The following is a 71,681-nucleotide window of genomic DNA, read 5'->3' on the forward strand; positions in this document are numbered from 1 at the left end:
AAGTGCTATCTGAGCTGGAGAAAGGATATACTTGCTGGCCACATTCTGGGTGGTGAAGCATTTTGCCATATTCCCGGGGACCCCACCCATCACTGTCCTGACCCACCACACGCCAACCCACCTCCTGTTAGAAGGCCGAATTAAGGAGGGAACAGTGTCAAACACTCGGGTAGCTACATGGACCCTACAGTTAGAAGGGATGAGCCTGAGAGTGAAACTGATAAACGATCCAAAACTAGCACCCAACTTTATATATAAGGGGGAACGCCACACTTGTACAGTCGAGGGGGTGTGGGAAACAGAAGGCGGATTTAGATCTGGTATCCACCCTGAGGGGAGAGACATATATGTGGATGGGCCTAGTTTTGTGGAAAAGGGGGAATGTAAAACAGGATGTGGAATCTACGACCCACAGAAAGGGATGGAAGTGGCGATGAATTTACCCACCACTCTCAGTGCTCAGCAGGCAGAGCTAGCTGCCGTAACTTATGTGGTAACACATCCCACCGAAATTCCCCCACCCTATACAACCTGCTCTGACTCTCTGTTTACGCATAGTTCTTGCACAGAATATTTGGCGATTTGGGCTGGAAGAGGTTTTAAATCAGCAGATGCGCCAATGCTGGCAACCATAGTGGAAGTCATAAGAAGGGGAGGTGAGGAATACAATAGCCATAAGGTCAAAGCCCACTCTAAAGCAGAACCCAGAAGGGAGGGAAATAGGAAAGCGGACAAGCTTGCTAAGGTGGGAGTGGAGAGAGGCGTCCCATGGGACCCGTTTCAATTGGGAGTGGCAGCAGCCATTACTCGGGCTGTTACTATTCTGCTTCCCCCGGATAACAAAACGATACAGCTGACAGATGTAGTGCTAAAAGCAGTTCTTAAGGAAAGAGAAGCAGGTCAGATTGTAGAAGGGCCTTATGGGGCAAGAGACGTAAACATCAGGGAAGGTATGTTGTTCAAAGGAGATAAGTGGATTGTGCCTGAGGGATACAGGGAGGAATTCATGCAGCTAGCTCATGGGGGGACCGGGGGGTTGGACACCCTGGACCCGAAACAACCCGGAAATGGGTTGAGGAGGTAGGGTGGTGGCCTCATCTGAGGAGGACGTAGAAGATTAGTGTAAAAGCTGTTTAGTGTGTGCTGCTAACAGTCCTGACCCACATCAAAGAAAGGCTCCCTTCGGACACACCATTGACCAGAGGGACCATGGCAGTGTGTCCAGGTAGACTTTATTGGACCATTGGCCACCACTAAGAAAGACAATAAATACTGTCGGCCACAGCATTGTGGACAGCTAAGACCCTAGTCAAAGAGCTATTCTCTAGATGGGGGCTTCCCCAAGTGGTAGAATCAGATCAATGAATTCATCTTACAGGTCAAGTGACGGAGGCCACCCTGAAATTGTTTGGAATTGAAGGGAAATGACACGCAACCCACAACCCGCATTCATCAGGGATTGTGGAAAGAATGAAGTGCTCATTGAAGTTGGCCCTGCGAAAGGAACTATCAAACAGCACACTCAGTGGGATGAAGTACTCCCCCTAATGGGGCTACGTAGTAATAAATCCAAAGGAACAGGTATCTCCCCTCGTGGATTGGTAACGGGGAGACCCATGTGAACCCCTCACACCCCACTCTGACTGATACGCAAATGAAAGAAGTCACTCAGGAAAAATTCCTGAGCGGCCTGTGGGGAACTTTAAAGGAACTGATATTGAGGACCGACCACAACACTGGGAAGACTCAGCGACTACACCTGGCTCCGAGTAAACCCCAGGAATGGGAGGTGGGAAGCCAGGTAATGGTACGAAACTATGCGAGGGTGGGAGTTTTCGAGCGCCTCTACAAGGGACCATTTACCATTGATGATAAAGCCAGTCCTGTGATATACACGGTTCAGTTACCTAACAACATCAAATGGTTTCACATTAACCAGATGAGGCTTTTCAGCCCACAAGCAGGTCAAGAAGACAGCAAGCCATGATCATGAGCATGGTGAGATTGACTCAGCCGCTCCAATGGGACGTTGGAGAAGGGCTGCCTAATGCGCTGGCCCCACCTGAGGAACCTCCGCATGACGAGGTGCCTCCCCAGGTACAGTATGGTTCCGAGCTGAGGCAACGACCTCGGAAACGGGCAAGGCGGTCCAGTGATTAGTCAGCGCGGAGCCTAAAAGGCTAATGGTGGGAAGAAGGGCAGCAGGACTGGGAGTAACACTCCGTTTTGTCACCCCTGGACACTGGGCACGCCCCCTGGACACAGGTCATGCCCCCTGGACACTGACCCCGCCCCCTGGACACTGGTCATGCCCCCTGGACACTGACCCCGCCCCCTGGACACAGGGACCGCCCCCTGGACACTGACCCTGCCCCCTGGACACTGACCCCGCCCCCTGGACACTGGTCATGCCCCCTGGACACTGACCCCGCCCCCTGGACACAGGGACCGCCCCCTGGACACTGACCCCTCCCCCTGGACACTGACCCTGCCCCCTGGACACAGGGCCCGACCCCTGAACACTGATCCAGCCCCCTGGACACTGATCCCACCCGCTGTACACGGGTACCGCCCCCTGAACACTGACACCGCCCCTGGACACAGGCCCCGCCCCATGGACACATGCCCCGCCCCCTGGACACAAGTACCGCCCCCTGGACACAGGTACCGCCCCCTGGACACTGGCCACGCCCCTTGGGCACTGACCCCGCCCCCTGGACACAGGGACCGCTCCCTGGACACTGATCCCGCCCCTTGGACACTGGCCACGCCGCCTGGACACTGACCCCGCCCATGGGACACAGGTACCACCCCTGGGAGAGACGAGACAGAGTGAGAGAAAACACGGGGATTGAGAGGGAGAGGAAAACCCAGAAAGACAGAGTGAGAAAACCCGGGGATAGAGAGGGAGAAAAACACAGAGACAGAGTGAGAAAACCCAGAAAGACAGGTTGAGAAAACCCAGGGATAGAGCGAGAGAAAAAACCCAGAGAGACAGAATGACAAAACCTGGGGATAGAGAGAGAGAAAAACCCAGAGAGACAGAGTAGAAAACCCAGCACTAGAGAGAGAGAGGAACCCAGAGAGAGAGTGACATATATATAGAGAGAGAGACAGATATAGAGAGACAGAGAGAGGGAGAGACAGAGAGCTCCCCAGACACCCTTCATTTTAAAGCCTTCCAGACCCAAGAGCTAAACCCAGAAAAGAGTTCCCTGAGTCAGCTGCTACTGAAACTAAGTACTCCTACTCAGCCGGACCCTGACCAGTCCCAGGCCAACACTGCCGTCCAAACACCAATCCGAGTGAACCAAATCATTAAACAAAGCAAAGAAACCTACCTGGAACATTGGAACAAAATAACCAAAAGCCAAAGCAGATTAGAATGTTACCGGGCCCTAAAAAGAGAATATAAACTGGCAGACTATCTCTCGACCATCAGAGACACAAAACAGAGACAGACCCTCACCAGGTACAGACTAAGCGACCACCAACTGGCAATTGAAAAAGGAAGATACAAGAAATCCTGGCAGCCTAGAGAGAATAGAATATGTGATCAGTGTCTGGCCGGCGAGGTTGAGACAGAGATGCATTTCCTCCTAAAATGCGAAAAATTCAACACATCAAGAAACATATTATTTGACAAGCTCAGCCAAACAACCCCAGATTTCAAGATTAGTCCTGGGAGAAGGAGACAGACCATACCTTGGTGCCAAATATGTAACAACATGTCACAACCTGAGGACTGTTTAGCATTAATACTGAATGTACCCACTGATGTACAAAGACTGTTTAAATTAATATTGTTTAAAGTAATATTGTATGTACCCAACGAAGGTCAAAATTGTTTGACACCTACAGAATGTGGGAAAACTGTACTTTTTGTTATGTAAGCTTTGGCAACATGGTTCCCTGTAAACTTTCATGCCAATAAAGCATTTGAATTGAATTGATTTGAATTGAGTGAGAGACAGAGAGAGAGAGATAGACAGACAGAGAGAGTGAGAGACAGTGAGGGACAGAGAGAGAGAGAGAGACAGAGAGAGAGAGAGACAGGCCGAATATTAAAAAAGGCATGTGCCTTTGAAAAGATGACATCAAGTAAAAGAAACACCTGCTGGTCAAATAGTTTTTATGTTAAACTTGAAAGACAGGAAACACAAGACTGTAATATAAACAACGAAGATAGCAAGAAAACAAGTAAATACCTGGTTAAAGTGGTTTTGATTTACATATTGTAAATATGGTACCTACAGAACACTTTGAAGATATGACTTCAATAAATGACACCAAGCAATCACATGGTTTTTGTATTGAACTCGGAACACCACAGAGTCACAATGTCTGTGGTTATAACCAGTTAAACCAATATTAAGAATTGAATGAAAGACCTTCGATAAGATTGGCTTCAAATAAAGACTACTGTCATAGTGCTTTATGATAAGTTTTTGGAACACCTAAAGGTAGAGACATAATTATGCATTCAGCAGCTAAATTGACAATAAGATCAGTAAGAATTTAAAAGGGCGAATGAATAAGATAATTAGCTTACATCAGCAGAAAACTTCAAAGGATTTACTACTGGAAAAATTGTATAAAAATAAGAGCTTTTCAAACAGAAAGTCAGAAGTCGCTGGAAACGGGCAAGCGATTCTTGGCTTCAGAACCACCCAATTTCTGTACACGCTTTTGGAAGGAGTTGCAGAATTCTGGGGGGTATTCCAGAACCTCATAATATCTGCAAGGTTACAGTCTAGTTAAACTTATTAAAAGTGCTATCCGGAGGACGGTAACAGTCGTACCTTTCCTTTAGGGAGAGATAGACTGAACCTTTAGACCCATTTAAGCGTCTTATAGAACTCGGCTATCTCTAACTTAAGTTGAAGGTGAACATCTGGGGAATACGCCTGACCTGGGGTAGCCTGAAAAGTGCTCGGTCTTGTAATTATCCCTTCACCCTCTCTAGTGCAGTCACATCTTTCCTGTAATGTGGTGACCAGAACTGCACGCAGTATTCTAGCTGAGGCCTAACTAGTGTTTTATACAGTTCATGCCTATCCCTCTGCTCTTGTATTCTATGCCACAGCTAATAAAGGCAAGTATTCTGTATGCCTTTTAACCACCTTATCTACCTGGCCTGCTACCTTCAGGGATCTGTGGACATGCACTCCAAGGTCCCCTTGTTCCTCTACACTACTCAGTGTCCTACCATTTAATGTGTATCCCCTCGCCTTGTTAGCCCTCCCCAAATGCATTAATTCACACTTCTCCGGATTGAATTCCATTTTTCACTGTTCTGCCCACCTGACCAATTTATTCATATCTTCCTGCAGTCTACACCTTCCTTCTTCAGTATCAGCCACACAGCCGATTTTAGTATCATCTGCAAACTTCTTAATCATACCCCCTATATTCAAGTCTAGATCATTGATATATACCACAAAAAGCAAGGGACCTAGTACTGAGCCCTGTGGAACCCCACTGGAAACAGCCTTCGAGTCACAAAAACACCCATCAACCATCACCCTCTGCTTCCTGTCTCCAAGCCAGTTTTGAATCCAACTTGACACCTTGCCCTGGATCCCATGGGCATTTAACTTCGTGATCAGTCTGCCATATGGAACCTTATCAAAAGCCTTGCTAAAGTCCATATACACTACATCAAACACACTACCCTCATCTACCCTCCTAGTTATCTCCTCAAAAAATTGAGTCAAGTTTGTCAGACACGACCTTCCCTTAACAAATCCGTGCAGACTGTCCTTGATTAATCTGTGTCTTTCTAAATGAAGATTTATCCTGTCCTTCAGAATTCTTTCCAATAATTTTCCCACCACCGAGATTAGGCTGATTGGCCTGTAATTACTCGGTCTATCCTTTTCTCCCTTTTTAAACAAGGGTACCAAATTAGCAGTCCTCCAGTCCTCCGGCACCACACCTGAAGCCAGAGAGGATTGAAAAATGATGGTCAGGGCCTCTGCTATTTCCTCTATTGCTTCGCTTATCAGCCTGGGATACATTTCATCCGGGCCTGGGGATTTATCCACTTTTAAAGCTGCTGAACCCCTTAATACTTCCTCTCTCACTATGTTTATTTCATGTAATATTTCACACTTCTCCCCCACCCCCGATAGCAATGACTGATTTGCCCCTCTCCTTTGTGAAAACAGATGCAAAGTATTCATTAATAACCCTACCGCCATCTCCCGCCTCCACGCACAGATTACCCTCATGATCTCTAATAGGCCCTACCCTTTCTTTAGTTATCCTCATACTCTTTACATATTTATAAAACATCTTTGGGTTTTCCTCGATTTTACTTGCCAAGAATTTTTCATGCTCTCTCTTTCCTTTCCCAATATCATTTTTAATTGCTCCCCTGCACTTTCTGTACTCTAAAGATTCTAGAGTATTTAGCCCTCGGTATCTGTCATACGCCTCCCTTTTTTTCTTTATCCTGCTCTGTATGTCTCTAGACATCCAGGGGGCTCTAGATTTGTTAGTCCCACCATTTTTCTTTAAGGGCACAAATTTGGTCTGCACCTTCCAGATCTCCTCCTTGAATGCCTCCCACTGCTCTGACACTGATTTACCTTCAAGTAGCTGTTTCCAATCCCCTTTAAGCTTAGGAAAATTTGCTTTTCCTCAATTTTTAATTTTTATTAAAAATAACAACAGAAATACTCAGCAGGCCAGGCAGCATCTGTGGAGAGAGAATCAGAGTTAACATTTCGGGTCTGGGACCCTTCATCAGAACTGGAAAAAGCTGGAGATGTAAAAGATATTAAGCAGGTACAGAGACGGGGGGTGGGGGGGTGGGAGGGGAGGAAGGAATTGAAGAAACATACTGTGCTTATGTAAAAGGCAGGAAAGATAAAATGTTACAAATGGGAATGGCAAAATCATACAGCATGAAAAATGGGGACAGGGGTTATAGTTTGAAATTGTTGAACTCAATGTTGAGTCCAGAAGGCTATAAAGTGCCCAATCGAAAGATGAGGTGCTGTTCCTCGAGCTTACATTGAGCTACATTGGAACAGTGTAATCGGCCGAGGACAGAGAGATCAGAGTGGGAGTGAAGCGGAGAATTAAAGTGACAGGCAACCGGAAGCTCGGGTTCACCCTTACGGACTGAACGGAGGTGTTCTGCAAAGTGATCGTCCAATCTGCGTTTGGTCTCCCCAGTGTAGAGAAGACCACATCGTGAGCAGTGAATGCAGTATACTAAATTGCAAGAAGTACAAGTAAATTGCTGTTTCACCTGGAAGGGGTGTTCGGGGCCCTGGACAGTGGGAAGGGAGGAGGTAAAAGGGCAGGTGTTGCATCTCCTGCGCTTGCACGGGAAGGTGCCAGGTGAAGGGGAAGGGCTGTTAGGGGTGATTGAGGAGTGGACCAGGGTGTTGCGGAGGGAGCGGTCCCTTCGGAATGCTGAAAGGGGAGGTCAGGGGAAGATGCGTTTGGTGGTGGGATCACGTTGGAGGTGGCAGAAATGGCGGAGGATGATCCGTTGAATGTGAAGGCTGGTGGGGTGAAAGGTGAGGACAAGGGGAACCCTGTCGTGGTTCTGGGAGGGAGGGGAAGGGGTTAGAGCAGAAGTGCGGGAAATGGAATGGACACGGTTAAAGGCCGTGTCAACCATAGTAGAGGGGAATCCTCGGTTGAAGATAAAGGAAGACATGTCGGAAGCACTGGTATGGAAGATGGCATTGTCAGAACAGATGCGGCGTAGACGGAAAAACTGGGAGAATGGAATAGAGCCCTTACAGGAAGTTGGGTGGGAGGAAGTGTAATCCAGGTAGCTGTGGGCTTCTAGTGATTGTTTGTCGAAAGCCCATCGCCAGAAATGGAGATGGAGAAGTCGAGGAAGGGAAGAGAAAAGTCGGAGATGGACCATGTGAAGGTGAGGGAAGGGTGGTAATTGGAAGTAAAGTGAATGAACTTTTCTAGTTCAGGGCGAGAGCAGGAAACGGCACCGATACAGTCATCAATGTACCAGAAAAAGAGGTGAGGGAGGGGGCCTGAGTAGGACTGGAACAAAGAGTGATCCACATATCGCACGAAAAGGCAGGCATAGCTAGCACCCATGCGGGTTCCCATAACAACACCTTGGCCCAGAAATTAGGTTCGGGGGCTTTCCACGCATGCAAGCCCCCGATGTGCACTTACCCGGCGCGCCGACAGCTGAAGCCTGGGCCTGCTTGGAATTCCTGTCACTGGCCCGGTTCAGCTGTCGGCGTGCTGTGCTTGCCTGATCCAACGGCGTAGTTAGTGCGATGTGCCGGCTGGGATCAGGTGAGCACTGGGCAGCCAATCAGGGGAGGAAAAACTTCATTCATGAGTTTGATAGTAAGAACTGTCAAACTCATGAAAACTACGGGCACCCAAAACACTACTTAAACTTTAAATAACATTTCAAAAAACATCCCACTAATTAAATGAACTATAAATAACTTTAAAAAACTATTTTAAACAATTAACCAAATTTTTGAAAAAAATAATTTTTTAAGAAATCGGGTCTAAAAATAAACTTACCTTACTGTAAAGTCCTTAAAAACATTAAGGCTGTGGAAAAAATGTAATAATTTTAAATAATAGACCACTTACCTTAAAGAATCAAGTCCTTATGTCTCCTTTTTTCATTTCTAAAAAGTTGAGGCCCTTGCACATGGGCAAACCTGTCAAAAAGAAGGAAGTTCAACACGTGCGCTGGACCTCTGAACCCCTTGGAGGAAATGCTGGTTTCCCGCGCATGCGCTGTGCATGCTGAAATCCGGCACTTCCAACCCCGTCCATACTCACGCGTTGGGACCGGAATTACTGGGCCCAGGAAACTGGAAACTGTTAAAGTATTAAACTGTTAAAGAACTTGGGGGAGAAATTTGGTATCGCCCCGTTTGGGGTGCTAGTCCTGGTGATGTGCAAAGTCTAGCGCCAGGCACAATTTAGCACCACCTAGCGCGATATTGGGTCGTAGCGCCCCTGAAAGTGATTGCGGCACTGCACGATACACTTAAGGCGCTAACCCGGCGGCGCAACCCAATTTTGCGGTGGCGGGGTGCAGTGTAGGTGCTGTCAATAATCACTTTCCCCGAGACACACTGGCGCCGGCCAGCTCTTAAAGGGGCGGGTCATCAGCCACGGGCACAGAGGATAGCCCTTGTCCCCAAGAAGCCAGCCTCCTGGGTGAGCTGGTGCCTCGAAAAGGTCTGCTACAGAAGTCTGGCGGAGGATGAAGGCGTCGTGGCTGCTGCCTGGGAACTGCGCATTCACTGCGAGGATCAGCTGTCGGTGGTCACAGACCAGCTGCACATTCAAGGAATGGAACCCCTTGCGGTTGCGGAACTCCTCCGGATTAAATACAGGCACCCGCAAAGCCACGTGCATGCAGTCAATGGCACCCTGCACCATGGGGAAGCCCGCTATTGCTGCGAAGCCCTCTGCGCACTCCCGCTGCTTGTCCGGGGTCATTGTGAAGGAGGGCATCAGTCACTTGACGGATGCAGCAATGCACCGCAAACTGCGAGATGCTGGCTCTGTCCCCAGTTGCAGTCTGAAAAGAGCTGCTCGCGCAGAATTTCAGGGCAACAGTCATCTTCACAGCCACCGACAGAATAGTCCTGCACCTTATCTGAGGCTGCAGATCTGGCTGAAGCAGGTGGCACAGCTCAGTCACCACCTCCTTTCTAAAGCGCAGTCTTCTGATACATGGCTCCTCCGACATGTTCATGTAGGAAAACTGCTGTCGGAAAACCCTGCCAGCGTGAGGTCTGCTGTGGCGATGTCTGTTGGCCCTCCTCCATCTGGCCATGCCTGCCCCTCTCTCCCTGCGTCTCTGTGCCCTTTCCAGATGATTCAGCAGCAGGATGTTCCACTCCAATGCAGCCCCCATAATAGGTGCGCACAGGAAGTTTTCCTGTTGTAAATGCTCACCAACAGCAAGGTGATGGTTAGAAGGCTGAAGTTCCTCTGCCAGCGCTGGCTCAGTGGTGAAATGTCTCTCAGTGTGCAGCTCAGCAACTCTCTGTAACTCTCGAAGAAGTTGTGAGCCAAAAATGGCTGCCGCTTTCAAACCACACCAGTCCCCTTTAAATAACGCCCCTCCAGCACGAGAGCGACTGGGGAAGGCTCCAGGTAAGCTGTCCTTATTAGCACCAGGCGCTACGGAGTGGGGCACCACTGAATTTCCGGTCCGGGGCGCTCAAAAGGCGTTGCACACTCAAATGATGTCATAATCTGCCTGCGCCCGTGAGCGGGCACTAAGATTTAGCGCCGGCGCTGCATGTCATAGAGTCACAGAGTCATAGGCCTAGAAATTCAGTTCGGACGCTATTGCGGCGCTAAAGTTGGGCGCTCGGCAAATTTAGCGGCCGCCGGAAAGTGCAGGCGAGCTCGCCGAAATTCAGTAGATTTGGCCAACTTTTTGGCCGAGCGCTGCAAAAGGCGTTGGAACCCTGTGTTCAGGTGCTAATCCGGCGATGCGGCCTGATAACGCCGATTCCGGGCGCAGCGCAGGTGCGATCATGTGGTGAGTGTCAGCAGACACCCTGACGCCGGCCAGCTCTTAAAGGGGGAAGGGTCAACTTTGACTGCAGCCACGCCCTGCATGCTGTAGCCCTGCAACTAGGCCTCAGGACTGGTTGTGTACCAAATCAACGCCTGGAGGTAATGGAGAGGGCCCGTGAAAGAGCCCAGCGGTTCTCTGAGCATGCGCTGGGTGTGCTCCTTCATGGGGTACGCAAGAGAAGACGGGTCGTGTGCCCGGCTAGTGGCAGGAAGGCTCCCAGGAGCCAGTTCAGGGAGGCGTCGACCAAAATTGGCCGGAGGGTCTCCTCCAACTCCGATGTTCCCAGGAGTGCGGACCAGTGCCGCAAGAAATACAATGACCTATGTCGGCTGGTCAAGGTGAGTACCCTTTCCAGTGTCCCCCTCATCCTTGCATGTGCATCTCCCATTAGGGCCAAAGGGACATCAAAGGTCTAATGCCCAGCCCTCCTGCTGCTGCAATGGCACTTGCATGTTAATCAATAGCTCTTTCTGCACTTATCACACTGTCCAAGCTATTCCACCATGGGAGGCCTCACACACAGCAACAGGGCACCACACTGTGCAAGCTATTCCACCATGGGAGGCCTCACACACAGCAACAGGGCACCACACTGTCCAAGCTATTCCACCATGGGAGGCCTCACACACAGCAACAGGGCACCACACTGTCCAAGCTATTCCACCATGGGAGGACTCACACACAACAACGGGGCACCACACTGTACTTAGACGCCCTTCTTTCTCTTGCAGGCCAAGCTGGCGAGGAACGCCAGGAGCCTGCGTGTCACTGGTGGAGGCCCTCGCGATTACCAGGAGCTAACGGCTCTGGAAGAGAGGGTGGCCCGACTGCTGTGTCACCCGGTGATTGGGCCTGTGGCGCTCGGTGACGCCGACCCTATACTGGAGCCCACTGGTAAGGACAGGACCGGCTGCACCTCTCTCCTTGCCCTCGCGCATCAGATCTACATCCTTCCCCACTGGCCGAAAAATGCGCATAATGCACCAGTGCGGCCTCCCTCGCTGTCGGCCTGTCCTCACTCTAAAGCTACACTTGTGCCTTCCTGCTTTCAGCTGGTGAGGAGGAGGTGCTCCCTGAAGCCCAGACAGTCAGGCCCTCGGAGGAGGAGGACGTCGAGGAGCAGCAGGAAGGCGCCACCTCGGGGGAACCCTCCTCCGCTCCAGGAGATGGCAATGAAGGGGAGACGTCTGGCGTGCCGGAGAGCCAGGGGGAGGCGGGGGAGGGGAGCCCCGAACCTGGTCCCAGTGGCATGGATGCATGCGGCAAGGCTCCGGTGGCACGCCAGCCTTCTGCCCAGAGGGGGGAGGCGGTGGAGGGGAGGGCAGAACCTGGTCCCAGTGGCGTGGCCGCACGTGGCAAGGCTCCGGCGGCACGCCAGCCTTCTGGCCAGAGGGTGGAGGCGCCCTCCAGTCCGGACTCGGACGTCGCCCAGGAGGTGCGCCTCCTGGACGAGATGTCGGCGGCATCGGAGCGGCGGCACGTCGAATTCATGGAGGTGGTGGCACAGATGCCTCACGCCATCGAAAGCCTCGCACAAAGTGTGGTGGCTTTCGGCCAATCCCAGGCCAGGGGCCTGGAGCAAATCGCAGCAGCGCACGCCAGGGGGGTGGAGCTCCTTGTGGCAGCGCATGAGAGGGGGGTGCAACAACTCGAGGCAGCGCAGCACGCCAGTCGCCAGCTGAGAGGTGCTGGGCAGACAATGGCACTGCAGATGCGGGCACATGCCGGCGCAGTTGGGGCACTGACTTCTGCCACCCTCGCACTGGTGCGGCGGCATCGCCAGGCCAGCCGCCACCCTGCTGCCGCAAACCGGTCTGGCGACCAACAGTTTGGCGCGCTTGCTCCCCGGCCAGGCCGCCCGAGTGCACGTGTGTCTGGCGACCAGCGCGCGCCTGGCATCACCCACCTTGTCCCCACTGGTGCAGGCGAGCCTGCCACTCCCCCAGCCAGGGTGCAAGGAGCTGCTGCAGGCAGTGAAGAGGGCCACCCACAGCTGCAGCACCCACCAGCCGGCCCCTCCCGGGCCCGCCCTCGTGTAGGCCGACCCCCAAGGGCATCTGGCGAGACGCCTTGTCGCCCTGAAGATCCTTCCCCCAGCCTCGCCACAGCCTCACGGCCCAGCTTGAGGCGCAGCAGCAGGACGGGCCGGGGCAAAAGACAGCTGTCGACGGACTCGCCCTCTCGCCACACCGAATAGAGTGTGTTGAGCGAGGGTTTGGGTGATGCGGGGGCTTCTGTTCTGGGGGGCATTATGTTGTTTGGTTTTATGGGGGTGTTTGTTTTGTGGGGGGGGGCTTGTTTTTGTTAGGCCAGTGAGGAAGGCCATTTGGATGGTGATGTTTTGTTAGTCCTCCCCAGGTTTTGGGAGTGACAGAAGTTTGTGACTGTTTTTTGGGGGTCTTCTCTGTTTTGCTCTTCCATGTGGGAAGGGCCCTGAGTTTTTGAAATAAAGATGTTTATTTATTCACCATGTGCAGGTGTCATGTTTCAAGAGGTTGTTGGGTTAACCGGCTGAGGGCTTGCGGAGCGGCTGCCTTCAGCTGCGTTCAGTGGCCCAGGCCATTCCCTGACAGGGGGCCTAGAAGTGTCGAGCAATAAGCCCCCGGCAGACGGCCCTTGGACCTTGTCGCTCCCTCCTGGCCTGGTGCTCCTCCTCCTCAGGGTCCTCCTGCTCGTCCTCCTGAGGTGGTGGGGCAATGTCAGGTGGCAGTGCCTGAGTCCTGCGGATAGCCAGGTTGTGGAGCATGCAGCAAACCACGACGAACTGGGAGACTCTATCCGGCGAATACTGAAGAGACCCGCCCGAACGATCCAGGCAACAGAACCGTTGCTTGAGGACGCCTATCATTTGCTCTATTAGGTTCCTTGTGGCTTGATGGCTTTCGTTGTATGCCAGCTCCGCTGGGGTCCTGGGCGCGCGGAGCGGGGTCATGAGCCATGTGCACAAAGGGTGCCCTTGTCCCCGAGAAGCCATCCCCTTGGTTGAGGCTGTGCCTGGAACATGTCAGCCACAGTAGTCTGTCGCAGGATAAAGGCATCGTGGCTGCTTCCTGGGAAGCGGGCATTGACAGCTAGGATGCGCTGCCTGTGGTCACACACCAGCTGCACATTTAGGGAATGGTAGCCCTTCCGGTTGCGGTATTGCTCGGCATTGTGGATAGGTGCCCGCATAGCCACATGCGTGCAGTCAATGGCGCCCTGCACCATGGGGAAGCCCGCGATCCTGGCAAATCCGACTGCACGCTGCTCCTGCTTGTGTTGGGTCATGGGGAAGGAGATGAATTGGTGCCTCCTCGCGAAAAGTGCTTCGGTAACCTGTCGGATGCAGCGATGCGCGCCGAACTGGGAGACGTTCGCAATGTCCCCAGCAGCGGCTTGGAAGGAGCTGCTTGCATAAAAGCTGAGAGCCACCGTGACCTTCACTTCCACCGAGAGAGACGCCCTGGACATGAGCTGTGGCTGCAAATCTGCGTGAAGCAGCTGGCAGATCTCTCCAACCACCTCCCTTCTGAAGCGCAGCCTCTTAACACAATGCGCCGCAGTCATGGTGAGATATGAGACCTGCTCCCGGTATTGCCTGACTGGGTAAGGCCTACGTTGGCGACGTCTAATGGCCCCTCTGCGTCTAGGCATGCCTGGCCCTCTCTCAAAGCATCTGCGAGCCCTTCGCACAAAATGTAGCAACTGAGGGTTGACCCCCCATGCAGCCCCCATTACAAAGTTCCAAACAGCAAAATCACAAGGATGCAAATGTCAAAGCACTGGCTAGAAGCCAAAAATACCTCTCCTATGGTGTCCGAAATCAGTAATCTCTGTGCCTTGCTCTCTGTGCAGAAATCCAAAGCAGTCAAGTCATTGCAGCGAAATGGCTGGCTTTTATGGGTGAGTGGATGTGCCCTTTAATTCGCGCTCCCCGAATCCCACAGGGCCTCTGTTGAGTTCCATTTCACAGTTCTTAGCAGCGCCACGCCCACATCGGCCGGGCGCCACTGAATTTCCGGTTTGGGGCGCACAAACGGCGTTGCACGACGGAATGACGTCATAAGATGCGCGCGCAGCTGAGCGGGCTCTAACACTTTGCGCCGGCGCTAAAGCCCAGCTGAATTTCGGCGTAGGCGCAGATCCGGCAGTGCCTGGGCGCTAAGTGGATAGCGCCGGAAATCTGGCGCTAACGGCTGGCGCAAACAGCTGAATTTCTAGGCCATAGAGTTATACAGCACGGATAGAGGCCCTTCGGCCCATCGTGTCCACGCCAGCCATCACGCCCTGTCTAATCTAATCCCATATTCCAGCATTTGGTCCGTAGCCTTGTATGCTATGGCATTTCAAGTGCTCATCCAAATGCTTCTTGAATGTTGTGAGGGTTCCAGCCTCCACAACCCTTTCAGGCAGTGAGTTCCAGACTCCAACCACCCTCTGGGTGAAAAAGTTCTTTCTCAAATCCCCTCTAAACCTCCCGCGCATTACCTTGAATCTATGCCCCCTAGTTATTGACCCTTCTACTAAGGGAAAAAGCTCCTTATTATCCATCCTATCTATGCCCCTCATAATTTTGTACACCTCAATCATGTCCCCCCTCAGCCTCCTCTGCTCCAAGGAAAACAAACTCAATCTGCCCAGTCTCTCTTCATAGCTGAAGAGCTCCAGCCCTGGTAACATCCTGGTGAATCTCCTCTGCACCCTCTCCAAAGCAATCACATCCTTCCTGTAGTGTGGCGACCAGAACTGCACACAGTATTCCAGCTGTGGCCTAACCAGTGTTTTATACAACTCCATCATAACCTCCTTGCTCTTATATTCTATGCCTCGGCTAATGAAGGCAAGTATCCCATATGCTTTTTTTACCACCTTATCCACCTGTTCCGCCGCCTTCAGGGATCTGTGTACTTGCACACCCAGATCCCTCTGACCCTCCGTCTTGCCTAGGGTCTTACCATTCATTGTGTATTCCCTTGCCTTGTTAGTCCCCGCAAAGTGCATCACCTCGCACTTTTCCTGGTTAAATTCCATTTGCCACTGTTCCGCCCATCTGACCAACCCATCTATATCATCCTGCAGACTGAGACTACCCTCCTCGCTATTTACCACCCTACCAATTTTTGTATCTTCCGCAAACTTACTGATCATACCTTTTACATTCATATCCAAGTCATTAATGTAGACCACAAACAGCAAGGGACCCAGCACCGATCCCTGTGGTACCCCACTGGCCACAGGCGTCCAGTCACAAAAACAACCTTCGACCATCACCTTCTGCCTTCTGCCACTAAGCCAGTTTTGTATCCAATGTGCCAAGGCACCCTGGATTCCATGGGCTCTTACCTTCTTGACCAGTCTCCTGTGCGGGACTTTATCGAAGGCCTTACTGAAATCCATGTATACCACATCCACTGCATTACCCTCATCCACACACCTAGTCACCCCCTCAAAAAATTCAATCAAATTAGTCAGACATGATCTTCCCTTGACAAAGCCATGTTGACTATCCCTGATTAATCCTTGCCTCTCCAAGTGGAGACTAATTTTGTCCCTCAGAATTCACAGAATCACAGAATCACAACAGTGCAGATAGAGGCCATTTCGGCCCATCGAGCCTGCACCGACACATATCCCACCTGATCCCCATAACCCCTACACCAACACCAACACATATCCCACCCTACCTCCGTAACCCCACACATTTTAATCCCCCTAACACTAAGGATCAATTTATCATAGCCAATCAACCTAACCTGCACATCTTTGGACTGTGGGAGGAAACCGGAGCACCTGGAGGAAACCCACGCAAACACGGGGAGAATGTGCAAACTCCACACAGACAGTCACCCGAGGCCGGATTCGAACCCGGGTCCCTGGCGCTGTGAGGCGACAGTGCTAACCACTATGCCACCGTGCTGCCCGCTTAAAATTACCCTAAGCGAGAATCATACCCCTAGACCAACGAGCCACCGATTCTTGATTCCAATAATTTTCCTACCACTGATGTTAGGCTCACTGGCCTGTAGTTCCCCGGTTTTTCCCTACTCCCCATCTTGAATAATGGTACTACATTAGCGGTTCTCCAGTCCTCTGGCACATCCCCTGTGGCCAGAGAGGTTCTGAATATATGTGTTAGAGCCCCCGCAATCTCTTCCTTTGCCTCACACAACAGCCTGGGATACATTTCATCTGGGCCTGGGGATTTATCCATTTATAGGCCTGCTAAAACCGCCAATACCTCCTCCCTCTCGATGTTAATATGTTCAAGCATATCACAGTCCCCCCGCCCTATTTCTATGTCTACATCGTCCCTCTCCACAGTGAAAACAGATGCAAAAAATTCATTTAGAACCCCTCCTACATCTTCCGGCTCCACACACAGATTGCCACTTTTGTCCCTAATGGGCCCTATTTTTTCCCTAGTTATCCTCTTACCCTTAATATACTTATAAAACATCTTAGGATTTTCCTTTATTTTGCTCACCAGTGTTATTTCATGGCCCCTCCTTGATCTCCTAATTTCTTTTTTAATATCCCCCTGCACTTTTTGTACTCCTCTAGGACTTCCTCCGTCTTTAGCATTTTGTATCTGCCAAAAGTCCTCCTTTTTTTTCTAATCCATTCTCGTATATCCCCTGACATCCAAGGTTCCCTGTGGTTTCTGGAACCACCCTTGACCTTTACGGGAACATGTTGCCATTGTATGATCTCAATCTCCCTTCTGAAAGCCTCCCATTGCTCCGATGCGGATTTTCCTACAAGTAGCTGATCCCAGTCCATTTTGGCCAGATCCTGCCTTATCCTATTAAAATCGGCCTTCCCCCAATTTAGAACCTTTATTTCTGGCCCATCCCTGTCCTTTTCCATGACCACCTTAAATCTCACCATATTATGGTCACTGTCACCAAAGTGCTCACCTACTAGCACTTCTTCCACTTGGCCGGCCACAATCCCTAGAATTAGGTCCAGTACCGCCCCCTCTCTTGTAGGACCTTCTACATGCTGGCTCAAAAAGCTTTCCTGGATGCACTTTAAGAATTCTACACCCTCTGTGCCTTTCACACTCTGACTATCCCAGTTAATATTGGGGAAGTTGAAATCCCCCATTATTATTACCCTATTATTTGCACATTTCTCTGAGATTTGCCTACATATCTGTTCCTCTAGCTCCCCCTGACTGTTTGGAGGCCTATAGTACACTCCCAGCAAAGTGCTTGCCCCCTTTTTGTTTTTAAGCTCCACCCATATGGCCTCATTAGAGGAACCTGCTAATATGTCATCCCTCCTTACTGCAGTAATTGACTCCTTAATTAATATTGCGACACCCCCTCCTCTTATACCTGCCCCTCTGTCTCGCCTGAAGATTCTGTACCCCGGAATATTGAGCTGCCAGTCTTGCCCCTCCCTCAACCATGTCTCCGTGATAGCAACAATATCATACTCCCATGTGTTTATCAACACCTTCAGTTCATCCACCTTATTAGCAAGACTCCTTGCATTAAAATAGATGCCATCCAGCCTTGCCCTTGTATATTTGCCCTGTCTACCAAGCTGACTTGTTTTTTTCTCTATAATTGGCAGCACATCACCCCCTATTTCAGCTCCCCTCTGTATCCCATCCCCCTGCCAAGTTAGTTTAATCCCCCCCCAACAGTGCTAGCAAACCTCCCCGCAAGGATATTTGTCCCGCTCTGGTTCAGGTGCAAACCGTCCGACTTGTACGAGTCCCACCTTTCCCAGAAGCAGGCCCAGTGATCCAGGAAACTAAAACCCTCCCTCCTGCACCAACTCTTTAGCCACGCATTCATCTGTTCTATCCTCCTATTCCTATACTCACTAGCACGTGGCACTGGGAGTAATCCAGAGATTACAACCTTTGAGGTTGCTCAATATGGGGTGAGGCGCTCCTTGTGCCCGCCCGAAAATTGGCTAGCGCCCCACTTCTCGGCCTCTTTAGGCGTTAATTGGTGGTGCTAACAACCGAATTTCTCCCCCCTTATCTCGTCCTATCTCGACTCTTGCCCCATGGAACTTATCTCTTCCTATCTCGACTCTTGCCCCTCGGAACTTATCTCTTCCTATCTCAACTCTTGCCCCTCGGAACTTATCTCTTCCTATCTCGACTCTTGCCCCATGGAACTTATCTCTTCCTATCTCGACTCTTGCCCCATGGAACTTATCTCTTCCTATCTCGACTCTTGCCCCATGGAACGTATCTCTTCCTATCTCGACTCTTGCCCCATGGAACTTATCTCTTCCTATCTCGACTCTTGCCCCTCCGAAATTATCTCTTCCTATCTCGACCCCATCGTTTCAGCCTGTTCTTGCCCCACGGAACTTATCTCTTCCTATCTCGACTCTATTTTATCTCCCCTTGTCCAGTCACTTCCCACCTACATCCGCAACTCTTCCGATGCCCTCCGTCACATTAGTGAACCAGATGGGTTTTTACGACAATTCGACAGTTCCATGGTTACTATTACAGATACTAGCTTTTTATTCCAAATTTATTTAATTAACTGAATTTAAATTCCCCAGTTGCCGTTTGATCTGAACTCACATCTCTGGATCATTAGTCCAGGGCTCTGGATTACTAGCCCAGTGACAATACTGCTACACTACCGGTCCTTCTACAGGCAGAGCAGGAAGATCCCAGGCTCCTTGCCCAGCCTGTTCTGAGTGAGCTGCCCTCTCTCACCAGGTATGGTACTGAGCCCCACTCTCAGAACAGGAAGATCCCAGGCTCCACCTCTGCCTGTGCTAAGTGAGCTGCCCTCTCTCACCCAGTGTGGTACTGAGTCCCACACACAGGAGGACCCCGGGCTCCCTGCCCGGCCTATTCCCAGTGAGTTGCCCTCCCTCACCTGGTGTGGTACTGAGCTCCACAAACAGAGCAGGAAGACATTAGCTCCATGGCCGGCCTGTGCCCATTGAGCTGCCCTCTCTCACCCGATGTGTTACTTAGCTCCACACACAGAGCGGGAAGATCCCAGGCTCCATTTCTGCCAGTTCTGAGTGAGCTGCCCTCTCTCACCCGGTGTGGTACTCAGCCCCACACAGAGAGCAGGAAGATCCCAGGCTCCATGCCCGGCCTGTGCTAAGTGAGCTGCCCTCTCTCATCCTTTGTGTTACTGAGCCCCACACACAGAGAAGAAAGATCCGGTGCTCTATGGCCGGCCTGTGCCCAGTGAGCTGCCCTCACCCGGTGTGGCACTGAGCCCAACACACAGAGCAGGAAGATCCCATGCTCCATGCCCAGCCTGTGCCCAGTACCCACTGAATGGGGCCGGGCTCTCAGGCTGATTCCAGGGGGTTTGAAGAGTTGCTGCAATGCCGCCAATGGTGGAAGCGGGGTACTGCAGCGTGACTTGTTTACATAGGAAGCTCCCATTGGAAACCCTGAGCCGGGGATTTACACCCGGGCCATGCAGGGATTCCCGGCTCCAAACCCCTTCTCCACTCTGGAGTTCCCCCGCTGGATTAGGAGCCAGGGCCGTGGGCCGGGACATTGCCTGACACTGCCACCCAACACCGATCCATCGGCGCCAGAACGCAGACAATCCCCGCCCACTGAGGAGGTCTGGCGGCCATACCGATGTGACTGGCAGCTCTCGCAACCAATCAGAGCGCAGCGCGTAAGATGATGGACCAATCACAGTTCGGCTTAGCACAGCGCAACTGCTCGCGGACATTGTGACGGACAGCTCATTGAACCAATCGCAGGGCACTGTGGCCGCACTATGTCCAATTGGAGCACAGTCGTGTGGTTTATCTCCACTTTTGGGGAGACCAAACGCAGATTGGGTGACCGCTTTGCGGAACACCTCCGTTCAGTCCGTAAGGGGGACCCCGAGCTTCCGGTCGCCTGTCCCTTTAATTCTCCGCTCCACTCCCACTCGGACCTCACCGTCCACGGCCTCTTGCATTGTTCCATGGAAGCTCAGCGTAAGCTCGAGGAACAGCACCTCATCTTCCGATTAGGCACTTTACAGCCTTCCGGACTCGATATCGGGTTCAACAATTTCAGATCATAACCTCAGCCCTTATCATATGTATATTTTGTATCCACATTTTTTGTTTGTGTCTGTTCTTCTCTCCCAAATGGCAGCTGTCTTCCATTCCGCCAGCACAATTTACACTTCATCTAGAGCCATCCTTTATCTCTTTACCTGTCCTATTACCATCTCCTCCTGCCTTGAATATCTCTCAATGTCTCTGAACCTCTCCCACCTTCTATCCTATTCCCTTTTGTTCTTTCATCCCTTCCCCCATTTCCCAGCCCCTGCACTTGCTTAAAAATCTGTTCCATCTCCTGCTTTTTTCCAGTTCTGACGAAAGTTCATTGACCTGAAACGTTAACTCTGTTTCTCTCTTCACAGATGCTATCTGACCTGCTGAGTATCTCCAGCATTGTCTGTTTTTATTTGTGAACGGTCTTGTTCAGCCTCAGACAGTGTCCAGGGAGAGGGATGGAGTTGGTGGCTCGGGAACAGAGTTTGTGGTTGGGACCGAAGACAATGGCTTCGGCCTTGCCAATATTCAGTTGGAGGAAATTTCTGCTCATCCAGTACTGGATGTCGGACAAGCAGTGTGACAATTTAGAGACAGTGGAGGGGCCGAGGGATGTGCTGCTGAGGTAGAGCTGGGTGTCGTCAGTGTACATGTGGAAATTGCCGCTGTGTTTTCATATGATGTCGCTGAGGATGAGAAATAGGAGAGGCCCAAGGATAGCTCCTTGGGGGACACAGAGGTAATAGTGTGTGGGCAGGAAGAGGAGCCATTACAGGCGATTCTCTGGTTATGGTTAGAGAGATAAGAATGGAACCAGGTGAGTGAAGCCCCACCCAGATGGATGACAGAGGAGAGGCGTTGGAGGAGGATGGAGTGGTCAGTCCTGTCAACGACTGCAGACAGGTCGAGAAGGATGAGGAGGGACAGTTTGACACGGTCACAGTCAATATGGGCCATTTCTGGGCTGTGGCAGGGGCGGAGACCTGATTGGAATGTTTCAAACATGGAGTTGCAGGAAAGATCGGCGTGGATTTGGGAGGTGACAACACGCTCAAGGACCTTGGAGAGGAAATGGAGGTTGGGGATGGGCCGGTAGTTTGCTAGAACAGAGGGGTCCAGGGTGGATTTTTTAAGAAGGGGTGATGACAACAGATTTGAATGTGAGGGGGACAGTACCTCCTTTAAGAAGCTCCTTTAAACCTACTTCTTTGAACAAGCTTTCGGTCACCTGTCCTAATATCTTATTATGTGGCTTGGTGTTAAATTTTGTCTGATAATCGCTCCTGTGAAGCACCTTGTGATGTTTTACTACGTTAGAGCTGCTATGTAAAGGCAAGTTCTTGTTTATCGATATGTATATCAATATGAGAGCGTTTTGAATTAAGTATCCACAGCATAACATAATTCTTTATATGTATACTTCAAATCAGCATTTATATAATTTAAAACATTAAGTATGAATAAAATGGCCTCTCTGTAACTCACAAGATTAGAAATATAAATCCAAGCAACATGTATATAATCAAAGGCAGCCTGTGTACAATGTAACCGGGTATACTTATCTCTAAACATAGCATACTCCTGCAATATTGTATTTATAAGCTAACATTAGTGGAAACTATATATATATATGTATGCGTGTGTAATTTACTGCAACATATCAATATATTGAAATGGCATATCTAAAATTTCAGACAAGTCTAACTTTAAACAGTGGATGAATAATTTTAAACCGTGGATCTATTAAATCAGTTTGTGCCTATTTAAAGTAGCTTTCTTGTAATTGAAAGCTGCCACATTTACACACCATATCCATCATTTAAACCAACGTGTGCCCATCGATTGATATCATCGCATTTCAAAGTACTGGTTCCAATGTTTCTTCCTCTTTATATGCCCAGGTTCAAGGTCACGGGACACTGACCGGTTCAATTGGAACAGAAGAGCACGGATGACTTTAAAATGGGGATTCAATCTTCACTCCCTCCAATAACGGGAGATGCTGAGAATTGTTTTTTATACAGCGGGTTATTATGATCTGGAATTCACTATCTGAAAGGGCTGTGGAAGTCGATTCAATAGCAACTTACAAAAGGGAATTGGATAAATATCTGGAAGGGGAGAAACTTGTAAGGCTTTGCAGAAATAGCAGGGGAGTGGGACTAATTGGAGAGCTCTTTCAGCGGGCACAGGCACGATGGGCCGAATAGACTCCTCCAGTGCTGTATCATTCCAGGAATATTGAGGTGTAATACTCCCTGCTACCAGTAGGTGGCGCCATTGCCTAACATATCCCCACTCCCCCTAGAGGCCTGTTGGTGAAATGCAGCCAGCATTGACCCTCCCCATTGAACAGCAACTCTGGTAACAACAGAAAATGCTGGAAAAACTCAGCGGGTCAGGCAACATCCGTGGAGAGAAATTTGAGTTGACGTTTCGGGTCGAACCCTTCTTCAAAACTGGAAAGAAAATAAAATAGATCGAAGGCAGGGCTGCGATCGGACAAAAGATGTAAAAGAAACAAAAGCAGTAAAAGAGACAATAAAAGGTATTCGAAGCCAGACGAGATGGTAATAGGCTGAGATTAGGTGTGAAGTGTACTGGCAGGGCAAGAGATAGCTGCCAGGTGTGAGAGAGAAACAAAAGGAAATGGGGGGGGGGGGGACGGAGTGGAAAAATTACAAGTGAAAATGTAATAGGGGCCGAGGTTATGATCTGAAATTGTTGAACTCAATATTGAGTCCGGAAGGCTGCAGAGTGCCTAATCGGAAGATGAGGTGCTGTTCCTGGAGTTTACGTTGAGCTTCCGTGGAACAATACAAGAGGCCAAGGACGGTGAGGTCCGAGTGGGAATGGAGCGGTGAACTAAAATGACAGGTGGCCGGAAGCTCGGGGTCACCCTTACGGACTGAACTGAGGTGTTCCACAAAGCAGTCACCCAATCTGCGTTTGGTCTCCCCAATGTAGAGGAGACCGCATCGGTTTCACAGTAACTCTGGTAACATCAGTGATTAATTTACATTGATCTCTCCTTTCTTTCTCCCCCCTCACCCTCCGTGGTTAGGTCAATGCACCAGTCGCTGAAGGTAAGCATGCAGGTGCAGCAGGCGGTTAAGAAGGCAATTGGTATGCTGGCCTTCATAGCGAGAGGATTCGAGTACAGGAACAAGGATGTCTTGCTGCAGTTGTACAGGGCCTTGGTGAGACCACATCTTGAGTATTGTGTGCAGTTTTGGTCGCCTTATCTGAGGAAGGATGTTCTTGCCATGGAGGGAGTGCAGCGAAGATTCACCAGACTGATACCTGGGATGGCAGGAATGACGTATGAGGAGAGATTGGGTCGATTGGGCTTGTACTCGCTGGAGTTTAGAAGAATGAGAGGGGATCTCATTGAAACTTATAAAATTCTGACAGGACTAGACAGACTAGATGCAGGAAAGATGTTCCCGATGGTCGGGGAGTCCAGAACCAGGGGTCACAGTCTAATGATAAGGGGTAAGCCATTTAGGACAGAAATGAGGAGGAATTTCTTCACCTAGAGAGTGGTGAACCTGTGTAATTTTCTACCACAGAAGGCAGTAGAGGCCAATACATTAAATATATTGAAGAAGGAGTTGGATATATTTCTTAAGGCTAAAGGAATCCAGGGATATGGGGAGAAAGCAGGGACAGGGTACTGAATTTGGATGATCAGCCATGATCGCATTGAATGGTGGAGCAGGCTCGAGGGGCCAAATGGCCTACTCCTGCTCCTATCTTCTATGTTTCTCACCCCAAGGATCTGATCTCCTATGTCAGCGCAGACACTCAGTGTCAGCACCTTCCAGCAGGGAGCACTGCTGACCAGGAGTGATAGAAAGAGACAGAGGGAGACAGAGTGAGGGAGGGAGAGAGAGAGACAGAGAGCGAGCAAAGGAGTGAAACATAAAAACAGAGACAGATAGAGAAAGACAGAGAAAGAGACAGGATAGAGAAACAGACAGAGGGAGAGAGAGACTGAGACAGTGAGTCAGAAAGAGAGAAATCAAGAATGTATGAAAGACAGAGAGTGAGACAGTGACATAAGGGGAGAGAAAGAGAGAAACAAAGAGTTGGCGCAGAGATAGAATCAGAGAGCTGAGGGAGAAGATAGAGAGATAGTGGCAGAGATTTAGAGAGAGCGACAGAGAGGGTGGTAAAGACAGACATTGATAGAGAGACAGGGTGAGAACAAAATAAAGACAGAGATAATGATGGGGAGATACAGAAGGAAAGAGAAGGGGGAGACAGAGGCAGGAGGAAAAGATAGACAAGATGGAGGGACAGAGGGACATAGGGATAGTGAGAGAGACAGAGACAAGATGGAGGGACAGAGGGATAGTGAGAGAGACAGAGACAAGATGGAGGGACAGAGGGACATAGGGATAGTGAGAGAGACAGAGACAAGAGGAAGGGAGAGAGGGAGAGAGACAGACAAGATGGAATGGAGAGAGGGACATAGGGATAGTGAGAGAGAGAGAGACAAGAGGGAGAGAGGGAGAGAGACAGATACACAGACAGAGAGAGCAGAGTGAGATGGAAGAGAGAGATGGGTAGAAAGATAAAGAGAAAGAGAGATCAAGTGAGACAGTGAGACAAAAAGTGAGTTAGAGAAAAACAGAAAGAGAAGGAATGCGAGAGGAAAATAGAGCGACGGGAGAGACAGAAAGGGGGAATGAGAGAAAGACAGAGAGAAAGTGAGACTGAGAGAAAGAACAGAGAGTAAAGCAGAGGAACAGAGAATGAGAGAGAGGGAAATATAAAGAGAGAAAAACAGAATGCGAGATAGACAGTGAGAGAAAAGAGAGCGAGAAGGGGAGCGAGACAGAGAGAACAGAGCGAGAGGAACAAAGAGAATCACAGCAGAGAGAAATGCAGGGAGATACAGAAAAAAGACAGGAGAAAGAGTGAGAGACTGATGGGGTGAAAAATAGAGATAGAAAGACAGCGAGAGAGAGAGACAGACACAAGAGGGAGAGAAGGATAGACAAGATGGAAGGACAGAGGGATAGTGACAGAGAGACGGAGCTTAGGGGGAGACAGAAAGCAAAACACAGGCACAAAGACAGAGCTAGAGGACAGTGAAAGAAAGAGTGGGTGAGAGAGATGGGGCAGAGAGAGAGAGAGAGAAATGGAGGTACAGAGAGGGGCAGGAAGAGTGAAAGTGAGAGATAAAGAGTGGTGAGAATGTGGAACTCGCTACCACGGGGAGTGGTTGAAGTGAATAGTATCGGTGTATTTAAGCGCAGGGTAGATAAGCGAGGAGGGAGCAGGGATAGAGGGTTATGTTGATAGAGTTAGATGAGGAAAAGCGGGAGGCTCGAGTGCAGCATAAATGCCAGCACAGCTGGTGGGGTTGAATGGCCTGCTTCTGTGCTGTATATCCCATGTAGAGAAAGGGGGGCAGAGAGAGAGAGAGAAAGTGAGAGAGAAAAAGAGAGAGAGAAAGAGGGCTGTCGAGATTTGTGTCGTTGGCCAGTCCCAGTAATAAATAGCACTCGGGAATGAAATGTACATTATGATGGTGCATTACTTGTGGCCATTCTCAAGTGAAAATCCTCAAACCCTATCAGCATCTTGGCTTTTCTCAGGAGTGAGTGCACTGTTGTGGAGTATTTTAAACCAGCACTCGACACAAGTGTTTAGATCGTTATTCAAATGGTCTTTAATACACCGGTGGGGAGACAATCTTTAACTGGCGCACCAGTAAGGACTTCTCCGAAATTATACAGTAAGCGTTACATATTTATACGTTCAAAAGTCGTGGTAACCTCGTGCATATTCCATTACACTGTTTTAATTGGCTTAAGGCCCGCGTGCACAGTTGCTGTTTGGCTAATTCCCCATCTCACGTCACACAATCTTTCAGCGATATTTTATTGTCACATGATCTTCATGATCTCACCTGTTGTTAACCTTCAGTAAAACCACACGTCTGCATTTCTGTCTTGCTGTGCCCCGTGTGGTTTTAGTTCCATAGTTTGTGGTTGGTGCTTCTGAGCTAACTTTATCTAAACTTGCAAAAGCATCGAAACCTTGTGGTCAACATGTCTGCTCTCTGCCGGTCACTGTCTCAACCGTGTCTAGTGTGCAAGCTGCATTGTTAACCCCTTAATTCCTGAAGGGCGCCGCTGCTCCACTTCACTAGTCTCTTATGCGGGACCTTATCAAAAGCCTTCTGAAAGTCCAAATACACCACATCCACTGGTTCTCCCTTATCTATTCTACCAGTTACATCGCCGCCCCTGGACACAGGTCCCGCCCCCTGGATACTTGTCCCACCCCTGCACACAGGCCCTGCACCCTGGCCCCACCCCCGTGGACCCAGGCCCTGCCCCCCCTGGCCCCACCCCGGTCCCTCTCCCTGGACACAGGCCCCGCCCCCTGGTCACACCCCCCTGGACCCAGGCCCCACCCCTGGACACTGGCCCCGCTCCCTGGACACAGGCCCCGCCCCGCCCCCGGGACACTGGCCCCGCCCCCGGACACTGGCCCCGCCCCTGGACACTGGCCATAGAAACATAGAAGATCGGAGCAGGAGTAGGCCATTCGGGCCCGCTCCGCCATTCAATGCGATCCTGGCTGATCATCCAAATTCAGTACCCTGTCCCTGCTTTCTCCCTATATCCCTTTAACCTTAAGAAATATATCTAACTCCTTCTTGAATATATTTAATGAATTGGCCTCAACTGTCTTCTGTGGTAGAGAATTCCACAGGTTCACCACTCTCTGGGTAAAGAAATTCCTCCTCATCTCTGTCCTAAATGGCTTATCCCTTATCCTTAGACTGTGACCCCTGGCTCTGGTCTCCCCGATCATCGGGAACACCCTTCCTGCATCTAGTCTGTCTAGTCCTGTTAGAATTTAGTAAGTTTCAATGCGATCCCCTCTCATTCTTCTAAACTCCAGCGAATATAAGCCCAATCGACCCAATCTCTCCTCATACGTCATTCCTGCCATCCCAGGTACCAATCTGGTGAATCTTCGCTGCACTCCCACCATGGCAAGAACATCCTTTCTCAGATAAGGCGACCAAAACTGCACACAATACTCCAGGTGTGGTTTCACCAAAGCCCTGTACAACTGCAGCAAGACATCCTTGTTCCTGTACTCGAATCCTCTCGCTACGAAGGCCAACATACCACTTTCCTTCTTAACCGCCTGCTGCACCTGCATGCTTACCTTCAGCGACTGGTGCACAAGGACACCCAGGTCCCGTTGCACTTCCCCTTCTCCCAATCTATTGCCGTTCAGATAATAATCTGCCTTCCTGTTTTTGCCACCAAAGTGGATAACCTCGCATTTATCCACGTTATATTGCATCTGCCATGCTTCTGCCCAATCACCCAACCTGTCCAAATCACACTGGAGTTTCTCGGCATCCTCCTCACAGCACACATGCCCACCCAGCTTTGTGTCGTCTGCAAACTTGGAGATATTACATCTAGTACCCTCGTCTGGATCATTTATATTGTGCATAACTGGGGTCCTAGCACCGATCCCCAGTGCTAGCGGTACCCCACTAGTCACTGCCTGCCACTCAGAGAAAGACCTGTTTATTCCAACTTTTTGCTTCCTGTCTGCCAACCAGTTCTCTATCCAAGTCAGTACCTTACGACCAAACCTATGTGCTTTAACTTTACACGCTAATCTCTTATGTGGGACCTTATCAAAAGCCTTCTAAAAGTCCAAATACACCACGTCCCTTATCTATTTTACCAGTTACATCCTCAAAAAATTCAAGTAGATTAGTCAAGCACGATTTAGCTTTTGTAAATCCATGTTGACTTTGTCCGATCCTGTCACTGTTTTCCAAGTGCTCTGCTATTACATCTTTTATAATGGACTCTAGCATTTTCCCCACTACCGATGTCAGGCTTACCGGTTTATAATTCCCCGTTTTCTCTCTACCACCTTTTTTGAATAGTGGGATTACATTAGCTACCCTCCAATCCAATGGGAACTGTTCCAGAGTCTATAGAATTTTGGAAGATGACCAGCAATGCATCCACTATTTCTAGGGCCACTTCCTTAAGTAACCTAGGATGTAGATTATCACGCCCTGGGGATTTATCGGCCTTCAATCCCGTCAATTTCCCCAACACCATTTCCCTACAAATACTGATTTCATTCAGTTCCTCCCTCTCATTAGACCCTATGTTCCCCGACATCTATAAATTCCCCTGATTCTGACTACAAGGGACCTACGCTTGACTTCACCAATCTTTTTCTCTTCACATATCTATAGAAGCTTTTACAGTCCGTTTTTATGTTTCCTGCAAGCTTACTCTCATACTCTATTTTCCCCCTCTTAATTAATTGCTTTGTCCTCCTTTGCTGAATCCTAAACTGCTCCCAATCCTCAGGTTTATTGCTTTTTCTGGCCAATTTATATGTCCTCTCTTTGGATCTTATGCTATCTCGAATTTCCCTGGTTAGCCACGGTTGAGTCACCTTTTTTATTTTATTTTTATGCCAAACAAGGATGAACAAATTCTGTAGTTCATCTATACGATCTTTAAATGTTTGCCATTGCCTATCCACCGTCAACCCTTTAAGTAACGTTCCCCAATCCATCCTAGCCAACTCGCGCCTCATACCATCATAGTTTCCTTTATTTAAATTCAGGACCCTAGTCTCTGAGTCAAATACTTCACTCTCCATCTTAATGAAGAATTCGATCATATTATGATCGCTCCGCCCCAAGGAGCCTCGCACAAGATTGCTAATGAATCCTTTCTCATTACATAATACCCAGTCTAAGATGGCCTGATCTCTCGTTGGTTCCTCGACATATTGGTCCAGGAAACCATCCAGTAAACATTCCAGGAATTCATCCTCCACAGTACTGTTACTAATTTGGTTAGCCCAATCTATATGTAGATTAAAGTCACCCATGATAACTGCTGTGCCCTTATTGCACGTGTCTCTAATTTCCCATTTAATGCCACCCCCAACTTCAGAATTACTGTTTGGGGGTCTGTATACAACTCCCACTAATGTTTTCTGCCCCATGGTATTTCTCAGCTCTACCCATACAGATTCCACATCATCAGAGCTAATATCCTTCCTTACAATTGTTAATCCCCTCTTTAACCAGCAATGCTACCCCACCTCCTTTTCCTTTTTGCCTGTCTTTCCTGAATATTGAATACCCCTGGATGTTGAATTACCAGCCTCGGTCACCGGGGAGCCATGTCTCCGTAATTCCAATTATATCATATCCGTTTACATCTATTTGCGCAGCTAATTCATCCACCTTATTACGAATGCTCCTCGCATTAAGACACAAAGCCTTCAGGCTTTTTTTTTTTTTTAACACTCAGACATTTTAGAATTGTTGTTTACTGTGACCATGTTTGATTTACACCCTTGATTTATCTGACTGCCAGTTTTGCTTTTCTCCTTCCTGTCTTTAGCTTCTATCCTTACTTCCCTTTCCTCTGCCTCCTTGCACAGGTTCCCAAACCCCTGCCATTTTAGTTTAAACCCTCCCCAACAGCACTAGCAAACACTCCCCCTAGGACATCGGTCCCGGTCCTGCCCAGGTGCAAACCGTCCAGTTTGTACCAAGGCTAGGAGAGGCACTCTGGAAAGTATGGGGAGCTGGGACTTGTCCATGAGAGTAACTGAAGGTATGAGAACTGAAATAATCTAGAGATCGAAAGGAGAAAAGGCCCAAAAATGGAGGAGTCAGTAACAGGACATCAATTAGTCTCCTCTTATCTTGGAGGCATCAAATATCGACACACGTGTTATTTGAAATATCAAAATATTAAACACCAGCCCTCTTATAGGGGTTATTAACATCAGCAGAAACAAACTCCAGCTGTCAGAATGAACACGATTCAGTCCTGGATGTGATTAGCAGCAGCAACAGCAGCAGGTTCCAACCCCTGCAATCACTTGTGAACTTGCTGGTGTCTCAGCAGGTTGGATGACCGAGTGAATCCCTTTCCACACTGAGAGCAGGTGAACGGCCTCTCCCCAGTGTGAACTCGCTTGTGTCTGAGCAGGTCGGATGACCGAGTGAATCCTTTCCCACACCCAGAGCAGGTGAACGGCCTCTCCCCAGTGTGAACTCGCTGGTGTGTCAGCAGGGTGGATGACTGAATGAATCCCTTCCCACACACAGAGCAGGTGAATAGCCTCCCCCCAGTGTGAACTCGCTTGTGTTTCAGCAGGGTGGATGACTGAAAGAATCCCTTCCCACATACGGCGCAGGTGAATAGCCTCTCCCCAGTGTGAACTCGCTGGTGTGTCAGCAGATCGGATGACCGAGTGAATCCCTTCCCACACTGAGAGCAGGTGAACGGTCTGTCCCCAGTGTGAACTCGCTGGTGTATCAGCAGGCTGGATGACAGAGTGAATCCCTTCCCACACTCAGAGCAGGTGAACGGTTTCTCCCCGGTGTGAACTCGCTGGTGTTTCAGCAGGTTGGATGACTGAGCGAATCCCTTTCCACACTCAGAGCAGGTGAACGGCCTCTCCCCAGTATGAGTGCGTCGATGAGTTTCCAGCTCAGACGGGTAATTGAATCCCTTCCCACAGTCCCCACATTTCCACGGTTTCTCCATGGTGCGGGTGTCCTTGTGTCTCTCCAGCTTGGACGATCGGTTGAAGCCTCGTCCACACACTGAACACGTGTATGGTTTCTCCCCGCAGTGAATGCTGAGATATTATTTTAGACTGTGTAACTGCTGAAAGCTCTTTCCAGTCAGTGCACTGGAACACTCTCACTCGGGTGCGTTTGTCTCAGTGTTTTTCCAGTCACACTGAAGTTTGAGATCTTTTCCCGCAGACAGAACCGACCAAGATTTCTCCTTCCACATACAAAAGACGACGATAATCAGGTCCTGGTGAATCGAGTGACTGTCAGATCTTGACGTGATGTTTGGTTTGAGTTTCCCGTCTGCAAATCCTCCCCTTCTAATACCCTGTAAAACGAGTTTACAAAAGTCATCAGTTTAAGTACAGGGCAGAAATTCAGAAAAGACAATTCTAGTTTCTATGGAACATTCTTTCCTCTCGTTCCTCCAAAGCTGTAAATTCCCATCCCACACATTGTCCCTCCTCCCCATGCTAAACTTCAAACACATTGCACGTCCCAAGGTTGTTTGTCCTCCGCGACCAGTTTTCACCACTAACACTGGCTGGGTTCAGTTCTACACTCACTGGTTCCCCTCCCTCTCCTCCCCTGAAGCTGCTGACTCTGGCTGGGTTCAGTTCTACACTCACCTGTTCCCCTCCCTCTCCTCCCCTGAAGCTGCTGACTCTGGCTGGGTTCAGTTCTACACTCACTGGTTCCCCTCCCTCTCCTCCCCTGAAGGTGCTGACTCTGGCTGGGTTCAGTTCTACACTCACTGGTTCCCTGCCCTCTCCTCCACTGAAGGTGCTGACTCTGACTGGGTTCAGTTCTACACTCACTGGTTCCCCTCTCTCTCCTCCCCTGAAGGTGCCGACTCTGGCTGTGTTCAGCTCTACTCACTGGTTCCCCTCTCTCTCCTCCCCTGAAGGTGCCGACTCTGGCTGTGTTCAGTTCTACACTCACTGGTTCACCTCTCCCTCGTCCCCTGAAGGTGCTGAATCTGGCTGGGTTCAGTTCAATACTCACTGGTTCCCCTCCCGCTCCTCCCCTGAAGGTGCTGACTCTGGCTGGGTTCAGTTCTACACTCACTGCTTCCCCTCCCTCTCCTCCCCTGAAGGTGCTGACTCTGGCTGGGTTCAGTTCTACACTCACTGGTTCCCTCCCTCTCCTCCCCTGAAGGTGCTGACTCTGACTGGGTTCAGTTCTACACTCACTGGTTCCCCTCCCTCTCCACCCCTGAAGGTGCTGACTCTGGCTGGGTTCAGTTCTACAATCACTGGCTCACCCCCCTTTCCTCCCCTGAAGGGTCCGACTCTGGCTGGGTTCAGTTCTACACTCACTGGTTCCACTCCCTCTCCTCCCCTGAAGGTGCTGACTCTGGCTGGGTTCAGTTCTATACTCACTGCTTCCCCGCACTCTCCTCCCCTGACGGTGCTGACTCTGGCTGGGTTCTGTTCTACCATCAGTGGTAGGGAAATTATTGGAAAAAATTCTGAGAGACAGAATTAGTCTCCACTTGGAGAGGCAAGGATTAATTAGGGATAGCCAGCATGGCTTTGTCAAGGGAAGATCATGTCTGACCAATTTGATTGAATTTTTCGAGGGGGTGACTAGGTGTGTGGATGAGGGTAGTGCAGTGGATGTGGTTTACATGGATTTCAGTAAGGCTTTTGATAAAGTCCCACATAGGAGACTGGTCAGGAAGGTAAGAGCCCATGGGATCCAGGGTGCCTTGGCACATTGGATCCAAAACTGGCTTAGTGGCAGAAGGCAGAGGGTGATGGTGGAAGGCTGTTTTTGTGGCTGGATGCCTGTGTCCAGTGGGGTACCGCAGGGATCGGTGCTGGGTCCCTTGCTGTTTGTGGTCCACATTAATGATTTGGATGTGAATGTAAAAGGTATGATCAGTAAGTTCGCAGATGACATGAAAATTGGTGGGGTGGTAAATAGCGAGGAGGGAAGCCTTAGGCTACAGGACGATATAGATGGGTTGGTCAGATGGGCGGAACAGTGGCAAATGGAATTTAACCCTGAAAAGTGTGAGGTGATGCATTTTGGACGGACTAACAAGGCAAGGGAATACACAATGAATGGTAAGACCCGAGGAAAGACAGAGGATCAGAGGGTCATTGGTGTGCATGTCCATAGATCCTTGAAGGCAGCAGAACAGGTGGATATGTTGGTTAAAAAGGCATATGGGATACTTGCCTTCATTAGCCGAGGCATAGAATATAAGAGCAGGGAGGTTATGATGGAGCTGAACAAAACGCTGGTAAGGCCACAGCTGGAATACTGTGTGCAGTTCTGGTCGCCACACTAAAGGAAGGATGTGATTGTTTTGGAGAGGGTGCAGAGGAGATTCACCAGGATGTTACCTGGGCTGGAGCGCATCAGCTATGAAGAAAGACTGGACAGGCTGGGGTTGTTATCCTTGGAGCAGAGAAGGCTGAGGGGGGACCTGGTTGAGGTGTACAAAATTATGAGGGGCATAGATAGGGTAGATAGAAAGGAACTTTTCCCCTTAGTTGAGGGGTCAATAACCAGGGGACATAGTTTCAAGGTAAGGGGCAGGAGGGTTAGAGGGGATTTGAGGAAAAACTTTTTCACCCAGAGGGTGGTTGGAATCTGGAACTCACTGCCTGAAAGGGTGGTAGAGGCAGGAACTCTCACAACATTCAAGAAGCATTTAGATGAGCACTTGAAATGCCATAGCTTACGAGGCTACAGACCAAATGCTGGAAAATGGGATTGTATTAGACAGGGCTTGATGGCCGGCGCGGACACGATGGGCCGAAGGGCCTCTTTCTGTGCTGTATAACTCTATGACTCACTGGTTCCCCTCCATCTCCTCCCCTGAAGGTGCTGACACTGGCTGGGCTCAGTTCTGCACACACTGGTTCCCCTGACTCTCCTCCCTGAAGGTGCTGACTCTGGCTGGGTTCAGTTCCACACTCACTGGTTCCCCTCCCTCTCCTCCCCTGAAGGTGCTGACTCTGGCTGGGTTCAGTTCACTCACTGGTTCCCCTCCCTCTGCTCCCCTGAAGGTGCTCACTCTGGCTGGGTTCAGTTCACTCACTGGTTCCCCTCTCTCTCCTCCCCTGAAGCTGCTGACTCTGGCTGGGTTCAGTTCTACACTCACTGGTTCCCCTCCCTCTCCTCCCCTGAAGGTGCTGACTCTGGCTGGGTTCAGTTCTACACTCACTGGTTCCCCTCCCTCTCCTCCCATGAAGGTGCTGACTCTGACTGGGTTCAATTCTACACTCACTGGTTCCCCTCCCTCTCCTCCCCTGAAGGTGCTGACTCTGGCTGGGTTCAGTTCTACACTCACTGGTTCCCTTCCATCTCCTCCCCTGAAGGTGCTGACTCTGGCTGGGTTCAGTTCGACACTCACTGGTACCCCTCCCTCTCCTCCCCTGAAGGTGCTGACTCTGGCTGGGCTCAGTTCACTCACTGGTTCCCCTCCCTCTCCTCCTCTGAAGGTGCTGACTCTGGCTGGGTTCAGTTCTACACTCACTGGTTCCCCTCCCTCTCCTCCCATGAAGGTGCTGACTCTGACTGGGTTCAATTCTACACTCACTGGTTCCCCTCCCTCTCCTCCCCTGAAGGTGCTGACTCTGGCTGGGTTCAGTTCTACACTCACTGGTTCCCCTCCCTCTCCTCCCCTGAAGCTGCTGACTCTGGCTGGGTTCAGTTCCACACTCACTGGTACCCCTCCCTCTCCTCCTTTGAAGGTGTTGACTCTGGCTGGGTTCAATTCTACACTCACTGGTTCCCCTCCCTCTCCTCCCCTGAAGGTGCTGACTCTGGCTAGGTTCAGTTTTACACTCACTGGTTCCCCTCCCTCTCCTCCCCTGAAGGTGCTGACTCTGGCTGGGTTCAGTTCTACACTCACTGGTTCCCCACCCTCTCCTCCCCTGAAGGTGCTGACTCTGGCCGGGTTCAGTTCTATACTCACTGGTTCCCCTCCCTCCTCCCCTGAAGGTGCTGACTCTGGCTGGCTTCAGTTCTACACTCACTGGTTCCCCTCCCTCTCCTCCAGTGAAGGTGCTGACTCTGGCTGTGTTCAGTTCTACACTCACTGGTTCCCTTCTCTCTCCTCTCCTGAAGGTGCTGACTCTGGCTGGGTTCAGTTCTACACTCACTGGTTCCCCTCCCTCTCCTCCTTTGAAGGTGCTGACTCTGGCTGGGCTCAGTTCTGCACTCACTGGTTCCTCTCCCTCTCCTCCCCAGAAGGTGCTGACTCTGGCTGGGCTCAGTTCTGCACTCACTGGTACCTCTCCCTCTCCTCCCCTGAAGGTGCTGACTCTGGCTGGGTTCAGTTCTACACTCACTGGTTCCCCTCCCTCTCCTCCCCTGAAGGTGCTGACTCTGGCTGGGTTCAGTTCTACACTCACTGATTCCCCTTGCTCTCCTCCCCTGAATGTGCTGACTCTGGCTGGGTTCAGTTCTACACTCACTGGTACCCCTCCCTCTCCACCCCTGAAGGCGCTGACTCTGGCTGGGTTCAGTTCTACACTCACTGGTCCCCCTCTCTCTCCTCCCCTGAAGCTGCTGACTCTGGCTGGGTTCAGTTCTACACTCACTGGTTCCCCTCCCTCTCCTCCCCTGAAGGTGCTGACTCTGGCTGGGTTCAGTTCTACACTCACTGGTTCCCCTCCATCTCCTCCCCTGAAGGTACTGACTCTGGCTGGGTTCAGTTCTACACTCACTGGTTCCCCTCCCTCTCCTCCCCTGAAGCAGCTGACTCTGGCTGGGTTCAGTTCCACACTCACTGGTACCCCTCCCTCTCCTCCTTTGAAGGTGCTGACTCTGGCTGGGTTCAGTTCTACACTCACTGGTTCCCCTCCATCTCCTCCCCTGAAGGTGCTGACTCTGGCTGGGTTCAGTTCTACACTCACTGGTTCCCCTCCCTCTCCTCCCCTGAAGCTGCTGACTCTGGCTGGGTTCAGTTCCACACTCACTGGTACCCCTCCCTCTCCTCCTTTGAAGGTGCTGACTCTGGCTGGGTTCAGTTCTGCACACACTGCTTCCCCTCCCTCTCCTCCCCTGAAGGTGCTGACTCTGGCTAGGTTCAGTTTTACACTCACTGGTTCCCCTCCCTCTCCTCCCCTGAAGGTGCTGACTCTGGCTGGGTTCAGTTCTACACTCACTGGTTCCCCTCCCTCTCCACCCCTGAAGGTGCTGACTCTGGCTGGGTTCAGTTTACACTCACTGGTTCCCCTCCCTCTCCTCCCCTGAAGGTGCTGACTCTGGCTGGGTTCAGTTCCACACTCACTGGTTACCCTCTCTATCCTCCCCTGAAGGTGCTGACTCTGGCTGGGTTCACTTCTACACTCACTGGTTCCCCTCCATCTCCTCCGCTGAAGGTGCTGCCTCTGGCTGGGTTCAGTTCTACACTCACTGATTCCCCTCTCTATCCTCCCCTGAAGGTGCTGACTGTGGCTGGGTTCAGCTCTACACTCACTGGTTCCTCTCCCTCTCCTCCCCTGAATGTGCTGACTCTGGCTGGGTTCAGTTCCACACTCACTGGTTCCCCTTGCTCTCCTCCCCTGAATGTGCTGACTCTGGCTGGGTTCAGTTCTACACTCACTGGTACCCCTCCCTCTCCACCCCTGAAGGTGCTGACTCTGGCTGGGTTCAGTTCTACACTCACTGGTCCCCCTCTCTCTCCTCCCCTGAAGCTGCTGACTCTGGCTGGGTTCAGTTCTACACTCACTGGTTCCCCTCCCTCTCCTCCTTTGAAGGTGCTGACTCTGGCTGGGTTCAGTTCTACACTCACTGGTTCCCCTCCATCTCCTCCCCTGAAGGTGCTGACTCTGGCTGGGTTCAGTTCTACACTCACTGGTACCCCTCCCTCTCCTCCCCTGAAGCTGCTGACTCTGGCTGGGTTCAGTTCCACACTCACTGGTACCCCTCCCTCTCCTCCTTTGAAGGTGCTGACTCTGGCTGGGTTCAGTTCTGCACACACTGCTTCCCCTCCCTCTCCTCCCCTGAAGGTGCTGACTCTGGCTGGGTTCAGTTCTACACTCACTGGTTCCCCTCCCTCTCCTCCCCTGAAGGTGCTGACTCTGGCTGGGTTCAGTTCTACACTCACTGGTTCCCCTCCCTCTCCACCCCTGAAGGTGCTGACTCTGGCTGTGTTCAGTTCCACACTCACTGGTTCCCCTCCCTCTCCTCCCCTGAAGGTGCTGACTCTGGCTGGGTTCAGTTCTACACTCACTGGTTACCCTCTCGATCCTCCCCTGAAGGTGCTGACTCTGGCTGGGTTCACTTCTACACTCACTGGTTCCCCTCCATCTCCTCCCCTGAAGGTGCTGCCTCTGGCTGGGTTCAGTTCTACACTCACTGGTTCCCCTCCCTCTCCTCCCCTGAAGGTGCTGACTCTGGCTGGGTTCAGTTCCACACTCACTGGTTCCTCTCCCTCTCCTCCCCTGAAGGTGCTGACTCTGGCTGGGTTCAGTTCTACACTCACTGGTTCCCCTCTTTCTCCTCCTCTGAAGGTGCTAACTCTGGCTGGGTTCAGTTCTACACTCAATTCACAATTCAATTCAAATCGCTTTATTGGCATGATAAGTTACATCTTATGTTGCCAAAGCATCAAAATACATTTATGGTTTAGCACATAAACGCAGTTCTATTCATACAGTGCATAAACAGGTATATCCCTGAGTGTATAAATATACATTCGCATTGTTTATATATATTCTTTTCTTAGTTTACTGGTTGTCCCTCTGTTCATGGCAAGCTGTAACATAGTGTGCCGCCAGTGTTATACAGCTTCTCTCCTCTCCCAGTACGAATGGGAGTTTTTGGTCGTCATTCAGATTTCTGGTTCCCCTCCCTCTCCTCCCCTGAAGGTGCTGACTCTGGCTGGGTTCAGTTCTACACTCACTGGTTCCCCACCCTCTCCTCCCCTGAAGGTGCTGACTCTGGCCGGGTTCAGTTCTACACTCACTGGTTCCCCTCCCTCCTCCCCTGAAGGTGCTGACTCTGGCTGGGTTCAGTTCTACACTCACTGGTTCCCCTCTCTCTCCTCCCCTGAAGGTGCTGACTCTGGCTGGGTTCAGTTCTACACTCACTGGTTCCCCACCCTCTCCTCCCCTGAAGCTGCTGACTCTGGCTGGGTTCAGTTCTACACTCACTGGTTCCCCTCCCTCTCCTCTTTTGAAGGTGCTGACTCTGGCTGGGTTCAGTTCTACACTCACTGGTTCCTCACCCTCTCCTCCCCTGAAGGTGCTGACTCTGGCTGGGCTCAGTTCTGCACTCACTGGTTCCTCTCCCTCTCCTCCCCTGAAGGTGCTGACTCTGGCTGGGTTCAGTTCTACACTCACTGATTCACCTCTCTATCCTCCCCTGAAGGTGCTGACTCTGGCTGGGTTCAGTTCTACACTCACTGATTCACCTCTCTATCCTCCCCTGAAGGTGCTGACTGTGGCTGGGTTCAGCTCTACACTCACTGGTTCCTCTCCCTCTCCTCCCCTGAATGTGCTGACTCTGGCTGGGTTCAGTTCCACACTCACTGGTTCCCCTTGCTCTCCTCCCCTGAATGTGCTGACTCTGGCTGGGTTCAGTTCTACACTCACTGGTACCCCTCCCTCTCCACCCCTGAAGGTGCTGACTCTGGCTGGGTTCAGTTCTACACTCACTGGTCCCCCTCTCTCTCCTCCCCTGAAGCTGCTGACTCTGGCTGGGTTCAGTTCTGCACTCACTGGTTCCCCTCCCTCTCCTCCCCTGAAGGTGCTCACTCTGGCTGGGTTCAGTTCTACACTCACTGGTTCCCCTCCCTCTCCTCCCCTGAAGGTGCTGACTCTGGCTGGGTTCAGTTCTACACTCACTGGTTCCCCACCCTCTCCTCCCCTGAAGGTGCTGACTCTGGCCGGGTTCAGTTCTACACTCACTGGTTCCCCTCCCTCTCCTCCACTGAAGGTGCTGACTCTGGCTGGGTTCAGTTCTACACTCACTGGTTCCCGTCCCTCTCCGCACCTGAAGGTGCTGACTCTGGCTGGGTTCAGTTCTACACTCACTGGTTCCCCTCCCTCTCCTCCACTGAAGGTGCTGACTCTGACTGGGTTCAGTTCTACACTCACTGGTTCCCCTCTCTCTCCTCCCCTGAAGGTGCTGACTCTGGCTGGGTTCAGTTCTACACTCACTGGTTCCCATCTCTCTCCTCCCCTGAAGCTGCTGACTCTGGCTGGGTTCAGTTCTACACTCACTGGTTCCCCTCCCTCTCCTCCTTTGAAGGTGCTGACTCTGGCTGGGTTCAGTTCTACACTCACTGGTTTCTCACCCTCTCCTCCCCTGAAGGTGCTGACTCTGGCTGGGCTCAGTTCTGCACACACTGCTTCCCCTCCCTCTCCTCCCCTGAAGGTGCTGACTCTGGCTGGGTTCAGTTCTACACTCACTGGTTCCTCTCCCGCTCCTCCTCTGAAGGTGCTGACTGTGGCTGGGTTCAGCTCTACACTCACTGGTTCCTCTCCCTCTCCTCCCCTGAATGTGCTGACTCTGGCTGGGTTCAGTTCTACACTCAATGGTTCCTCTCCCTCTCCACCCCTGAAGGTGCTGACTCTGGCTGGGTTCAGTTCTGCACTCACTGGTTCCTCTCCCTCTCCTCCCCTTAAGGTGCTGACTGTGGCTGGGTTCAGCTCTACACTCACTGGTTCCTCTCCCTCTCCTCCCCTGAAGGTGCTGACTCTGGCTGGGTTCAATTCAACACTCACTGGTTCCCCTCCCTCTCCTCCCCTGAAGGTGCTCACTCTGGCTGGGTTCAGTTCTACACTCACTGGTTCCATTCCCTCTCCTCCCCTGAAGGTGCTGACTCTGGCTGGGTTCAGTTCCACACCCACTGGTTCTCCTCTCACTCTTCCCCTGAAGATGCAAACTCTGGCAGGGTTCAGTTCTGCACTCACTGGTCCCCCTCCCTCTCCTTCCCTGAAGGTGCTGACTCTGGCTGGGTTCAGTTCTACACTCACTGGTACCCCTCCCTCTCCACCCCTGAAGGTGCTGACTCCGGCTGGGTTCAGTTCTACACTCACTGGTACCCCTCCCTCTCCTCCCTTGAAGGTGATGACTCTGGCTGGGTTCAGTACTACACTCACTGGTTCCCTTCACTCTCCTCCCCTGAAGGTGCTGACTCTGGCTGGGTTCAGTTCTACACTCACTGGTTCCCCTCCCTCTCCTCCCCTGAAGGTGCTGACTCTGGCTGGGTTCAGTTCCACACTCACTGGTTCCCCTCCCTCTCCTCCCCTGAAGGTGCTGACTGTGGCTGGGTTCAGTTCTACACTCACTGGTTCCTGTCCCTCTCCTCCCCTGAAGGTGCTGACTCTGGCTGGGCTCAGTTCTGCACTCACTGGTTCCTCTCCCTCTCCTCCCCTGAAGGTGCTGACTCTGGCTGGGTTCAGTTCTACACTCACTGGTTCCCCTCCCTCTCCTCCTCTGAAGGTGCTGACTCTGGCTGGGTTCAGTTCTACACTCACTGATTCCCCTCTCTATCCTCCCCTGAAGGTGCTGACTGTGGCTGGGTTCAGCTCTGCACTCACTGGTTCCTCTCCCTCTCCTCCCCTGAATGTGCTGACTCTGGCTGGGTTCAGTTCTACACTCACTGGTACCCCTCCCTCTCCACCCCTGAAGGTGCTGACTCTGGCTGGGTTCAGTTCTACACTCACTGGTCCCCCTCTCTCTCCTCCCCTGAAGCTGCTGACTCTGGCTGGGTTCAGTTCTACACTCACTGGTTCCCCTCCCTCTCCTCCCCTGAAGGTGCTGACTCTGGCTGGGTTCAGTTCTACACTCACTGGTTCCCCACCCTCTCCTCCCCTGAAGGTGCTGACTCTGGCCGGGTTCAGTTCTGCACTCACTGGTTCCCCTCCCTCCTCCCCTGAAGGTGCTGACTCTGGCTGGGTTCAGTTCTACACTCACTGGTTCCCCTCCCTCTCCTCCACTGAAGGTGCTGACTCTGGCTGGGTTCAGTTCTGCACTCACTGGTTCCCGTCCCTCTCCGCACCTGAAGGTGCTGACTCTGGCTGGGTTCAGTTCGACACTCACTGGTTCCCATCTCTCTCCTCCCCTGAAGGTGCTGACTCTGGCTGGGTTCAGTTCTACACTCACTGATTCCCCTCCCTCTCCTCCTTTGAAGGTGCTGACTCTGGCTGGGTTCAGTTCTACACTCACTGGTTCCTCTCCCTCTCCTCCCCTGAAGGTGCTGACTCTGGCTGGGTTCAGTTCGACACTCACTGGTTCCTCTCCCGCTCCTCCCCTGAATGTGCTGACTCTGGCTGGGTTCAGTTCTACACTCAATGGTTCCCCTCCCTCTCCTCCCCTGAAGGTGCTGACTCTGGCTGGGTTCAATTCAACACTCACTGGTTCCCCTCCCTCTCCTCCCCTGAAGGTGCTCACTCTGGCTGGGTTCAGTTCTACACTCACTGGTCCCCCTCCCTCTCCTTCCCTGAAGGTGCTGACTCTGGCTGGGTTCAGTTCTGCACTCACTGGTCCCCCTCCCTCTCCTTCCCTGAAGGTGCTGACTCTGGCTGGGTTCAGTTCTGCACTCACTGGTACCCCTCCCTCTCCACCCCTGAAGGTGCTGACTCCGGCTGGGTTCAGTTCTACACTCACTGGTTCCCCTCCCTCTCCTCCCCTGAAGGTGCTGACTCTGGCTGGGTTCAGTTCTACACTCACTGGTACCCCTCCCTCTCCATCCCTGAAGGTGCTGACTCTGGCTGGGTTCAGTTCTACACTCACTGGTTCCCCTCCCTCTCCTCCCTTGAAGGTGATGACTCTGGCTGGGTTCAGTACTACACTCACTGGTTCCCTTCACTCTCCTCCCCTGAAGGTGCTGACTCTGGCTGGGTTCAGTTCTACACTCACTGGTTCCCCTCCCTCTCCTCCCCTGAAGGTGCTGACTGTGGCTGGGTTCAGCTCTACACTCACTGGTTCCTCTCCCTCTCCTCCCCTGAAGGTGCTGACTCTGGCTGGGTTCAGTTCTACACTCACTGGTTCCCCTCTTTCTCCTCCTCCGAAGGTGCTAACTCTGGCTGGGTTCAGTTCTACACTCACTGTTTCCCCTCCCTCTCCTCCCCTGAAGGTGCTGACTCTGACTGGGTTCAGTTCCACACTCACTGGTTCCCCTCCCTCTCCTCCCCTGAAGGTGCTGACTCTGACTGGGTTTAGTTTACACTCACTGGTTCCCCTCCCTCTCCACCCCTGAAGGTGCTGACTCTGGCTGGGTTCAGTTCTACACTCACTGGTTCCCCTCTCTCTCCTCCCCTGAAGCTGCTGACTCTGGCTCGGTTCAGTTCTACACTCACTGGTTCCCCTCCCTCTCCACCCCTGAAGGTACTGACTCTGGCTGGTTTCAGTTCACTCACTGGTTCCCCTCACTCTCCTCCCCTGAAGGTGCAGACACTGGCTGGGTTCAGTTCTACACTCACTGGCTCACCCTCCTCTCCTCCCCTGAAGGTGCTGACTCTGGCTGTGTTCAGTTCCACACTCACTGGTTCCTGTCCCTCTCCTCCCCTGAAGGTGCTGACTCTGGCTGGGCTCAGTTCTGCACTCACTGGTTCCTCTCCCTCTCCTCCCCTGAAGGTGCTGACTCTGGCTGGGTTCAGTTCTACACTCACTGGTTCCCCTCCCTCTCCTCCCCTGAAGGTGCTGACTCTGGCTGGGTTCAGTTCTACACTCACTGATTCCCCTCTCTATCCTCCCCTGAAGGTGCTGACTGTGGCTGGGTTCAGTTCTACACTCACTGGTTCCCCTCCCTCTCCTCCCCTGAAGGTGCTGACTCTGGCTGGGTTCAGTTCTACACTCACTGGTTCCCCACCCTCTCCTCCCCTGAAGGTGCTGACTCTGGCTGGGTTCAGTTCTACACTCACTGGTTCCCCTCCCTCTCCTCCACTGAAGGTGCTGACTCTGGCTGGGTTCAGTTCGACACTCACTGGTTCCCATCTCTCTCCTCCCCTGAAGCTGCTGACTCTGGCTGGGTTCAGTTCTACACTCACTGGTTCCCCTCCCTCTCCTCCACTGAAGGTGCTGACTCTGGCCGGGTTCAGTTCTACACTCACTGGTTCCCCTCCCTCCTCCCCTGAAGGTGCTGACTCTGGCTGGGTTCAGTTCTACACTCACTGGTTCCCCTCCCTCTCCTCCACTGAAGGTGCTGACTCTGGCTGGGTTCAGTTCTACACTCACTGGTTCCCCTCCCTCTCCTCCTTTGAAGGTGCTGACTCTGGCTGGGTTCAGTTCTACACTCACTGGTTCCTCACCCTCTCCTCCCCTGAAGGTGCTGACTCTGGCTGGGCTCAGTTCTGCACTCACTGGTTCCTCACCCTCTCCTCCCCTGAAGGTGCTGACTCTGGCTGGGTTCAGTTCGACACTCACTGGTTCCTCTCCCGCTCCTCCCCTGAATGTGCTGACTCTGGCTGGGTTCAGTTCTGCACTCAATGGTTCCCCTCCCTCTCCTCCCCTGAAGGTGCTGACTCTGGCTGGGTTCAATTCAACACTCACTGGTTCCCCTCCCTCTCCTCCCCTGAAGATGCAAACTCTGGCAGGGTTCAGTTCTGCACTCACTGGTCCCCCTCCCTCTCCTTCCCTGAAGGTGCTGACTCTGGCTGGGTTCAGTTCTGCACTCACTGGTTCCCCTCCCTCTCCTCCCCTGAAGGTGCTGACTCTGGCTGGGTTCAGTTCTACACTCACTGGTTCCCCTCCCTCTCCTCCCCTGAAGGTGCTGACTCTGGCTGGGTTCAGTACTACACTCACTGGTTCCCCACCCTCTCCTCCCCTGAAGGTGCTGACTCTGGCTGGGTTCAGTTCGACACTCACTGGTTCCTCTCCCGCTCCTCCCCTGAATGTGCTGACTCTGGCTGGGTTCAGTTCTGCACTCAATGGTTCCCCTCCCTCTCCTCCCCTGAAGGTGCTGACTCTGGCTGGGTTCAATTCAACACTCACTGGTTCCCCTCCCTCTCCTCCCCTGAAGATGCAAACTCTGGCAGGGTTCAGTTCTGCACTCACTGGTCCCCCTCCCTCTCCTTCCCTGAAGGTGCTGACTCTGGCTGGGTTCAGTTCTGCACTCACTGGTTCCCCTCCCTCTCCTCCCCTGAAGGTGCTGACTCTGGCTGGGTTCAGTTCTACACTCACTGGTTCCCCTCCCTCTCCTCCCCTGAAGGTGCTGACTCTGGCTGGGTTCAGTTCTACACTCACTGGTTCCCCACCCTCTCCTCCCCTGAAGGTGCTGACTCTGGCCGGGTTCAGTTCTACACTCACTGGTTCCCCTCCCTCCTCCCCTGAAGGTGCTGACTCTGGCTGGGTTCAGTTCTACACTCACTGGTTCCCCTCCCTCTCCTCCACTGAAGGTGCTGACTCTGGCTGGGTTCAGTTCTACACTCACTGGTTCCCGTCCCTCTCCGCACCTGAAGGTGCTGACTCTGGCTGGGTTCAGTTCTACACTCACTGGTTCCCGTCCCTCTCCGCACCTGAAGGTGCTGACTCTGACTGGGTTCAGTTCTACACTCACTGGTTCCCCTCCCTCTCCTCCACTGAAGGTGCTGACTCTGGCTGGGTTCAGTTCGACACTCACTGGTTCCCATCTCTCTCCTCCCCTGAAGCTGCTGACTCTGGCTGGGTTCAGTTCTACACTCACTGGTTCCCCTCCCTCTCCTCCTTTGAAGGTGCTGACTCTGGCTGGGTTCAGTTCTACACTCACTGGTTCCTCACCCTCTCCTCCCCTGAAGGTGCTGACTCTGGCTGGGCTCAGTTCTGCACACACTGCTTCCCCTCCCTCTCCTCCCCTGAAGGTGCTGACTCTGGCTGGGTTCAGTTCGACACTCACTGGTTCCTCTCCCGCTCCTCCCCTGAATGTGCTGACTCTGGCTGGGTTCAGTTCTGCACTCAATGGTTCCCCTCCCTCTCCTCCCCTGAAGGTGCTGACTCTGGCTGGGTTCAATTCAACACTCACTGGTTCCCCTCCCTCTCCTCCCCTGAAGATGCAAACTCTGGCAGGGTTCAGTTCTGCACTCACTGGTCCCCCTCCCTCTCCTTCCCTGAAGGTGCTGACTCTGGCTGGGTTCAGTTCTGCACTCACTGGTTCCCCTCCCTCTCCTCCCCTGAAGGTGCTGACTCTGGCTGGGTTCAGTTCTACACTCACTGGTTCCCCTCCCTCTCCTCCCCTGAAGGTGCTGACTCTGGCTGGGTTCAGTTCTACACTCACTGGTTCCCCACCCTCTCCTCCCCTGAAGGTGCTGACTCTGGCCGGGTTCAGTTCTACACTCACTGGTTCCCCTCCCTCCTCCCCTGAAGGTGCTGACTCTGGCTGGGTTCAGTTCTACACTCACTGGTTCCCCTCCCTCTCCTCCACTGAAGGTGCTGACTCTGGCTGGGTTCAGTTCTACACTCACTGGTTCCCGTCCCTCTCCGCACCTGAAGGTGCTGACTCTGGCTGGGTTCAGTTCTACACTCACTGGTTCCCGTCCCTCTCCGCACCTGAAGGTGCTGACTCTGACTGGGTTCAGTTCTACACTCACTGGTTCCCCTCTCTCTCCTCCCCTGAAGGTGCTGACTCTGGCTGGGTTCAGTTCTACACTCACTGGTTCCCATCTCTCTCCTCCCCTGAAGCTGCTGACTCTGGCTGGGTTCAGTTCTACACTCACTGGTTCCCCTCCCTCTCCTCCTTTGAAGGTGCTGACTCTGGCTGGGTTCAGTTCTACACTCACTGGTTCCTCACCCTCTCCTCCCCTGAAGGTGCTGACTCTGGCTGGGCTCAGTTCTGCACACACTGCTTCCCCTCCCTCTCCTCCCCTGAAGGTGCTGACTCTGGCTGAGTTCAGTTCTACACTCACTGGTTCCTCTCCCGCTCCTCCTCTGAAGGTGCTGACTCTGGCTGGGTTCCGTTCTACACTCACTGGTTCCTCTCCCTCTCCTCCCCTTAAGGTGCTGACTGTGGCTGGGTTCAGCTCTACACTCACTGGTTCCTCTCCCTCTCCTCCCCTGAATGTGCTGACTCTGGCTGGGTTCAGTTCTACACTCAATGGTTCCCCTCCCTCTCCACCCCTGAAGGTGCTGACTCTGGCTGGGTTCAGTTCTGCACTCACTGGTTCCTCTCCCTCTCCTCCCCTGAAGGTGCTGACTGTGGCTGGGTTCAGCTCTACACTCATTGGTTCCTCTCCCTCTCCTCCCCTGAATGTGCTGACTCTGGCTGGGTTCAGTTCTACACTCAATGGTTCCCCTCCCTCTCCTCCCCTGAAGGTGCTGACTCTGGCTGGGTTCAATTCAACACTCACTGGTTCCCCTCCCTCTCCTCTCCTGAAGGTGCTGACTCTGGCTGGGTTCAGTTCTACACTCATTGGTTCCCCTCCCTCTCCTCCCATGAAGGTGCTGACTCTGGCTGGGTTCAGTTCCACACCCACTGGTTCTCCTCTCACTCTTCCCCTGAAGATGCAAACTCTGGCAGGGTTCAGTTCTGCACTCACTGGTCCCCCTCCCTCTCCTTCCCTGAAGGTGCTGACTCTGGCTGGGTTCAGTTCTACACTCACTGGTACCCCTCCCTCTCCACCCCTGAAGGTGCTGACTCCGGCTGGGTTCAGTTCTACACTCACTGGTTCCCCTCCCTCTCCTCCCCTGAAGGTGCTGACTCTGGCTGGGTTCAGTTCTACACTCACTGGTACCCCTCCCTCTCCATCCCTGAAGGTGCTGACTCTGGCTGGGTTCAGTTCTACACTCACTGGTTCCCCTCCCTCTCCTCCCTTGAAGGTGATGACTCTGGCTGGGTTCAGTACTACACTCACTGGTTCCCTTCACTCTCCTCCCCTGAAGGTGCTGACTGTGGCTGGGTTCAGCTCTGCACTCACTGGTTCCTCTCCCTCTCCTCCCCTGAATGTGCTGACTCTGGCTGGGTTCAGTTCCACACTCACTGGTTCCCCTTGCTCTCCTCCCCTGAATGTGCTGACTCTGGCTGGGTTCAGTTCTACACTCACTGGTACCCCTCCCTCTCCACCCCTGAAGGTGCTGACTCTGGCTGGGTTCAGTTCTACACTCACTGGTTCCCCTCCCTCTCCTCCCCTGAAGCTGCTGACTCTGGCTGGGTTCAGTTCTACACTCACTGGTTCCCCTCCCTCTCCTCCCCTGAAGCTGCTGACTCTGGCTGGGTTCAGTTCTACACTCACTGGTTCCCCTCCCTCTCCTCCCCTGAAGGTGCTGACTCTGGCTGGGTTCAGTTCTACACTCACTGGTTCTCCTCTCCCTCCTCCCCTGAAGGTGCAGACTGTGGCTGGGTTCAGTTCTACACTCACTGGTTCCCCACCCTCTCCTCCCCTGAAGGTGCTGACTCTGGCCGGGTTCAGTTCTACACTCACTGGTTCCCCTCCCTCTCCTCCCCTGAAGGTGCTGACTCTGGCTGGGTTCAGTTCTACACTCACTGGTTCCCCACCCTCTCCTCCCCTGAAGGTGCTGACTCTGGCTGGGTTCAGTTCTACACTCACTGGTTCCCCACCCTCTCCTCCCCTGAAGGTGCTGACTCTGGCCGGGTTCAGTTCTGCACTCACTGGTTCCCCTCCCTCCTCCCCTGAAGGTGCTGACTCTGGCTGGGTTCAGTTCTACACTCACTGGTTCCCCTCCCTCTCCTCCACTGAAGGTGCTGACTCTGGCTGGGTTCAGTTCTGCACTCACTGGTTCCCGTCCCTCTCCGCACCTGAAGGTGCTGACTCTGGCTGGGTTCAGTTCGACACTCACTGGTTCCCATCTCTCTCTTCCCCTGAAGGTGCTGACTCTGGCTGGGTTCAGTTCGACACTCACTGGTTCCCATCTCTCTCCTCCCCTGAAGCTGCTGACTCTGGCTGGGTTCAGTTCTACACTCACTGGTTCCCCTCCCTCTCCTCCTTTGAAGGTGCTGACTCTGGCTGGGTTCAGTTCTACACTCACTGGTTCCTCACCCTCTCCTCCCCTGAAGGTGCTGACTCTGGCTGGGCTCAGTTCTGCACACACTGCTTCCCCTCCCTCTCCTCCCCTGAAGGTGCTGACTCTGGCTGGGTTCAGTTCGACACTCACTGGTTCCTCTCCCGCTCCTCCCCTGAATGTGCTGACTCTGGCTGGGTTCAGTTCTACACTCAATGGTTCCCCTCCCTCTCCTCCCCTGAAGGTGCTGACTCTGGCTGGGTTCAGTTCTACACTCACTGGTTCCCCTCCCTCTCCTCCCCTGAAGGTGCTGACTCTGGCTGGGTTCAGTTCTACACTCACTGGTTCCATTCCCTCTCCTCCCCTGAAGGTGCTGACTCTGGCTGGGTTCAGTTCTGCACTCACTGGTCCCCCTCCCTCTCCTTCCCTGAAGGTGCTGACACTGGCTGGGTTCAGTTCTGCACTCACTGGTACCCCTCCCTCTCCTCCCCTGAAGGTGCTGACTCTGGCTGGGTTCAGTTCTACACTCACTGGTACCCCTCCCTCTCCATCCCTGAAGGTGCTGACTCTGGCTGGGTTCAGTTCTACACTCACTGGTTCCCCTCCCTCTCCTCCCTTGAAGGTGATGACTCTGGCTGGGTTCAGTACTACACTCACTGGTTCCCTTCACTCTCCTCCCCTGAAGGTGCTGACTCTGGCTGGGTTCAGTTCTACACTCACTGGTTCCCCTCCCTCTCCTCCCCTGAAGGTGCTGACTCTGGCTGGGTTCAGTTCCACACTCACTGGTTCCCCTCCCTCTCCTCCCCTGAAGGTGCTGACTGTGGCTGGGTTCAGCTCTACACTCACTGGTTCCTCTCCCTCTCCTCCCCTGAAGGTGCTGACTCTGGCTGGGTTCAGTTCTACACTCACTGGTTCCCCTCTTTCTCCTCCTCTGAAGGTGCTAACTCTGGCTGGGTTCAGTTCTGCACTCACTGTTTCCCCTCCCTCTCCTCCCCTGAAGGTGCTGACTCTGACTGGGTTCAGTTCCACACTCACTGGTTCCCCTCCCTCTCCTCCCCTGAAGGAGCTGACTCTGTCTGGGTTCAGTTCTACACTCACTGGTTCCCCTCCCTCTCCTCCCCTGAAGGTGCTGACTCTGACTGGGTTTAGTTTACACTCACTGGTTCCCCTCCCTCTCCACCCCTGAAGGTGCTGACTCTGGCTGGGTTCAGTTCTACACTCACTGGTTGCCCTCCCTCTCCACCCCTGAAGGTGCTGACTCTGGCTGGGTTCAGTTCTACACTCACTGGTTCCCCTCTCTCTCCTCCCCTGAAGGTGCAGACACTGGCTGGGTTCAGTTCTACACTCACTGGCTCACCCTCCTCTCCTCCCCTGAAGGTGCTGACTCTGGCTGTGTTCAGTTCTACACTCACTGGTTCCTGTCCCTCTCCTCCCCTGAAGGTGCTGACTCTGGCTGGGTTCAGTTCTACACTCACTGGTTCCCCTCCCTCTCCTCCCCTGAAGGTGCTGACTCTGGCTGGGTTCAGTTCTACACTCACTGATTCCCCTCTCTATCCTCCCCTGAAGGTGCTGACTCTGGCTGGGTTCAGCTCTACACTCACTGGTTCCTCTCCCTCTCCTCCCCTGAATGTGCTGACTCTGGCTGGGTTCAGTTCCACACTCACTGGTTCCCCTTGCTCTCCTCCCCTGAATGTGCTGACTCTGGCTGGGTTCAGTTCTACACTCACTGGTCCCCCTCTCTCTCCTCCCCTGAAGCTGCTGACTCTGGCTGGGTTCAGTTCTACACTCACTGGTTCCCCTCCCTCACCTCCCCTGAAGGTGCTGACTCTGGCTGGGTTCAGTTCTACACTCACTGGTTCCCCACCCTCTCCTCCCCTGAAGGTGCTGACTCTGGCCGGGTTCAGTTCTACACTCACTGGTTCCCCTCCCTCTCCTCCCCTGAAGGTGCTGACACTGGCTGGGTTCAGTTCTACACTCACTGGTTCCCCACCCTCTCCTCCCCTGAAGGTGCTGACTCTGGCCGGGTTCAGTTCTGCACTCACTGGTTCCCCTCCCTCCTCCCCTGAAGGTGCTGACTCTGGCTGGGTTCAGTTCTACACTCACTGGTTCCCCTCCCTCTCCTCCACTGAAGGTGCTGACTCTGGCTGGGTTCAGTTCTGCACTCACTGGTTCCCGTCCCTCTCCGCACCTGAAGGTGCTGACTCTGGCTGGGTTCAGTTCTACACTCACTGGTTCCCCTCCCTCTCCTCCACTGAAGGTGCTGACTCTGACTGGGTTCAGTTCTACACTCACTGGTTCCCCTCTCTCTCCTCCCCTGAAGGTGCTGACTCTGGCTGGGTTCAGTTCTACACTCACTGGTTCCCCTCCCTCTCCTCCTTTGAAGGTGCTGACTCTGGCTGGGTTCAGTTCTACACTCACTGGTTCCTCACCCTCTCCTCCCCTGAAGGTGCTGACTCTGGCTGGGCTCAGTTCTGCACACACTGCTTCCCCTCCCTCTCCTCCCCTGAAGGTGCTGACTCTGGCTGGGTTCAGTTCTACACTCACTGGTTCCTCTCCCGCTCCTCCCCTGAATGTGCTGACTCTGGCTGGGTTCAGTTCAACACTCAATGGTTCCCCTCCCTCTCCTCCCCTGAAGGTGCTGACTCTGGCTGGGTTCAATTCAACACTCACTGGTTCCCCTCCCTCTCCTCCCATGAAGGTGCTGACTCTGGCTAGGTTCAGTTCCACACCCACTGGTTCTCCTCTCACTCTTCCCCTGAAGATGCAAACTCTGGCAGGGTTCAGTTCTGCACTCACTGGTCCCCCTCCCTCTCCTTCCCTGAAGGTGCTGACTCTGGCTGGGTTCAGTTCTGCACTCACTGGTACCCCTCCCTCTCCACCCCTGAAGGTGCTGACTCCGGCTGGGTTCAGTTCTACACTCACTGGTTCCCCTCCCTCTCCTCCCCTGAAGGTGCTGACTCTGGCTGGGTTCAGTTCTACACTCACTGGTACCCCTCCCTCTCCATCCCTGAAGGTGCTGACTCTGGCTGGGTTCAGTTCTACACTCACTGGTTCCCCTCCCTCTCCTCCCTTGAAGGTGATGACTCTGGCTGGGTTCAGTACTACACTCACTGGTTCCCTTCACTCTCCTCCCCTGAAGGTGCTGACTCTGGCTGGGTTCAGTTCTACACTCACTGGTTCCCCTCCCTCTCCTCCCCTGAAGGTGCTGACTCTGGCTGGGTTCAGTTCCACACTCACTGGTTCCCCTCCCTCTCCTCCCCTGAAGGTGCTGACAGTGGCTGGGTTCAGCTCTACACTCACTGGTTCCTCTCCCTCTCCTCCCCTGAAGGTGCTGACTCTGGCTGGGTTCAGTTCTACACTCACTGGTTCCCCTCTTTCTCCTCCTCTGAAGGTGCTAACTCTGGCTGGGTTCAGTTCTACAATCACTGTTTCCCCTCCCTCTCCTCCCCTGAAGGTGCTGACTCTGACTGGGTTCAGTTACACACTCACTGGTTCCCCTCCCTCTCCACCTCTGAAGGTGCTGACTCTGGCTGGGTTCAGTTCTACACTCACTGGTTGCCCTCCCTCTCCACCCCTGAAGGTGCTGACTCTGGCTGGGTTCAGTTCTACACTCACTGGTTCCCCTCTCTCTCCTCCCCTGAAGCTGCTGACTCTGGCTCGGTTCAGTTCTACACTCACTGGTTCCCCTCCCTCTCCACCCCTGAAGGTACTGACTCTGGCTGGTTTCAGTTCACTCACTGGTTCCCCTCACTCTCCTCCCCTGAAGGTGCAGACACTGGCTGGGTTCAGTTCTACACTCACTGGCTCACCCTCCTCTCCTCCCCTGAAGGTGCTGACTCTGGCTGTGTTCAGTTCTACACTCACTGGTTCCTGTCCCTCTCCTCCCCTGAAGGTGCTGACTCTGGCTGGGCTCAGTTCTGCACTCACTGGTTCCTCTCCCTCTCCTCCCCTGAAGGTGCTGACTCTGGCTGGGTTCAGTTCTACACTCACTGGTTCCCCTCCCTCTCCTCCCCTGAAGGTGCTGACTCTGGCTGGGTTCAGTTCTACACTCACTGATTCCCCTCTCTATCCTCCCCTGAAGGTGCTGACTGTGGCTGGGTTCAGCTCTACACTCACTGGTTCCTCTCCCTCTCCTCCCCTGAATGTGCTGACTCTGGCTGGGTTCAGTTCCACACTCACTGGTTCCCCTTGCTCTCCTCCCCTGAATGTGCTGACTCTGGCTGGGTTCAGTTCTACACTCACTGGTACCCCTCCCTCTCCACCCCTGAAGGTGCTGACTCTGGCTGGGTTCAGTTCTACACTCACTAGTTCCTCTCCCTCTCCTCCCCTGAAGGAGCTGACTCTGGCTGGGTTCAGTTCTACACTCACTGGTTCCCCTCCCTCTCCATCCCTGAAGGTGATGACTCTGGCTGGGTTCAGTACTACACTCACTGGTTCCCTTCACTCTCCTCCCCTGAAGGTGCTGACTCTGGCTGGGTTCAGTTCTACACTCACTGGTTCCCCTCCCTCTCCTCCCCTGAAGGTGCTGACTCTGGCTGGGTTCAGTTCCACACTCACTGGTTCCCCTCCCTCTCCTCCCCTGAAGGTGCTGACTGTGGCTGGGTTCAGCTCTACACTCACTGGTTCCTCTCCCTCTCCTCCCCTGAAGGTGCTGACTCTGGCTGGGTTCAGTTCTACACTCACTGGTTCCCCTCTTTCTCCTCCTCTGAAGGTGCTAACTCTGGCTGGGTTCAGTTCTACACTCACTGTTTCCCCTCCCTCTCCTCCCCTGAAGGTGCTGACTCTGACTGGGTTCAGTTCTACACTCACTGGTTCCCCTCCCTCTCCTCCCCTGAAGGAGCTGACTCTGTCTGGGTTCAGTTCTACACTCACTGGTTCCCCTCCCTCTCCACCCCTGAAGGTGCTGACTCTGGCTGGGTTCAGTTCTACACTCACTGGTTGCCCTCCCTCTCCACCCCTGAAGGTGCGGACTCTGGCTGGGTTCAGTTCTACACTCACTGGTTCCCCTCTCTCTCCTCCCCTGAAGCTGCTGACTCTGGCTCGGTTCAGTTCTACACTCACTGGTTCCCCTCCCTCTCCACCCCTGAAGGTGCTGACTCTGGCTTGTTTCAGTTCACTCACTGGTTCCCCTCACTCTCCTCCCCTGAAGGTGCAGACTCTGGCTGGGTTCAGTTCTACACTCACTGGCTCACCCTCCTCTCCTCCCCTGAAGGTGCTGACTCTGGCTGTGTTCAGTTCTACACTCACTGGTTCCTGTCCCTCTCCTCCCCTGAAGGTGCTGACACTGGCTGGGTTCAGTTCTACACTCACTGTTTCCCCTCCCTCTCCTCCCCTGAAGGTGCTGACTCTGCCTGGGTTCAGTTCTACACTCACTGGTTCCCCTCCCTCTCCTCCCCTGAAGGTGCTGACTCTGGCTGGGTTCAGTTCTACACTCACCGGTTCCCCTCCCTCTCCTCCCCTGAAGGTGCTGACTCTGGCTGGGTTCAGTTCTACACTCACTAGTTCCTCTCCCTCTCCTCCCCTGAAGGTGCTGACTCTGGCTGGGTTCAATTCTACACTCACTGGTTCCCCTCTTTCTCCTCCTCTGAAGGTGCTGACTCTGGCTGGGTTCAGTTCTACACTCACTGGTTCCCCTCCCTCTCCTCCCCTGAAGGTGCTGACTCTGGCTGGGTTCAGTTCCACACTCACTGGTTCCCCTCCCTCTCCTCCCCTGAAGGTGCTGACTCTGTCTGGGTTAAGTTCTACACTCACTGGTTCCCCTCCCTCTCCGCCCCTGAAGGTGCTGACTCTGGCTGGGTTCAGTTCTACACTCACTGGTTCCCCTCCCTCTCCTCCCCTGAAGGTGCTGACTCTGGCTGGGTTCAGTTCTACACTCACTGGTTCCCCCCTCTCTGCTCCCCTGAAGGTGCTGACTCTGACTGGGTTCAGTTCTACACTCACTGTTTCCCCTCCCTCTCCTCCCCTGAAGGTGCTGACTCTGACTGGGTTCAGTTCTGCACTCACCGGTTCCCCTCCCTCTCCTCCCCTGAAGGTGCTGACTCTGGCTGGGTTCAGTTCTACACTCACTAGTTCCTCTCCCTCTCCTCCCCTGAAGGAGCTGACTCTGGCTGGGTTCAGTTCTACACTCACTGGTTCCCCTCCCTCTCCATCCCTGAAGGTGATGACTCTGGCTGGGTTCAGTACTACACTCACTGGTTCCCTTCACTCTCCTCCCCTGAAGGTGCTGACTCTGGCTGGGTTCAGTTCTACACTCACTGGTTCCCCTCCCTCTCCTCCCCTGAAGGAGCTGACTCTGTCTGGGTTCAGTTCTACACTCACTGGTTCCCCTCCCTCTCCACCCCTGAAGGTGCTGACTCTGGCTGGGTTCAGTTCTGCACTCACTGGTTGCCCTCCCTCTCCACCCCTGAAGGTGCTGACTCTGGCTGGGTTCAGTTCTACACTCACTGGTTCCCCTCTCTCTCCTCCCCTGAAGCTGCTGACTCTGGCTCGGTTCAGTTCTACACTCACTGGTTCCCCTCCCTCTCCACCCCTGAAGGTGCTGACTCTGGCTGGTTTCAGTTCACTCACTGGTTCCCCTCACTCTCCTCCCCTGAAGGTGCTGACTCTGCCTGGGTTCAGTTCTGCACTCACTGGTTCCCCTCCCTCTCCTCCCCTGAAGGTGCTGACTCTGGCTGGGTTCAGTTCTACACTCACCGGTTCCCCTCCCTCTCCTCCCCTGAAGGTGCTGACTCTGGCTGGGTTCAGTTCTACACTCACTAGTTCCTCTCCCTCTCCTCCCCTGAAGGTGCTGACTCTGGCTGGGTTCAATTCTACACTCACTGGTTCCCCTCTTTCTCCTCCTCTGAAGGTGCTGACTCTGGCTGGGTTCAGTTCTACACTCACTGGTTCCCCTCCCTCTCCTCCCCTGAAGGTGCTGACTCTGGCTGGGTTCAGTTCTACACTCACTGGTTCCCCTCCCTCTCCTCCCCTGAAGGTGCTGACTCTGTCTGGGTTAAGTTCTACACTCACTGGTTCCCCTCCCTCTCCGCCCCTGAAGGTGCTGACTCTGGCTGGGTTCAGTTCTACACTCACTGGTTCCCCTCCCTCTCCTCCCCTGAAGGTGCTGACTCTGGCTGGGTTCAGTTCTACACTCACTGGAACCCCTCCCTCTCCGCCCCTGAAGGTGCTGACTCTGGCTGGGTTCAGTTCTACACTCACTGGTTCCCCTCTCTCTCCTCCCCTGAAGCTGCTGACTCTGGCTGGGTTCAGTTCTACACTCACTGGTTCCCCTCCCGCTCCTCCCCTGAAGGTGCTGACTCTGGCTGGGTTCAGTTCTACACTCACTGGTATCCCTCCCTCTCCACCCCTGAAGGTGCTGACTCTGGCTGGGTTCAGTTCTACACTCACTGGTTCCCCTCTCTCTCCTCCCCTGAAGCTGCTGACTCTGGCTCGGTTCAGTTCTACACTCACTGGTTCCCCTCCCTCTCCACCCCTGAAGGTGCCGACTCTGGCTGGGTTCAGTTCTACACTCACTGGTTCCCGTCCCTCTCCTCCCCTGAAGGTGCTGACTCTGACTGGGTTCAGTTCTACACTCACTGGTTCCCCTCCCTCTCCTCCCCTGAAGGTGCTGACTCTGGCTGGGTTCAGTTCTACACTCACTGGTTCCCCTCCCTCTCCTCCCCTGAAGGTGCTGACTCTGGCTGGGTTCAGTTCTACACTCACTGGTTCCCCCCTCTCTGCTCCCCTGAAGGTGCTGACTCTGGCTGGGTTCAGTTCTACACTCACTGGTTCCCCTTTCTCTCCTCCCCTGAAGGTGCTGACTCTGGCTGGGATCATTTCTACACTCACTGGTTCCCGTCCCTCTCCTCCCCTGAAGGTGCTGACTCTGACTGGGTTCAGTTCTACACTCACCGGTTCCCCTCCCTCTCCTCCCCTGAAGGTGCTGACTCTGGCTGGGTTCAGTTCTACACTCACTAGTTCCCCTCCCTCTCCTCCCCTGAAGGTGCTGACTCTGGCTGGGTTCAGTTCTACACTCACTAGTTCCCCTCCCTCTCCTCCCCTGAAGGTACTGACTCTGGCTGGGTTCAGTTCTGCACTCACTGGTTCCCCTCTTTCTCCTCCTCTGAAGGTGCTGACTTTGGCTGGGTTCAGTTCCACACTCACTGGTTCCCCTCCCTCTCCTCCCCTCCCTCTCCTCCCCTGAAGGTGCTGACTCTGGCTGGGTTCAGTTCTACACTCACTGGTTCCCCCCTCTCTCCTCCCCTGAAGGTGCTGACTGTGGCTGGGTTCAGTCCTACACTCACTGGTTTCCCTCCCTCTCCTCCCCTGAAGGTGCTGAATCTGGCTGGGTTCAGTTCACTCACTGGTTTCCCTCCCTCTCCTCACCTGAAGGTGCTGACTCTGGCTGGGTTCAGTTCCACACTCACTGGTTCCCCTCTCTCTCCTCCCCTGAAGGTGCTGACTCTGGCTGGGTTCAGTTCCACACTCACTGGTTCCCCTCTCTCTCCTCCCCTGAAGATGCTGACTCTGGCTGGGTTCAGTTCGACTTCCCCTCCTTCTCCTCCCCTGAAGGTGCTGACTCTGACTGGGTTCAGTTCTACACTTGTACAAAAGTAAAATACTGCGGTAGCTGGAAAACTGAAGTAAAAGCAGACACTGGTGGGAATACTCAGGCAGCATCTTTGGAAGGAGAAAGAGAGTTAACGTTTCAGGTCGCTGTCCTTTCATCTAAACTCCTTCTGCACCCTTTATTGAACTAACAGTGGTCTCAGGGATCTGTTCTGAGCACAAGGGAAGCACATTTGGGGCCTTTCTGTTAAAATTCTGTGGGCTGCAAACCGTAACCCGGCCCCTCCCAGCGCCATCAGGAGAGATGGTGAGAAAGCCCCTGTGTGCAGAGTGAGAATAAAATCAATGATTTCACTCCTGAGCACTGGGACCCTGAAGCCACTACTGCTACAACACTTTGCTCCTTTACAAAGATGGCCGCGCATGCTCTCTACCGCTCGGTGAATCAAAATGGCGGCGCGTTGAACAGTGCAGCATTCCTCTACAAAGATGGCGAAACGTTAAACCGGGCTTGTTACCGGGAAAAAGCCGCGCAGTTCCAAACGCGGAACCTGTCGGTTCCTATTCGGGGCCTTGCGGCCTACACCAGGTACTTATAAAACCCAGCCGCCGGGTGCGTTATCTCACTGCGTCCCGCTGTTTCGTAATCGGCGCAAAAACCGCGTCCGTATCCGCAATCCGCTTCCAGCCCTCACAAAGGCCTGATCACAGTCACACTGCGCATGCTCCAAATTCAGGCGTACACCGCGCCTGCGCGCTGGGCTCCACCGGTGAATGGGGCACATTCTCGCCCGCGGGGCATGCTGGGCAACAGCCCCGCCATTGACATCCCCATGAGTGAATGGAGAATGGTTTTTCTGTGATCAGATTAAGAGAAAATTCAGCAATAGTTCACACAGAAACACAAGTGCACGCTGCCATGGTTCAGTCAGGAATGTGATTAATAACTGCAGTCACATGTGAACTCACTGGAGACTCGGCAGGTGGGGTAAATGTGTTCCCACACAAAGGATATTGAACAGCTTCTCTCCAGTATCAATGGGCTGTTCGTGCATCAGCTGCTTTGATTTTTGAAAGCTTTTCTCACAGTCAGAGTAAAGCAACTGTTCTCTATGTGGACATTCTGGAGTGTCAACAGTTGGGAAAAGAGAGTCAATCGCTTCCTACATGCCAAGTATCTAAACCGTCTCACGACAGTGTGACTGTGCTGGTGTGTCAGTAAATGGGATGATCGATTGAATCCCTTTTCACATTCAGAGCAGTGAACAGATTCTCCTAATTATGAACATGCTGGCATTGTAGCAGGTGAGATGAGTGAGTGACTCTCTGTCCACGCTCAGCTGGTGAATGGCCTCTCCCCGGTGTGACTGTATCCATGAGTCTCTACCTCAGATGGGCAACTGCAACCATTCCCACAGTCCCCACATTAACATTGTTGATTCAGGTGGGCGCACCAGTCTCACAAGCTGGACGATTGGTTGAAGGTGGATCCATACACAGAACACGTGCCCTGTTTCTCCCCACTGTGATTGGTGCTAGAGTCATAGAGTCATAGAGTTATACAGCACAGAAACAGGCCCTTCGGCCCATCGTGTCTGCATTGACCATCAAGCCCTGCCTATTCTAATCCCATTTTCCAGCACTTGGTCCGTAGCCTTGTAAGCTATGGCGTTTCAAGTGCTCATCTAAATGCTTCTTGAATGTTGTGAGGGTTCCTGCCTCTACCACCCTTTCAGGCAGTGAGTTCCAGATTCCAGCCACCCTCTGGGTGAAAAAGTTTCTCCTCAAATCCCCTCTAAACCTCCTGCCCCTTACCTTGAACTATGCCCCGTGGTATTGACCCCTCTACTAAGGGGAAAAGTTCCTTTCTATCTACCCTATCTATGCCCCTCATAATTTTTTACACCTCAATTAGGTCCCCCCTCAGCCTTCTCTGCTCTAAGGAAAACAACCCCAGCCTGCCCAGTCTCTCTTCATAGCTGAAGCGCTCCAGCCCAGGTAACATCCTGGTGAATCTCCTCTGCACCCTCTCCAATGCAATCACATTCCTCCTATATATAGTGTGGTGACCAGACCTGCACACAGTATTCCAGCTGTGGCCTAACTAGCGTTTTGTACAGCTCCATCATAACCACCCTGCTCTAATATTCTATGCCTCGGCTAATGAAGGCACGTACCTATATGCCTTTTTAAACACCTTATCTAGCTGTCCTGCTGCCTTCAGGGATCTATGTACCTGCACACCAAGGTCCCTCTGATACTCTGTCCTTCCTAGGGTCCTACCATTCATTGTGTATTCCCTTGTCTTGTTAGTCCTTCCAAAATGCATCACCTTACACTTTTTAGTGTTAAATTCCATTTGCCACTGTGCTGCCCATCTAACCATCCCGTCTATATTGCCCTGTAGCCTAAGGCTTCCCTCCTCACTATTTACCACTCCACCAATTTTCGTGTCATCTACGAACTTTCTGATCATACCTCCTACATTCATATTTAAATCATTAATGTGGACCACAAACAGCAAAGGTCCGATCCCTGCAGTACACCACTGGACACAGGCTTCCAGTCACAAAAACAACCTTCGACCATCACTCTCTGCCTCCTGACACTAAGCCAATTTTGGATCCAATGTGCCAAATTGCCCTGGATCCCATGGGCTCTTACCTTTTGACCAGTATCCCATGTGGGACTTTGTCAAAAGCCTTACTGAAGTCCATGTAGACTACATCAACTGCACTACCCTCATCCACACACCTAGTCACCCCCTCGAAAAATTCAATCAAATTGGTCAGACATGATCTCCTCCTGACAAAGCCATGCTGACTATTCCTGATTAGTCCCTGCCTCTCCAAGTGGAGACTAATTCTGTCCCTCAGAATTTTTTCCAATAATTTCCCTACCACTGATGTTAGGCTCACTGGCCTGTAATTTCCTGGTTTATCCCTACTACCCTTCTTGAACAATGGTCCTATGTTAGCTGTTCTCCAGTCCACTGGCACCTCCACTGTGGCGAGAGAGGTTCTGAAAATTTGTGTCAGAGCCCCTGCAGTCTCCTCTCTTGCTTAACACAGTAGCCTGGGATACATCCCGTCAGGGGCTGGGGATTTATCCACTTTTAAGCCCGCTAAAACCATTAGTACCTCCTCCCTCTCAATGCTAATTTGTTCAAGTATATCACAATCCCCCTGCCTGATTTCTATGCCTACATCGTCCTTCTCCATAGTGAACACAGATGCAAAATATTAATTTGAAACTTCACCTACATCCTTCGGCTCTACACACAGATTGCCACTTTGGTCCCTAATGGGCCCTACTCTTTCTCTGGTTATCCCCTTGCCCTTAATATACTTATAAAACATCTTGGAATTTTCCATTATTTTGCCCACCAGTGTTTTTTCATGTCCCCTCTTCGCTCTCCTAATTTCTGTTTTATGTACCCTCCTGCACTTTCTATACTCCTCTAGGGCTTCCACTGTTTTTAGTCCTTTGTATCTGCCAAAAGCCTCCCTTTTTTCCTAATCCATTCTTGTATATCCCTTGACATCCAGGGTTCCCTGGGCTTGTTGGTCCCACCCTTGACCTTTACGAGAACATGTTGGCGTTGTACTCTCTCTATTTCCTTTCTGAAAGACTCTCACTGCTCTGATGTGGATTTTCCTACAAGTAGCTGATCCCAGTCCACTTTGGCCAGATCCAGCCTTATCATATGAAAATCGGCCTTCCCCCAATTTAGAACCTTTATTTCCGGTCCATCTTTGTCCTTTTCTATGACTACCTTAAATCTCACCGAATTATGGTCACTGCCACCAAAATGCTCTACCACTTTCCCGGCTACATTCCCTAGAATTATGTCCAGTACCGCCCCCTCTCTTGTAGGACTTTCTACATGCGGGCTCAAAAAGCTCTCCTGGATGCACTTTAAGAATTCCGCACCCTCTAAGCCTTTCACACTCTGACTATCCCAGTTAATATTGGGGAAGTTGAAATCCCCTACTTTTATTACCCTATTACTTCTACACTTCTCTGAGATTTGCCTACATATCTGTTCCTCTATCTCCCCCTGACTGTTTGGGGGCCTATATTACACTCCCAGCAAAGTGCTTGCCCCCTTTTTGTTTTTATGTTCTACCCATATGGACTCATTAGAGGAACCTGCTAAGATATCATCCCTCCTTAAAGCAGTAATTGACTCCTTGATTAATATTGCGATACCCCCTCCTCTTTTACAACCCCCTCTGTCTCGCCTGAAGATGCTATACCCCGGAATATTGATCTGCCAGTCCTGCCCCTCCCTCAACCACGGCTCTGTGATAGCAACAATACCATACTCCCATGTGTTCATCAACACCTTCAATTCATCTGCCTTACTCGTAAGACTCCTTGCATTAAAATAAATGCCATCCAGCCTTGCCATACTCCCTTGTGCCATTGCATATTTGCTCTGCCTTCCAGGCTGACTTGTTTTTCCCTCTATATTTGGCTGTGCATCACCCCCTACTATAGCTCCACTCTGTATCCCATCCCTCTGCCAAGTTAGTTTAAACCCCCCCACCACCCCCCAAACAGTACAGCAAACCTCCCCGCAAGGATGCTGGTCCTGTTCCGTTTCAGGTGCAACTGGTCCGACTTGTACAGGTCCCACCTTCCCCAGAAGCAGACCCTGTGATCCAGGTGTCAGGGGTTAAATTTGGGGTCAGGGTTCGTGCACACAAAACCGTCCATTCATCCCAACCAATCCAGGCCGGCCTTTATGCTCCAATCGAGCCTCCTCCCGTCTTTCCTCATCTAAATCTATCAGCAGCACCCTCTATTCCCTTCTCCCTCATTTACTTGTCCAGCCTCCCCTTAAATGCAGCTATACTATTCGCTTCAACCACTCCCTGTGGTAGTGAGTGTTGTGTCCGTGTGTTAATAGAGACACTGAAGACAGGAGTTGGTTTCACAGGTGTTTACTGAACAAAGTCTGGAGGGGAACTAACTGATACAACACAATATACAGGCTTATATAGCCCGAGTGGCCATTACCGGCATTACAGTACACAGGGGGCTCTTAAAGGCACATACACTACAATTCCTCCCCTTTTAGCCAACCAGTACATAATATTTTAAGTAATCATTAATTACATGTTACAAGAAAAATAATCTACTCATTGCTGCAGTTAATCAATTATAAGTCAGTCTCTCTGGAAGCTTCCTGACTCGGTCCGGATAATGCCTCGGTGGTGTAGTAGTTTCTGGTGGTGTAGTAGGTTCTTTTGACAAGGCTGATTCGGCTTGAATGCCAGTGTCGGGTTCATCGGGTTCCAGTATCACCGGATCGGAGGTAGATACTAGGGGTATCTCTACTTCATCATTAGGCGTATAGAGTTGTGGTGTAGGTTGTCCCTTTTTGGATGACTCTATGATTTGGTCAGCATGGCACCTTATTATGTTTTCTCCGATGTCCACGGTATACATCAGCGGTCCTAGTCATGTGCAGATAGTTCCAGGCTGCCATTTCTCGGTACGGTAGTCCCGGGTCAAAACTTGTTGACCTATCTGGAAGGTTCTAGTTGGCCTTTCAGTCATGCCTTGAAATTGGGTCGGAAGTGGAAAGGGTGGCCAGCTTTAAGTTCCTCGGAGTCCACATCACAGAAGACCTCTCCTGGTCCCTCAACACCTCCTCTCTGGTGAAGAAGGCCCAGCAGTGCCTATATTTCTTGAGGAGGCTGAAGGGATGTAATCTGTCACCCCCGATCCTCTCTAACTTCTACCGCTGCACTATAGAGAGCATCCTGACAAACTGTATCACGGTATGGTACGGCAGCTGTAGCTCCCATGACCGGAAAGCCCTGCAGCGGGTAGTCAAAACTGCCCAACGCATTACAGGCACCCGGCTACCGACCATAGAACATATATATCAGAAACGCTGCCTACGGAGGGCACGGTCCATCATCAAAGACCCTACCCACCCCAGCCACAGTCTGTTCGCCCTCCTACCATCTGGAAGATGCTACAGATGCATTCACACCCGTACGACCAGATTTAGGAACAGCTTCTTTCCCAGGGCTGTCATCCTACTGAACTCCACAAATAAACACTAAAGCCTGCACATCTGCCGATGCACTTTATTATGGTCATATTTATGCTAATATATATGTACAAATGTATGTTGAAATGTTAAGTGTCCTAATCCAAATTGTACACTCTCGGGAGCCGCAAGCCTACATTTCGTTGTACTGCACTTGTGCACTAACAATGACAATAAAAGTTGATTTGATTTGATTGATTTGATTGATTCTGATGTTTGGCTTGATCAAATCCAGCCGGCATCTTAGGCTTCTATTGAAGAACATCATGGCGGGAGTTTGGTTTCTAACCATATGTGTTGCATTCCTGTATGCAAACAAGAAGTTATCCACCTTATGCTGAAGTTTTATGTCTTCATTACCCATGGCCTTTATGGCCTTCGTGAAGGTCTGGACAAACCTTTCAGCCAATCCATTGGTGGCGGGATGGTATGGGGCGGACGTGTATTGCTTAACCCCATTGTTTTTTAAGAACTTCCTGAATTCTTCGGACACAAATTGCGGTCCATTATCAGAACAGATCTGTTCAGGCAGCCCATTCCTGGCAAATATGGTCCTTTGATGGTTTTTCCGTGGTGGTGGAGGACATCTTTATTACCTCCAGCCACTTGGAGTGTGCATTAACCGTGATTAAGAACATTGAGTCCATAAATAGACCAGCAAAGTCGATGTGTACCCTTTGCCAGGGAGATGAGGGCCACTCCCATGGATATAGAGGGCCTTGTGGTGGAGCGTTTTGGACCTTCTGGCATCCTAGGCAGCTCTTGGTCATTTCTTCGATGTCTCCATCGATACCTGGCCACCATACAAACGCCCTGGCTAGGTTCTTGATTTTCACTCCACCCAGATGCCCCTTGTGAAGCTCCTTTAGAACTTTATCCTGGAGTTTGGGTGGAATCACCACTCTGGATCCACACATCAAGGTTCCTCGGCACACTGACAGCTGTTCTCTTCTTTGCGAGAATGCTGGCAACAGTGGTTCACCATGTGCTGGCCATCCCTTCACTGTTAAATCGTAGACTCGTGAGAGGTCGGGTCATTTCTAGTTTCCGTTTCAATGGCAGAATTTGTTACTGGTAGACATTCGACTATGGTAGAGTGGAAAATCTCCACTGGGTCTACGGTAGGTGCCTCTTCTACCGTTGGCAATGGTAGGCACGATAAACCATCAGCATTCCCATGCTGTTTTGATCCTTTGTATTCTATGTTATATTGGTGTGCCCCTAGAAAAAGGAACCACTTCTGCAGCCTTTGCGCTGTCATAATGGGAACACCCTTTTTAGGGTTGAATATGGAAATGAGGGGTTGATGGTCAGTCAACAAGGTAAATTTTTGTCCGTGTAGGTAATGGTTGAATTTCTTCACTCCCCATACCAGGCTGAGTGCTTCCCTGTCGATTTGGGCATAGTTACGCTCAGCTGAGTTCAATGAGCGTGACGCAAAAGCTATCGGCCGTTCCGAGCCATCAGGGAATTTATGCGTTAATACCGCTCGTACGCCGAGAGTGGATGCATCGCACGCCAGTCTGATTGGCAGTGATGGGTTGTAATGAGCCAAAACTTCTTTGGACGTGATTAAGTCTTTGCATTTATGGAAGGCACGTTTACAGTCTTCGCTCCATTTCCAAATTACTCCTGTTTGTAGCAGTTCATTAAGAGGGTGCAGAAGAGTTGATAAGTTCAGTAAAAATTTATGATAGTAATTTATTAATCCCAGGAACGACCTTAATTGTGAAACATTTTCAGGTGCTGGGGCTTTTATGACCGCTTCAATTTTTTCAGGTGACTTATGCAACGCTTCCTTATTAATTATGTGGCCACAATATGATATTTGATTCTGGAAAAATTCGCACTTGGGGCGATTTGCTCGTAGGCCCCGTTCTCTCAGCCTAGTGAGCACCTGCTCCAAATTGGCAAGGTGCTCGTTGTCGTTTTCTCCTGTTACAAGGATGTCGTCTAGGTAGCATTGAGTCCCCGGAATCCCTTGGAGGACTTGCTCCATAGCTCTTTGCCAGATAGCTGGAGCGGATGCTACTCCGAAAACCAGTCGATTGTACTGGTACAGGCCTTTGTGTGTATTTATCGTGAGATACTTTTTAGAGGCCTCTTCAACCTCCATCTGTAGATATGCCTGTGCCAAGTCAATTTTGGTGAAACATTTCCCTCCGGATAGTGAGGCAAAAATATCTTCTATCCTCGGAAGAGGATACTGTACCGTGTGAAGTACCGGGTTTACAGTCACCTTGAAGTCTCCACAGATGCGAATTTTTCTCTGTTCTTCAGGTTTATCATTATTCAACGTTTTCTTCATGACTGGGACGATGAGTGTTGCCCACTCGCTCCAATCTATTTTGGATAATACGCCTGCCTTTTCCAAATTCTCCAGCTCTGCCTTGACTGCTGGACGAATTGTGTATGGCACCGGTCTTGCCTTAAAAAACTTGGGAATTGCCGCATCTTCCACTTTTATTGAGGCGGTGATGCCTTTCAAGGTTCCTAGTTTCTCTTGAAACACTTCTTTGGCGTTGGCCAAGATGTCTTTTAATCGTTCAGGTATGACGTCATCATCATTTTTTCCCTTACTGGTCACCGTCAGTGCCTGAATGGAGTGCCAGTCTAAACGTATTTTCCTGATCCATTCACATCCCAACAGCGGTGGACCTCCATCTTGTAGAACGTATAAATAAAACTTTTGTATTTCCTTGCCATTGTATACAACAGGCACCCTTATTTTTCCTTTGGGGTATACTTTCTGCCCCGTATATGTTTTCAAGATAATGGATGTGTCTTTTAAAGATATATGCAGAAATAGCCACTCGTAATCCCATCGATTTATGATGGTCAGAGCTGATCCTGTATCTAGCTCCATTTTAACTGGGGACCCTGCTATCGTGAGGGTAATCCAAATGGTCTGGTAATCTTCTTTGGCAATTACATTATGTAATTTGAGACAGCTTAGTCTCTTGTTTCCGGAGTCGCTATCGCTCTTCTGGTCTTCGGAGCTACTGTCCATCATCATTTGTACCTTTCTGTACTTTTCTTTATTGATTTTTTTTTTCCTGTCCGTGGATTTTTTTTGTCCAGATCGGCATACCCGTGCAATGTGTCAAATCTTTCCGCATTGCCTGCATGCTTTGTCCTTGAACCAGCAGTCCCTCTGGTCATGGGTGGATCTGCCGCAGCGATAACATCTCTCGAAACCCTGTGTCATTTCATGGGTGCCGAAGTCCTGTGCCTTTTGTTGTATCTCTGCAGCTCCTCTTGCGGCTGCTTCGTATGATACAGCCATACTGAAAGCCTTGTCCAGTGTCAAATCTTTCTCAGAAAGCAGCCTTTTCTGTGTTCCTTCACTTAGGAGACCGCAGACGAATTTGTCTCGAAGATAATCTGCAAGTCCTGCCCCAAATTGGCAGTGCTTTGATAGCTTTCTTAATTCAGTGAGGTAATCAGCGTTACTTTCATTCTTGTGTTGATTCCTCTTGAAGAATTTGAATCATTCCGCTATCAGCAGCGGTGTTCGGTTTAAGTGCTCCTGTAGGGTTTCAACAATTTCTTTAAAATTCTTGTCCTTTGGTTTGTCTGGAGTGATTAAGTTTCGTAACAGCCCGTATGTCTTTGCGCCCATTAGATTTAGAAGTACTGACGCTTTTTTTTCATTTTCTATTCCATTTGCGGTGCAATATACCTCCACTCTTTCCACATATGTGGTCCAATCCTCTATATCGTTATCAAAAGCATCAATATTGCCAGCTTTAGGCATCCTGGAAAAAAAATGGCGCTTCCCGTGCTTTACTTTCTTTTCTGCAGAAAAGATATGGCGCTTCCCGCGCTTCCCCGCCGCTGCTGCCGATGACAATGCTGTTTTCTCTGGGTTTCCCTTCTTTTTATTTATTTATTTATAGGTGAAGACTCGTTCCCGCCGGACTCTCTCTGCTAGGTCTGAACGCCGACCTGCTTGCAGCGCCAGCCGGCTCCCGAGTGCTCCCTCCCCATCTGTTACTGCTTGCCTCCACCTTCGCTGCTTGGCCTCGCTGCAGAGCCAGCCGCTGGAGCTCCAGCCCGACGCCCAGGAAGGATTATTGCAGTACCTGCCACCAGCTCGGCTAGCTGGTGAAACCACAGCTTTTTCTTTTTCTTGCTTTTCTTTGACTTTGGACGCCAGATGAATCGATGTCCTTGAGGTGCTGCCGAATTGCAGGTAAGTCCGTTTTCCAATTCGTCGCCACTGTTGTGTCCGTGTGTTAATAGAGACACTGAAGACAGGAGTTGGTTTCACAGGTGTTTACTGAACAAAGACTGGAGGGGAACTAACTGATACAACACAATATACACGCTTATATAGCCCGAGTGGCCATTACCGGCATTACAGTACACAGGGGGCTCTTAAAGGCACATACACTACAGTGAGTTCCACATTCTCACCACTCTCTGGGTAAAGAAGGTTCTTCTGAATTCCCTATTGGATTTCTTGGTGACTATCTTATATTGATGGCCTCTAGTTATGCTCTTCCCCACAAGAGAATCATTCTCTCTCTATCCACACTCTCAAAACCTTTCATAATTTTAAAGACCTCGATTAGGTCACCCCTCAGCCTTCACTTCTCGAGTGAAAAAAGCCCCAGTCTGTTCATCCTTTCCTGATAGGTGTACCCTCGCATTTCAGGTATCATTCTTGTAAATCTGCCCCCTCCCTATCTCTGAAATCTCCTCCAGCCCCTACAACCCTCCGAGCTCTCTGTGCTCCTCTAATTCCGGCCTCTTGTGCATCCCCCCAATTTCCATCGCTCCACCATTGGCGGCCGTGCTTCAGCTGCCTGGGCCCTAAGCTCTGGAATTCCCTCCCTAAACCTCTCCACCTCTCTCTCTCCTCCTTTAAGACGTTCCTTAAAACCTACTTAAACATCTTCCCTGATATCTCCTTCTGTGGCTGGGTGTCCAGTTTTCTTTGATCATCGCTCCTGTGAAGCGTCCTGGGCGATTTTGCTCCGGTAAAGACGCTGGATAAGCACCAGCTGCCGTTGTTGTTCTAGCCCCCTTTCTGCTTGCTGCACCAGGCACAGTCAGACACTCCTCAGAGAGATCTCCTCCTCCCGATTCCCCCCTCCCCGTGATCCCCCAGATCCCCCACCACATGTTCTCTGAGTGTCAACACCCGCACCACTCCCGCATCCCTCCTCGAGGAACAGCCCATCCCGGGACACCACACACACACACACACACACAGACACACACACACACACACACACAGAAAGAGAAACACGGGATTAATGCAATGAGTTTTATTGATGAGTACAGCCCATTACTCAAACAGCAGTGGGACAGGCTCAGGGGGGCGATATGGCTGCCACCCCATTAACCAGAGCCTGCTCTTCCTCGATGAATCCTTCTTTCCCTGGGGGCCTGGAGAGCTTGGGCTGGAGCACCATCCAGGGATCGACCACCCATAATGGAGGACAGCAATTGGTCCCATCGTCGCACATGCCCTTGTCTTCAGGAAACAATAAAGGACAAGATTCAGCAGAACATTTACCTACGAAATATAGGCAGTAATCTGTGCTAGAATCTGTAATTACAAACAAAGAGTTAATTCGGTGATCGTGATGGAGCAGAGAAAGGAGAACAACAATCGAACGAATGACCTCAGAACCTCACAAAGTGCTTCACAGCCAATGAGGCACTTTGGAAGTGTGGTCACTGTTGTAATTCAGTCTTGTTGACACCGCGACAATAAAATAGCTTCCTCCAGAAGGGACGCTGTGTGCCGGGAGGAATTTACTCACACACGATGTGGAAGTCCTGAGCCAGCAGCAGGAGAGCAAAAAATAGGACAAGGGTTTTCATCATCTCGAAGGGAGTTCCTCAAAGTCAGGAGCAGTGACCTGGAGTGCAGAGGCTGTGTGTTAACTCACAGAGAGTTTGCTGCAATTTATACTCACAGAGACAAGGAGTGGCTCCTGCCCCGGGGAAATATCCTCAGTAAAGGTGAGACATGATTGGCAGTTCAACTCAGGAGGCAAGACACTGGGCGTCGGCAGCCCCAGGGCTCAGCGCATGATCCCGACAGAGACATTGTCCCAGAGCAAGTTATTCATCCATGCTTCAGTCACACGAAACATCAAGTCCAATCCCAATCGGACCCCGCTCTGAACACAGACCCCACCCTGAACACGGACCCCACTCTGAACACGGACCCCACTCTGAACACGGACCCCACTCTGAACACGGACCCCACAATGAACAGGGACCCCACAATGAACAGGGACCCCACTCTGAACACGGACCCCACTATGAACACGGACCCCACTCTGAACACGGAGCCTACTCTGAACACGGACCCCACACTGAACACGGACCCCACACTGAACACGGACCCCACTCTGAACACGGACCCCACTCTGAACACGGACCCCACTCTGAACACGGACCCCACTCTGAACACGGACCACACTCTGAACACGGACCACACTCTGAACACGGACCACACTCTGAACATGGACCCCACACTGAGCATGGAACCCACTCTGAACATGGACACCACATTGAACACGGACCCCACTCTGTACTAATACCTCACTCTGAACAAAGACACCCGTCTGTACACAGACCCCACTCTGAACACAGACACCAGTCTGAACACGGAACCCACTCTGAACACAGACACCACACTGAACACGGACTCCACTCTGAACACAGACCCCACTCTGAAAACGGCCCCCACTCTGAACATGGACCCCTCTCTGAACACAGGCCACACTCTGAAAACAGACCACAGTCTGAACATGGACTCCACTCTGAAGGCAGACAACACTCTGAACATGGATTTGAATCTGAACATGGACCCCACTATGAAAACGGAACCCACTCTGAACACGGAGCCCACTCTGAACACGGAGCCCACTCTGAACACTGTCCCGACACTGCTCACAGAACTCACAGTGAAAAGGGACCCCACCCTGAACAGGGACGCCACTCTGAACACTGACCCCACTCTGAACACTGTCCCGACACTGCTGACTGAACTCACTGTGGTGATTATTCCTTGTTTAGTAAAAGTATTGTGATTGGTTGTTTGTTACTGCTTTGGGATATATGTTGCAATCTCATTGGTACTTGATGATCACATGATGTGTTGTGGCCACCTTAAATTCAGTTCTTTTCCAGCTTTGATTGGGACTGGATGTGGGAAGATGTGCTGCAGATTTTAAAGTTAATAAAGCCTAGCTTTGGAAGGTAAATCTATTCTTTATTTCACTCACGCTGAAAACGGACCCCACTCTGAACAGGGAAGCCACTCTGAACACAGAACCAACTCAGAAGACGTACACCAATCTGATCATGGACCCCACTCTGAAAACGGACACCACTCTGAACGCGGACCTTCCTCTGAACGCGGACCCCACTCTGAACGTGGACCCCACTCTGAACACGGACCCCACTCTGAACACGGACCCCACTCTGAACACGGACCCCACTCTAAACGCAGACCCCACTCTGAACGCGGACACAACTCTGAACGTGGACCCGACCCTGAACGCAGAATTCTCTCTGAACATGGACCCCACTCTTAACACAGTCCCCCAAGGGAACACGGACCCCATTCTGAACAGGGATCCTACACCGAACAGGGACCCCACTCCGAACAAGAACCCCACTCCGAACACCGACCCCACTCCGAACATGGACCCCACTCTGAACACGGACCCCACTCCGAACATGGACCCCACTCCGAACACGGACCCCACTCTGAACACGGATCCCACTCTGAACACGGACCCCACTCCGAACAGGTAACCCACTCCGAAGAGGGACACCATTCTGAACACGGACACCACTCCGAGCACGGACCCCACTCCGAACACGGACCCCATTCTGAACACGGACCCCAATCTGAACACGGACCCCACTCTGAACACGGACCCCACTCTGAACACGGACCCCACTCTGAACACGGACCCCACTCTGAACACGGACCCCACTCTGAACACGGACCCCACTCTGAACACGGACCCCACTCTGAACACGGACCCCACTCTGAACACGAACACCACTCTGAACACGGACCCCACTGTGAACACGGCCACACTCTGGACATGGAAGCCACTGTGAACGGAGACGACACTCTGAACACAGTCCCCACACTGAACTTGGAACACACTCTGAACACGGACCCCACTCTAAAAACAGGCACCACTCTGAACATGGACACCATCTGAACACGGAACCCGCTCTGAACACGGATCCCACTCTGAACACGGACACCACTATGAACATGGACCCCACTCTGAACACGGTCCCACTCTGAACACGGACCCCACTCTGAACACGGACCCCACTCTGAACACGGACCCCACTCTGAACACGGACCCCACTCTGAACACGGACCCCACTCTGAACACGGACCCCACTCTGAACACGGACCCCACTCTGAACACGGACCCCACTCTGAACACGGACCCCACTCTGAACACGGACCCAACTCTGAACACGGACCCCACTCTGAACACGGACCCCACTCTGAACACGGACCCCACTCTGAACACGGACCCCACTCTGAACACGGACCCCACTCTGAACATGGACCCCACTCCGAACATGGACCCCACTCCGAACACGGACCCCACTCCGAACACGGACCCCACTCTGAACACGGACTCCACTCTGAACACGGACCACACTCAGAAAACGGACACCACTCTGAACACGGACTCAAATCTGAACACGGACCACACTCTGAAAACGGACCCCATTCTGAACATGGACTCCACTCTGAACACGGACCCCTCTCTGAACATGGACTCCACTCTGAACACGGACCCCACTCTGAACACGGACCCCACTCTGAACACGGAGCCCACTCTGAACACGGACCCCACTCTGAACACGGACCCCACTCTGAACACGGTACCCACTCTGAACACGGTACCCACTCTGAACTCGGACCCCACTCTGAACATGGAACCCACTCTGAACACGGAACCCCACTCTGATCATGGACCAGACTCTCATCACGGACCCCACTCTGAATACAGACCCCACTCTGA

The 71,681-nt window shown here is 52.0% G+C and overlaps 1 protein-coding gene across 1 annotated transcript; it reads right to left on the reverse strand.

Annotated features, from left to right (window-relative positions):
* Positions 1–27,072: 27,072 nt before the first annotated feature.
* On the reverse strand, positions 27,073–57,270 carry LOC147094936 (uncharacterized). Its single transcript, XM_085974556.1, has 2 exons — positions 57,092–57,270; positions 27,073–31,509 (listed from the first exon to the last, which is right to left on the reverse strand). The coding sequence occupies exon 2, from the start codon at positions 31,147–31,149 to the stop codon at positions 30,475–30,477; it is 675 nt and encodes a 224-aa protein (XP_085830682.1). The 5' UTR covers positions 31,150–31,509; positions 57,092–57,270; the 3' UTR covers positions 27,073–30,474.
* Positions 57,271–71,681: the final 14,411 nt, after the last annotated feature.

The sequence above is a fragment of the Somniosus microcephalus genome, unplaced genomic scaffold (assembly GCF_052327205.1).
Source record: "Somniosus microcephalus isolate GS21.2 unplaced genomic scaffold, FLI_Smic_1.0 unresolved_chr1, whole genome shotgun sequence".
Classification (NCBI taxonomy): domain Eukaryota; kingdom Metazoa; phylum Chordata; class Chondrichthyes; order Squaliformes; family Somniosidae; genus Somniosus; species Somniosus microcephalus.

What these genes read in the sequence shown, in the direction of transcription:
- LOC147094936 (XM_085974556.1), bottom strand. Translation starts at nt 31,149, where the DNA reads ATGGAGAAACCGTGGAAATGTGGGGACTGTGGGAAGGGATTCAATTAC.